Source organism: Vigna unguiculata, chromosome 2 (assembly GCF_004118075.2).
Source record: "Vigna unguiculata cultivar IT97K-499-35 chromosome 2, ASM411807v1, whole genome shotgun sequence".
Taxonomy (NCBI): Eukaryota; Viridiplantae; Streptophyta; class Magnoliopsida; order Fabales; family Fabaceae; genus Vigna; species Vigna unguiculata.
In genome coordinates, this window is record NC_040280.1 from 8,191,049 (window position 1) to 8,263,137 (window position 72,089).

General features: G+C 34.4%; 2 protein-coding genes across 3 annotated transcripts; one reads left to right on the top strand and one right to left on the bottom strand.

Annotated features, from left to right (window-relative positions):
* Positions 1–10,030: 10,030 nt before the first annotated feature.
* LOC114172292 (uncharacterized protein At1g66480) lies at positions 10,031–14,135 on the top strand. The gene is made up of 2 exons (XM_028056866.1): positions 10,031–10,706; positions 13,750–14,135. Exons 1-2 carry the CDS (start codon positions 10,197–10,199, stop codon positions 13,807–13,809), a joined length of 570 nt encoding a protein of 189 aa, XP_027912667.1. The 5' UTR covers positions 10,031–10,196; the 3' UTR covers positions 13,810–14,135.
* A 5,246-nt stretch (positions 14,136–19,381) lies between these two features.
* On the bottom strand, positions 19,382–31,222 carry LOC114174081 (nicotinate-nucleotide pyrophosphorylase [carboxylating], chloroplastic). 2 transcript variants are annotated; one of them, XM_028058828.1, is made up of 11 exons: positions 30,878–31,221; positions 30,699–30,740; positions 29,778–29,920; positions 29,419–29,552; positions 29,276–29,339; positions 29,081–29,163; positions 27,438–27,521; positions 27,191–27,343; positions 20,753–20,929; positions 20,213–20,280; positions 19,382–19,661 (listed from the first exon to the last, which is right to left on the bottom strand). In XM_028058828.1, exons 1-11 carry the CDS (start codon positions 30,952–30,954, stop codon positions 19,565–19,567), a joined length of 1,122 nt encoding a protein of 373 aa, XP_027914629.1. In that variant the 5' UTR covers positions 30,955–31,221; the 3' UTR covers positions 19,382–19,564. The 2 variants fall into 2 exon arrangements, with proteins under 2 accessions (XP_027914629.1, XP_027914630.1); XM_028058829.1 differs by lacking the exon at positions 30,699–30,740 and having other exon boundaries at positions 30,878–31,222.
* Between the last annotated feature and the right edge of the window lie 40,867 nt (positions 31,223–72,089).

The window sequence follows — 72,089 nt, forward strand, 5'->3', positions numbered from 1 at the left end:
TAGCCTTGACCTATACTTCTTGGTTTGATGCTTCTTCATAGCAGTTAGGCTCAATCATGGCCATATTGCAGGTTTCGTATATGTCTACCAAAGATCTTACTTGTCTTGGAGTGGACTCTAGTAAAGAATCTTCTAGTTCTTGTGGAGGTGGAGAAAGTGTACTTGAAGCTTTTTCCTCTTCTTGAGTTTCTTCTTGAGATTGTTGCACTAGAACTAAAGTGTTGCTTTTAACAACTTTTTCTTCTTCCCAATTCCAAGAAGCATTTTCATTAACTTCCACATCTCGACTAATGATGTGATTTTATGTTTGTAGGTTGTAAACTCGATACCTTTTTTATTGTGTTCTATATCCTAAGCATATTCCTCGTATAGTCTTGTCTTCAAGCTTGTGCCTCTTTTGATCAGGAACATGTATGTAGCAGATAGATCCAAATACTCGTAGGTGTTTACTTGAAACATCATACGTCCAAATACCACTACATAACTTATTCAAATCATCAATTAAAGGCTGTAAATAAACATCTATGGATGCCTTTGGATTAGATGGACTTGGTATAAGACACATTAAAAACATATAAGGCTTAGTCATACACATCTCAGGTCGAAGATTATATGGAGTAACAATCATAGGCCAACAAGAATAGGGGGATGACGATGCTTGAATGTACAGATTAAATCCGTTTGTACATAGACCAAGTCGAACGTTACGGGATCAATAGCGAAAGATGGATGCTTTCGATCAAAGTGCTTCAAGGTTTCCCCATTAGATGGATGACGTAGCATGCCTTGTGTTTTGTTCTCATCATGTCATGTCATATGTTGTGTTGTTTGCATTGAAGCAAACATTCTTTGTAGTCTTGGAACTAAAGGCAAGTAAAACATGGACTTCAATGGAATTAGTTTTTTTGCCTTTATCTTGGATGTATCGTGCGGTATCGTGGTTGCCCACAAAATTTGCATTGGAGCAAGGATGCATCATTTTTTCCATTATCATTGTTGTAAAAAAGCATACAACCATTCACAAAACAATCAATTTTCTTAGACTCCAATCCCAACTTTGAAACTAATCTCTTTGCTTCATAATAATTGTTGGGCAAAGGATTAATTGGTGGTGTTAGATCTAAAATTAGTTTTGCAATTTGGTCCAATGCTTGGTTGGGAACGTTCCAGTTGGATTTGAAGGCCAAAAGTCTAATGCATACTGACAATTTTGACACCTTTACCCCTTCAAATACAGGTTCATTTGCCTCTGCCAATAAATTGTAAAACCTTTGAGTGATTTCATTTGGAGACTCTTCTAAACGACTATCGTCTACTTGTTCAAATGAAGCATGTTGGCCAAGAGCATTATGCAACATCTCTTTCATATACATTGCTTGATTGATCTTAGAGGTAGGTACAACCGTGCTTGAAGTAGGAAGACGTCTTTCATGTTCAGCCAAATAAACAAAGGACCATTCTTCACTGTGAAATGTCTAAATCCAGTAATCTGGCATGAATCCTTTTTTGTATAGATGAACTTTAACCTCCTTGTCTTTCAAAATATGAGTACATTCACACTTGATGCATGGACTTCTAATCCTTTCCTTAAGAGCATTATATTTATATTGACGAGTCATCTGGATAAACTGTTAAACTCCTATCACAAAAGTTTCCTTCAAGCCTCTCCTATCACTGTAACAATGATTATACACCCAACGACGGTGGCTAGGAACTTTACCCATGTTTTGTGACAAGGCAAAGAAGGACAATGTTACATTTGTGATAGTGAAAGAACATGGGAATTAAGTAATAAACCTATTATTACTTAAGTCCCACACGGAAGGCAATGTAAAACAGAGAGATGCTCCTAAAAGCATCATATTAGGGGGATATATCTCACTTATTGAGTAAGATTTTTGAAGAGTGATCAAAGTCATCACTGTCTTATTTTGGATGAGTCTTGTTTGTATCCTTTATATACCACTTATAATGTCTCTACCTACTTTATGGTGCATTTCTAGGTTTGGAAACTTGATATTTTTCTTCCTACATACTCTTCAATTGTTAGTTTTAATTATAGACTTTTTTGACACTTTTAAACTTGTAGGAAGTAATCTACACAGATTATGGTTGCTTGTTTAAGGTTAGCCTATTACTCTCCTCTAATTAGTTGTTAAGATGTATAATTTGTTAAATGCAGATTTAATTTCTGTTACTATTCCTAACTTTGAGTTGTGTTTGTATCCTTTATATACCACTTATATTATCTCTACCTAGTTCCTTAGCATGCCAAAATTCTAGCTTAGTTCAATTTTTAACTTTTAGCCTATTTGGGATGAGTCTAGCTTGAAGTTTATGTCTTAGTTTGTCAAATTTTGAGTTTTAAGCAGATTTAAAAACTTGAGTTGATCCATAGCTTTATTTTGGCACTTAAAACTTAATTGCACAATTTGTTTACACATTTTTTACATACATTTCGTGCACATATACATTTCTAGATTTGTAGAGTAGTTCTAGATTGGTGTGTTAGCTTTGGCTGGGGAAATTGGGTTGTAAGGTTCAATTTTAAGAAATCAATACATTTTGACAGTGTTAGTGTTAGTGTTAGTGTATATTAGAACTTGTCAAGCTAGTTACCTCCAAATTTTATTGTCATATTTAGTGCAATTTGTAGTTTTAGCCTATTTTAGGGAGCATTTCTAGGTTTGGAAACTTATTATTTTGCCTCCTACATACTTTTCAGCTGTTAGTATTCATTATAGACTTTTTTGACACTTTTAAACTTGTAGGAAGTAGTCTACACAAATTATGGTTGTTTGTTTATGGTTATCCTATTACTCTCCTCTAATTAGTTGTTAAGATGTGTACTTTCTAGGTTGTTAAATGTAGATTTAATTTCTATTATTGTTCCTAACTTTGAGTTGTGTTTGTATACTTTATATACCACTTATATTATCTCTACCTAGTTGGAGTCCTTTCTGCAGGTAACCCTCTAAGGGTCCAATCTGTCAACACTAAAAGAAGACGCATCTAAACCAAGGAGTAGCCATCCCACGAAGTCAATGATTGAGGTAAGATATGATTTGTGCTCCCTGATATTCTGTTATTGTTTCCACAAGAACATGGGGCAATGGAGGACAAAAAATTAGGTATCTCAATACTGTCATTCATTCCCATGTGAAAGCTTGTACCTCTTGAATGTAGTAATATCTATTTGAGGTGTTAAATGCTTCTATAGTAATTAAGTATCACTTTGTATTTTGGGTTAGTCGATTAAACCCACTAATGACATAAAGCCCTATAATAATGGGTATACCATTCTTGAAGTCAAAAGAATAAATTTATAAAAGATGTGAACTGCAAATAAAGCCCTATTTTTGGATTTGCTCCTACTCTTATGTACCTTCTGAAATATTCTATGCAAGTCATTCTACCTAATTTAACCTTTCTTAAATATTAATATTTTATACATATATGAATGTTCACCAATATTTAACTTTTGTAGTTTTGTATATGAAGATTTGACAATATATATCTACTCCTCCTCTTTCTACATATATAAATCCTTGACTTCTCTCTAAATGAAATTTTGATTTATTACTCTTATGAATTCAACTAATTGAATCCTTTCCCACTCAAACCAATCTCTTCTCCATTTGATTGTCCATTCTCATCCATTAGTGGCTCGTCTCCCAAACTCCATTATTATTTTATCCCTAATAATAGATTTCTCGTATAGCCTAAGAAACTTTATATGTAAAGGAGCTTCTCCAACTCATGTATCTTTCCAAAAGTTTATCCTGGACCTAGAATTGACTTCCTATTCTATGTTTTGGTCAAACCACCTCCTTTCTTCATTTTCCCCACTTACCTCACTTAAATATTTCCAATACCTATATTATTTTCTAGTATTCTCATTCAAGCCTCTCCTAGATCCATTTTTCGATTCTAGGATATCCTTCCATAATCCTTGGTATTTCATACCTAGGCTCCACTTCTATTTAGCTAATAATGTTTTTTTCAACAGTTCAATGTCTTTAATATCAATCCCACCTTCTTGTTTAGGTTTTACATAATTGTTCCCATCTTACCAAAACAATCTTTCTACTTTCATGTCCTCATCCCCAAAGGAAATTTCTTTGAAGGTTTATGATGATCTTGCATATTCCTATTGGAGCTTTATAAAAGGAGAAATAATATAGAGGTAAGGCAATGATCATTGATTTTATTAGGCATATTCGTCCAATAAATGATAAAAAACCCCTTTCCATCTAGACAAATTATTTTTAATTTTAGTAATCTCTAGTTTCAAAAAGAATGCTTTGTTGGGTTACCTCCAACAGTCATACCTAAGTATTTGAGTGGTACTTCCGATTTCACTTTTATGGAAGTTAACCCTAAGACATGAAACTAATTCTAAGCATCTAAGAATACTTTTTATAACCAATATATTTTTTGTGTTTGCTTCACACACAAATAATGTATCATCAGCAAGCTGTAGGAGATTAATCTTGACCTTGTTTCTCCCTACATCAATTTCTTGTGTATAATTCCTCACTCACATCTTGATTTACCATTCCATATAGGCCACCGCCACTATTAAAAATTGAAATGGTGCTACAAGATCACCTTGTATCAACCTTCTTGAAGGATTAAATTGTTTGGTTGGACTATCAATTACTAATATTGTAATATTGAGATGGTGGATGACTTTAAGCACGTCTTAAACCAACAATCCACTGTATACAAAATCCAAGTCCACCGATAATCTAATAGAAGAACTCTCAACTTACAATCATATGGCTTTTTGTAATCTATCTTAACTACTATTTCAATTTATTTATTTATTTTTGTCTTATTTCTTCCACTATCTCATTAGCAACTAGGAGACTATAAAAAACAATCATCTTCTTGAAATGAATACATATTGTGACCCATCGATTATCCTATATAGGACTTGCTTCGTAATATTAGATAGAATTTTAAATATTATCTTATATAAGTCTAACTAAAGAAATAGGTCTATAATAAATTATAATTAGGAGTTGTTCATCAATTATCAATTGAATATGTACTTTTCGTACTTTTATTTTATGATCTATTTTTACCTTTTTCAATTATCATTTGAATATATTTTTTTTATTATTATGTATTACCAAAACCCAACAATAACGTAAGAATATATTGGAATAATTTGAATTACTTAATTTTGTAATACAAATTCTGGAAGTGACAGTTACACAAATACAAATAAAAGGACATAGTCAAAATAAATAATAAACTACTGTTTTTAATATCGACCTAGTATAAACTTTTCTACTTTTATGTGATTTTTCTACCGACTCTAGTTTATCCAATTTCTGTAATGTTTGTTACAGAATAAACTGTGACAACAAATGTTCCTAGTCAAAATTTCATGCGACGCTTATACGAGTAATTTATATGGGTTGTTTAAAATGCATACCCAAACTGCTCTTCGTCAATGATTCCCATTATGGAAGATCCAAACAAGTAATATAATTTAATATTCGATTTTTCAATGATTCCCATTATACTCAATTTGATGTTTAATAAATACTCATTAATGAGACACCATTGCTAAGCATTAAATTAGTGCATGATATGTTGATGCTATTAAAAACCAGCAATCCAACAAATTAAGCAGGTGAGGTGTGAAAATCGGTTGTTGTTGGTGTGAGTATCTAGAAGAAATGACAAGTATATGTTTTATTTTTGTCTTATAAGCATTATAATTATATTATGATTATTATTTCTTATGTAGTAATTTTAGTCTTCTTATTCTAATTAGGTCAATTATTCCTAACATATATAGTAGTTGTACTAATTTGTTCCTCAATTAATTGAAATTTATTGATATCACGTACACCCACTTGACAAAGACTAAGATTGCACCTTTGTATATTCACGAATTAAAGCAGTATAACTAAAATCTGATTAATAATGCTTGAAAAAAACCTAATTTTGGTATACCCACAACCTAAAAAAAAACGACATATTTATAATACTAGAACAAAATTCAATCAGCATAGTTTGAGTATAAAATATAAAAATTGTTTAATCTTTTGTATTAAAGAATGGCTTATTACGTTGTTCACTCTCTTTCTCGTTTTACAGTCTTCTTCCATCATAAGTTTTTGTTTTACTTTCTTATTCATTTCCATTTATCCTCTTCCAACTCGTTTTTGTTTTAACTTCCTTTACAATTTCATCCCAAATTGTTTAGTTTCCTCCAACAACGATACCTACCTCTCGTGTTAACAATAAACCTACATCATTTAATATTAACACAAAACAACATGTAAAAATAATTAATTACATGACAAGATACTCAATTAAAACTTATCAAATACTTAAATACTTGATGGATAAAAAAATTAATAGAAATTCAACTAAAAATATACATACTTAATATAAATCTTAAAAACTCGCATTTTTTTTCTTTTTCTCAATCCTATTATGATAAAACTGTGGCAGGAATTAAAACTATAACGAAATTGAAGGTGGATAGAATAGGTTGAAAATGTTTCAAATATGTAATATATAGAATAATATAAAATATTCACATAATTAATTACTTTTTTTTAATAGATATGGTCCATTTGCATTAATTTTACAGGATATGCGTGTTTGGCTTCACACACTGTGGACTAAGCGTGGTTGAGTTTTGAATAAAGTAGTTAAAAATGATGCATTTTATTCCAAACACGTGCTTGTGTTTTGCCCTCAGTTCTTGGTGCATATTGTGGAGAAAAAGGGAGGGGGGTTTCTGTCATTTTAGAAGCTTCCAATGATAAATAGATATGCTTGTTTTCATGCACAGTGAGTCAGCCAAAGAAGAAAGCAAAAGTGTAACTTTTCAACATGAAGTGAAAAAATTCACACTTGGCCTAATGTAGTGTTTGAAAATGCACCACTTCTAATTTCATCACCCACCCATCAATTTGGACTTCACCTTTGGACTTTAGTGTCTAATCAAACCTTAAATCATTTCTTTATTTCCAGGAGTATAGTACAATAAATACTAATATATTTCATTTTTGTTATAGTAAAAAAATTACACTTTTAATATAATAATTTTAATTTTATATAAATTTTATTAATAGCTTATATAATTAAATAAGTCTTTGGTCAATAATTATCGTGTGTTTAATAAAAAAATTAAATTTAATGTCATTAAAATTGAAGAAATACCGTGAATTTTAAATTTTAAAAAATAAATAGAAGATAGAAGACTTTCTTTTTAAGATGAATTGTATATTAACTTTAATATTTTTCATTTTTTGTCAATAAAAAAAATTCTAGAAGTGTTTCAACTTTTATATTTTTTTCATACATAACAATTATTAAATATTAATGAGATATTTAATCATTTCAATAACTAATAAAATTTAAACAAAAATCGAATTCTTTTACTAAAATTATATATTTTTATTATATTAAAAATATAAATATGTTGATATTTATTATATTAATTTTAGTATTTATCCTAATATATACATAAGATTTCTTCGTTTTGAGTCACATCTTTTGTTTCACTTTGAAAAAAAGTCACTCATTGTCTGAATAATGTAAAGAAAGATTGATTTGAACCTAAATCACTTTTCAACTACTCTCATCAAAACCCTTTGGTGGTGAAATTTAGAGTGTTTCAAAGATACCTGCAAGAAAAAGGTCAACCAATTTCACTGCACATGTTTGGATCATAAAAATTATATCAATTAAAATGGAATATTTGTGTTTCTGCGTGTGGATGTTTGGTTTGAGTTTTCAGAAAATCAACACGTTTCATGAAATTAGGTCAAATCTTGTTTTGCAGAAGCGACAAATTCTAGCTTCTACTTTCACGCGCTTAACATACACTTCAATATTGTGAAAACAAATATGTTGAGAGCGAGAAACAATAACAAAATGAAATCTTTACTCAATTAAGATATGATATGCGGAAAATAAACAAATTTGTATCTTAAAAAATATAATACAAAAGATATAAGATTTGATAGACTTATTCTAAAATGAAAAATATTTGTAATTTTCATTACTAAAGGAGAGATTTACATTACTAAAGTACACGAGTTATCTTTGTAATTTTTTTTCTTATATTTCACTCAAATTTATTATTTTTATTTTAAGTGTAACTTTCAATTTATATCTAAAATCCTAAAAACAAAATATCACTTTAAAGTCATTTTGTTAATATATACTTAGTTTAAAATTGTTATTCCTAATTTATGTAGTTTGAAAAATGTTTATTTTAGTCATTTTGTATAGTTAAAGATCTATTTCTTCTCACACACAATTAAGATAGTTTTAACTTTTTATGAAAATTCCAAATTGATAAACGTTATCTTCTGTTAATTTATCTCCATTTTTTTATCTCAAAAGGTAATGCATTGAGAGGGTCGAGTTATTTTAATAAAATTATTTTAAAAGCTATATACTTATTATTATTCTTAACAGCATCTAAAAAATATCCTAAATTTATATAGTTATTATAAGAAAAAATAATTTGTTTCAAACAATTTAAACTTGCTTACTTGATTACATTTTATACTTCAAACAAATTATAAATATATATATATATATATATATATATATATATATATATATATATATATTTGTTTCATTTAAAATGTTCCTTGTATCCAAGGAAAACGTTCAATTAAGTAACCAAAAACAGATTAAATTTAATGTAAGAGACGAAGACATATATTTTATGTCTATATATATTTGCTTAAAAAATATACATATATTTTTGAAGAACAATCTAGTTGGGTGACAATACATAGAACTAACAACTCATTTTTGTAGATAAACCTCTTAATTTAAAGAGCTAAACACAGCACCATTATTATATTTCATCATTTGAATAAAATTTGATCTTTCTGTGTTGATCTAAGCATGGTGTTATTAGAAAATTTGTTTTGTTATTCCGTGATTGGCGTTTGTGGCATGGTCGAAGAGATAAGAAGATGAAAGAAGAGTTGTTGAAAAACAACCAAACCCCAACCCAGAGAAGAGTGTCACTGTAGCAGCTCTTCTACTTTTCTCTTCCAAAAGCCAAATTTCTCTGCATAATTTAGTGTTTTCCATTTGACAAACATTAATCAATCATACAATAAATTATACAATTAAAAGAGAACCAGGAATAAAAATATAAAATATAGAAAATAATGTATGATAAAAAGAGATGAGCATAAAATATTGTCTTTTCCAGTCATGAATCAACTCCATATATAAAAGTGGTTTGAGAGCTAATATATTGGGTCACATATGTATGCTTCAATAAGTAAAAAAGAGATAAAATTAGTGCACATCATAAATGAAAAAAAATAGGTTATATAAGAGAAATTTTATAAATTATTTTATGCAAAAACCTATTGTAGTTTTTGGAGAAATTTATTTCAATTTTACTTCTTTTTTATGAAATAGTTAAATATATGTATAATACTTAAAACATCTTCTATATCTATAATATTTCAATTTTACTAGTAATGTTTTTATTTAAAACATATTTTGTATATCTTTACATTATTTTTACAAGTTATATTAAAATAAAAATTTAGTAAACAGAAAATCACGTTTTAGTTGATAAAGTAAGAATAATTGTTTTAAGTATTTTATAAAGTAATAAAATGAGTTAAACAAGAGAAATTCAAGCTTCACATTTTTTAGGTTTAAGAAGTTGAAACTTTTAATCAAGTTGGACTATATAAATAATAAAATATTTACTTTGAGTCTTCAAGTTGTTTTATAGGCAAAATCCAAAAGTTTTAACAACTTTATTAGTTTACACTTAGATACTTATTCATATCGAGTAAGGATAGATCTACAGTTTCATTCCATATAATCGTATTAAATAAATTGTTTTCATTTTCAATTTTTCTCCTTTTGATCAGATTAATATGAAAGGCAGTTTGACCTAGATAATTGAGTGTAAAATTACAGTGTAACAACCATGTTTTTAATTTATGGATTATAATAAGATTTTCAAAGACTGCCTTATTTTATTGACCAAACATTACATAAATCCACAACCACCCACAAACACACACACTCACACCCTCCAAGTCCAACTTTCAACACAACCACCACCACCACCTCCCACATGTGAGTCTTCCATTGCACACACTTCACCCATTGTTATCATCATCACCATAATCAAAGAATCAAGCTTTTCACTTCATAACATTCCAATGGGGAATGCCTTGGGAGGAAAGAAAACGACGAAGGTGATGAAGATCGACGGCGAAACCTTCAAGTTGAAGACTCCGGTGAGAGTCTGCGACGTGCTCAAGGACCACCCGGGGCTGGTGCTGTTGGAATCCGAGGCGGTCAAGCACTACGGCGTCAGGGCCAGGCCGCTGGAGGCCAACCGGGAGTTGGCGCCCAAGAGGCTGTACTTTCTCGTTGAGCTGCCGCGAGAGGCGATGGTGGCGCCGCGGAGGGTGCGGTCGGGGATCAACATGAGCGCCAAGGACAGGCTGGAGAGCCTGGTGCTGGCGCGGAGGTCTGCGTCGGACCTCACCATCATGAAAGGGCAGGGGATGGAAGGGGCGGAGAACGGCGGAGTGAGGCTGAGGATGCGGGTGGCGAAGGCGGAGGTGGAGAGGGCGATGCGAGGGTGCGAAACGGAGGCGGAGGCGGCGGAGAAGATCGTTGGACTCTGCATGGCCAAAAGCGGCGAAGGTTCAAAACCACGTCAGGTACGTTTCTTCATGCAAGTAAAATGTAAAATTATTATAAGCATCTTCTTCTTTTTTATCTCATGTGAAATTCTCTAAATTAATTTAATTAGTACCATTAATTAATGTTGATTGACTCTAACTGAATAATAGCAGTTTGTGTTTTTTAACTGAATATATAATTTCAGGACTTTTACATGATGATGTCATTGTAAGTATGAAATAAGTTATTGATTTTTATGGATAATTAAAAAATAATGTAGTCAGAATATAATAAGTTTTGAGAAAATTACGTTAATAAAAAAGTAATGCTTCTTCATGGGTTTTTTTTTTTTCCAACCATAAGACTTTACCATGCAAGAATATATTTTTACATGCACTAATTCTTAACATGTGTATATGTGTATAGCAGCATCATTAAATATTACCACTGCTTAATCTTAAGATTTAATCTTTTTTGAACATATCAAATTCTAATGGACTTAAATAATTTTTTTTTATCATAAATTGTATTTGATTTCTGATAAAAGAAATGTAATAATTTTTATTTTATTTTGTTTTGCTGATGTAAGCATGACCAAATTTCCCTTATTTTACTGTTTAATTGTCTGAAAAAATTTAAGGAAAACAATGAAGTAAAAATTTGAAAAATATTGTTATAGACCCAAAATAAATTTTGGTAATTTGTCAAGGACAAAACCATTTTTATTGATCGGCAAAATATTTATATACACGAGACACTAGAGGTGACTATATATATATCTAAGTATTATTTTACTTTATTTAAATTTATATCATAACATATAAGAATTTACATATAAGTGTTTGGAGAATGTGTTTATAAACTGTTTTCAATATTTTTTTACGAAATAAAACTTATAATTTACATGAAAATAATCTGTCTCATCTTTTTTGAACAAAGCAATCTCATTTATGTTTTCACAATATTTTTATGTTTAAGTGATGTTGTATTGTTTTGAATCATCTTGTTACCTTAGAAAGTTTTAGAAAATCCAGTTTTCTATTTATTAAACAAAATGGAGTTGCATAACATAAACGAAACATACTTTCGAACATTATTTCGATCCATGACGTTTTAGTCAATGCTTGTAAGTTGAAGTCGAATTGATTCTGTGAATAAGTTGACGTAGCGGGTTCAATCACCTTCTATATTATTATAAATGGAATTGGTTTATTTTTAATTTTAAATATCATTATTGCTGGTCACATGGTCAATGATTTATAGAAAAATTGTAAAACGGACAAAAAAATATAAAGACGTTTTTGTCAATCATTATGTATATTTCGCACAAAACAAATTTGTTAGTATTTATTTCTTTATTTATAATTAAGAACATTTCTTACGTTAAACACTTTTTTAACTTTTAGTATATATATATAAAGTTATAATTTCTTTTAAAACATTTACGATTTTTATATACAAAATTGACCATGAAGGACTTGTTAGATGTACAAGATGTAAATTTAATAGTGTTACAAGTTGTATATGGTATTCAATATAGTACTTACTCTAACATAATAAGAGCTTTTCATATAAATTTTTCACACAAGTAATCATTTCAGAACTTGCTTTTCTTATGAAAGTTCTTGAGATATTTTATTAACATACAAAGCCGACAACAATGTAGCTATTAAATTTTCATTAACATTTTTTCTTCCCTTAGAGTATTACTATGGTAAATTCTTTCATCTAACTTGAGCTTATGTTCACACAAACTAGATATAACATGTAAATCTCAAAATAAGTTTTATGGGGATTAATTAAACTTAAACATAGTTTCTAATATAGTATTAGAGATTATGTTTATACTAGATGTACATATAAAGTCTTGATACAAAATGATCACTAGATGATTTTACATCAAATTAAGATAAGACAATTTTGTGAGAATGAACTATAGTGTTAAACTCACATTCAAATAAAAGGATTTATAGAAGAAAGATAACACTTATATTTTATTAAAGAATTGTCAAATTTGTAAAATTGAGTTCAGAAATATTTAAACTCTAAGATGATACTGGAATGATTAGGTTTATCAAGCCATTATAAGACCTATAACTTTATTTTGTTCTCGGCATAAAGAATTTATATGAAAGGTTAAATCTAAATTCAAATTCAAAGTCTATATATATATATATATATATATATATATATATATATATAATCTGCAACTTGATAAGATCATTGTATATTCCCTGTTTTATAAATTTCAATCTCCACCTGCTATGTAATATATTGAACTAACATCATAAATGAAAGAGCAATGACATAAGAAAGAACCATTTGAACAATTGTACGAAAAACAGGAACAGATTCCTCTGCATTCACATTCATATAGTTGCCGACAAGCAAAACAGAATGGATAAGGAAAGGAAATGTAATGGCTCAACAGTTTAAACATCATTTCATGCATACAAAAACTCATATCAAAAGGGTTAAGCACCATGTCCTTTTCAAGTTGTTGGGTCTGCACAGAATAAAGATTCTTCCACTATAATCTTTGGTTTAATAAACACAAACTTGCATGGTGACTATCGTTGGTTATGAAAAAGTCGTTGCCAAAATTAAACTATTCCCTGCCTGTTTCTTTGTCTTAAAGAAGCCACAACTTTAATTTAATCTTACAAAATTTATTTATAAAATAAGGTTTGCATTCACTTGTTATAAATTTGTTTTATCTTTAATCATTGTGGATGTGAGATTTTCAATATACTCTCTCCAAGTTATATAAATCTTGAATGTGAAACTAATTATTAAAATAGTGGTCTCATGACAAATGGTATGATAAGTCTAACAAACAACAAATCTCGCTATGATATATAGGTTTCAAACTACCTTAAAAAATAAACTTTAAACTTAATATTTAACATAAGAAAATTAACTTGTAAATTAATATTTCTATCATTTATATACTGTAAATTTATCATATCTTTAATTGATGTAGAATCTTTGACCGTAAGCATTTATTATGTGTTCCATATCTACATGATCAGAAGAGTTTGTAATCATAAATTGATGGCTTTGGATTATCAATTCTTGCAGAAAAGGGTGAGTTTTATGCCAATCAGTGAAGGAGGGAGTCCTATAGCAGTGGCTTCATGAACAGATATTTTACATAAATTAGCCTTGAAATATGAGAGAGTATCTCACAAAAGGAATGAGCTTCATGGTGCTTTATTAGTTAAATATGATTAAGAGTAATGTTGTTTACATTTTCTTGATATATGTTTTTGTGCATGAGTCACAAACTATTGCAATAATTATATGGGTGTTTTCTTATATTAGTTTCACTGAACAGTACCTTAAAATGCAGTTCAGTACCTTTGTAGTTGTGAATAACAGTGTATGAGGTTTCAATAACATTAATCCTTAAATTATTGTGTGTAAATGTATGTAGGGAAAAGTATATATAACCTTGTTGAACTGTATAAAGAGACATCATGAATAACTCTAACTTATGTACATCTGTGAATCATGAACTCGTCGTATATAAGAAAGAAAGAAAGAAAGAAAAAAACAATCCATATCTATTTCAAAAGTATTCAATACTTTATTTTACTAAATTTTTAAGTTTAATAGACCACATATTTTTTTCACAAAAAAAAAAAATTGTTATTTGACCATATATATATATATATATATATATATATATATATATATATATATATATATATATATATATATATATATATATATATATATATATATAAGTGAAGTTCTTCCTCCAAATATAATACAATTATACATATAGAAATATACTTCTGATTAAATTAAAACTACTAATATTCTAAAATTAAAGTATATTTTCAACTTTCATTTGTGTTTGTCATGTGCAAAGATAGTTGATAAGGTGAAGTTTTAGTTCACTTTCAATGAAATGAATTTATTTTTATTAAAAGCAATATGTAAATATAATTCCATAAGTATGGGATCTTTAAAATTTAAGAAGATTGTCTATACAAACAACTATCTTTATAAAATATTATTGAAAAGGAACCAGATAAATAATTATTATTATTATATTAGACCTTACTTTACTTGTAATCTAACATTACACTTTAGTCCATATAGAAAATTAAATTTACGTTTATTATTTTATTAAATTAACATTCATTTTAGTTTGCGTGTAAAATTTATTTTGATAATATATAAGTTGTTTGATTGTTGATCATGTTCTGGTGAACATTTATTCTTTTTAATTTATTCTTTTAAATTTATTTTTATAATTTGGCTAAAATTTAGTGAAAATTGTTGTAAAATTTTGGGAGCCTCCCTTTTTAATCGTAATTGTGTTATTTTTACTCATTTCAATTAGTGATAAATAATATTAGAATGTGTTAACACTCCTAAGTCGCCTCACGTCAAATTCATAAATTTTAATTTGTTTTCAATGTACAATTTTTCTTTATTTAACATTTTATCTCACTTTACGTTTTAATCTTTTATCACTTTTTTTTAAATGATAAATGAAACTGTATGCTTTAATCGTAAAACAGATAAACGATGCAAATTAATTTTACTATAAGTGTACATATTAGTCAAACAACATTAACATGCCATTTTTTTCCCATCTCACAAACTCTATATTATTTCCAATTTTAATAAGAATAATTGATTTTTTTTAAATGATTTTAATAATAGAATTATGAGATATATTATAAGATTATGATGTTCAAACCTTATAATGTAGGGGTGTTGACTTGGTGTATTCATGGCTGTTTTTGCTCTTTTAACATTCTGACTGACTGATAAAAAAGTTATTAAAAGTATTTAAATATTTTTAGTACAGACAACCCTTAAATAATTTTTTATATTACTTTAATATTCTCAATACATTATTAATATTTGTTTTTAATATTCACAATACTTAATACTGAAAAAATATTCATTTTACATGCAATCTGTTTAATTTGACTTGATAACAAAAATACAAAAAAGTTCACCTAACCCTTATCATATATGAATTAATATCAACTTGTCTAATTTAAAAACTTTTACATTATATATATTTTATCAATACAACCATTAAAGGTAAAGTCGTTAAGCAGAAGAAAGTTACAATATCCTTATTTTTCTCTACTACAGTCCACTCCTCTAAATTAAAAACATAGCTTACTATTTGTCATGCTGTTGCTTATAAATACATGCTAAACCTAATGCCTAATATTGACAATACTCAAAATTTTTAATTGCATAGTTCATGTCGTTCACAATCTTTATTTCTTCTTTTTTTTTTTATAACTACTATAATTGAAGTATTAGATTCATGTAGAATTTCAAAGTATTATAAGACTAATCTTCCTTTCAAATTTTCATCACATCTACAATTTTTCACTTTTATTTGAGAAGGTATTCTGCAAGACTTGCTTTTACTTCTCTCACAAATTCAATATAACTTACTAAGTCCAAATTGCAGAACTTTTTTTCTTTCTACTTATTTTACTATGTTACTTTATTTGTATCGAAAATTTTGAAACAAACTCGAAAGTCCTGCATTAAATAAAGATGAAAAAAATAAATAAATAATATATAAAAGAAATTGAGATTTTAATGTAAAATTGATGTCATGATCTTATGTATATATAATTAATCTATAATTCTTTAATGTTAAATCTCTTTCGTACCTCTTCTTCATGAAGAAAACATTAATTAACACCATTTGTGAAAGTGTTATGTCAATTACGAATTTAGTTTTTGGTCAGGTTTATATTCTACATATACTAAGTATATGATATTCCATAAGAGTGATTTTTATCTACTTTTGGTGTTTGTTTTAGTGAATAAAATTAATTTTTCCTAGCTTTTATCTTGTTTTATCCTAAAGTTAAGTGTGTTTTTGTGTTTTCTTGTGTTTTAGTTAGTTTATGTTTTTTTTATCTCTAATCTCTCTTGAGGTGTGTGAAATAAGTGAATAGGAAACAATTCTGGTAGAAGAAAACAAGCTAGAACTCAAGAAAGCATGAGTGGACAAGAAAGAATAATTTTGAGACAAATGTTGTGTCAAAAAGCACTATAATCACTCCCAGCACTGCAAACATGGAGAAATGACTCACCTCTAGGTATATACTTCCATGAATCAACCCCAAAAGGCAAAAAACCTATCGTTGGGCGATCTGGTGGCTTGCTAGGCGAAAATGACAGCTTAAACCTACAGTATTTGAGTTGTTGAGAAAAAATTATGGCTCGCCCAACGAGTTGCAAGTGAGAAAGCATCGATTTTTAGGTTTCATTTGGCAAGAATGTCGACCTTGAGACATGAATATGGTTATTTAATCATGTTTATGAGAGTTTGAGGAGATTTCTCATTTTGCACGAATATAAACAACTTGGGTGCTTGGGAGAGACTCTTGGAGGTTGTTAGAGTTGTTGGAAAACTCTCCCTTCTCCTTCTTAGGTCTCCTTCTTCATCCATGGAAGTTTTACCCCTTTTGGGTTGGAGAGCATGATGGACTATGAAATTGAAGGCAGAGATGTGAATGGGAGGCACAATTGGAACAAATGTCAAAAACCTTGGAAGAGAGATTGCTTCTACTTTATGATTTAAAATTTTTACCTATTCTTCAATTTTGTAAAACCCTAGATTCTCCACCATAAAGAGCAATTTCTATTTATTGAAATTAGATATAAATTACTAAATTTTTATACAAAATTGTGTTGTTCATATATATATATATATATATATATATATATATATATATATATATATATATATATATATGTATATATATGTATATACATATATATACATATATATACATATATATATATATGTATATACATATATATATATGTATATATATATATGTATATGTATATACATATACATATACATATATATATATACATATATATATATGTATATACATATATATGTATATATATATGTATATATATACATATATATACATATATATGTATATACATATACATATATATATATATATATATATATATATGTATGTATGTATATTGTACTCTCCTCGCCTCCAAGTCAGAATCTGATATGGTTTTTCAAGTAATACACAGTTCATCAAAGATTTTCATAATGATAAGTCGGACAGCTCGTCCAATGGCAAGTTGGATAGCTCATCCAATGGTAAGTCGGATAGCTCGTCCAATGGTAATTCGGATAGCTTGTCCAATGGTAAGTCGGATAGCTCGTCCAATGGTAAGTCGGATAACTCGTCCAATGGTAAGTCGAATAGCTCGTCCAATGGTAAGTCGGATAGCTCGTTCAATGGAAGTCGGACAGCTCGGCCAAACTGTAAAAACGCGCCTGTACACAGGCAAATGGCCTAGTGATATGGCCCAACAACAGCCCCAAAGGAGGAAATGTGATGCAGAAAGAATGCGTAAAATAAGTAGTAACTGACAAGCAAATATCCTTGAATTTTAGTAACAGCCTCTAGCGAGATTTCAGGAGAGAATAGTGGAGAAGTGGGTAGGTTGGTTAGCTAAAAATCTGGTAATAAGGTAACGACTAGATACTGAAAGACCCTATATATACATGAGAGATTAAGGAAAAGTAGGGGAATTTTTTGGGGGTGAGTGAAAAATAAAGAGAAAGTTGAGGGAGTTCCTTTACGACAATTAATTATCATAGTTATAGTTTTGGTCCTTAATTCCAGACTGGGAAATATATATATATATATATATATCCAATTCAAGTTAGTATTTGATTTCCATTTTTATGCTCTATGTGAATTATTTCTATGTTTGATTTGTGATTCTTGAGATATAGGAAAATATTTTAGAATTTAGAATTGAAATTGTATATCTAATGGATGTTTGTATCTAGGGATAGAACTTAGTTTATTAGTAATCTTGGAATCCTAAAATTAATGTATGATTTCATTTGTTGGGGATTCAAAGGAATGAAACTTGATGAGTTATCATAGGCTCCAAGTCACTAGAAATAAGATTTGAGTATATTTGTAAGTTGGTTTTAACATGAATATGGAATTAAGATCATTGATGAATCATCAAGATGAAGTGAATAAAGTCTAGTATTGACGAATTGTAAATACATAATGTTAAATTCTTGTTACACATCAGTTGTTTAATAAAAAAAAAAAAATTTCTATTGTGATTTTTGTTGTTTAATTGAATTGGAAATGGAAAAGTTGTCATATGTTATATTCTTGAAAGAGAACGATAAAATATTTATTATTTGTTACATTGTTACCAATACACTTATTACGTTGATTTTGCAACTAAATCTTCTATTAAGAACATGTTTGAGAATACCAAATCTCAATTGAAACATGTGGTTAAAAATAAAGATAAATATATTTTTTTCCCTAAACTATTATAAACAATTACGTTTCCCTCTAAATTAAATTATAGAGTATTTTATCCCGTACTTTATAAAATTCATATAAAACATCTTCCACAACATATGATATGTAAAAATTATAATATAGTGTAATAAGTAACTCCGCTCCGTTGGTCATATGTGAAACACTCCACGTATCTGGTTGTTGAGAATGTTGAGAAGATGACTTTCAAAAAATGTAAGAACTAAATTACTTATAATTTAATTTAAGGATGAAACATACTCTTTTGAGAACAGAAAACATATTAACCTATACGGAAATTACTCTACTTATCTCAATTACTTTTTTGATAATATTTTTTATGGGGTAAGCTAAACTATCTTCAATAAACACAGATGTTTTCAGGACAGGAACCACTGATACATTATTTATTTGAGAAGCAATTCGTTAGTTGAAAAGTCACAACATAGAAAAAGAAAAAAAACTGATACCGTAAATACAAGCAGCAGAGTGAGAAATAATCAAGCTCAAAGAAAGCATACATGCATTGATAGATAGATAACATCTTAAGAAGAGACTAATCAAGCTCGTCCAGTACGCTTTCCAACTTTGAGTGCTAATTCGGTGTCTATTTTGAGAGAGATGTCTAGTGCTTTCACTGAATGAGTCAATGAACCACTGCCACAGAACAAGTCACAAGCATGGTAAATTTTCACTTTTGGGAAATGGTAAAAGAAGTTTCTCAAATAAATTACAACCATGCTATACCAAAATAGAAAAAACCATAGAAATCATTGACTTGAAAAATGAAGGAAAGGGATTCCCACATGCATTATGCAGAAGATTGAAATTTATAAAAAAACAAGATATTTTTTGACTCATTGGCCAAGACTGTTGAAGAGTTGAACCCCATATATTATTTATATTAAGCTTAGATATGGTGATCTTCAAATATGATTTTTTTAGATTGAATAAATGGGTCAATCTTGTTTTGGTCTACATTTATATGGATAGGGTTAGGCTAACCTGCGTACTAAAAAATAGTTCAGATGTGAAGTAAAAAGAATTCATTAACGGAATCAATTTGTTTACAAATTGTGAACATTTCAATCTGAAACATCACTACTTGGGACACAAGTTCCAAAAACATAATATCTCTAAATGAGGTAAATGGGTTATAATACCAGATACTGTGAAATGATGTGGAACTAACAAACTTAAAAGTTTACCTAGAAATGTAGGTCACTCCACTTTGCCCGATTTTATGAACAGTATCTAGTGTGACATTGCCTGATGCCTGACATCACAAAAATGAAACAAGAAATTAGCAACTAGAGTTATCCTCATTCAAATTTATGGTATCCACAAAAAACCTGAGATTCTGAAATGATTAAGTTGTCCAAAATAACAATAATCCCAATAATGCAAGTAAAGCTAACTAGTGCAAAGTGAAAATGGAGTATGACTTAGCAAGCTGATGACAACCTAAACAATATCTTTCACTGCATGAACCCATAAAAGAATACCTCAAAGCATAAGTGTAAACCCTTAATTTTGTTTTACATATCGGTTGGCATATTTCCGTATACCTCTTTATTAGACAAATGAGTAAGCATGCTCGTTTATCAACAACTTGACAGAAACAAAGAAAAATTATAGAAATAGAAAAGGATATAAATCAGTACCAAAATATTGTTCATCGTCTATTCTAAGAAATAATCCAAAATATACTGTAAAGATTAACTAAGAAAATTTAGCCGTGAAAATACCTCAGTCTCATATCTCCCATTGATCAACTGTACAGCTTCTTTAAGCATAGATATGTCCACATCCCCATTAGGTAGAGGTACAACCATATTGTCTAACATTATTCGAGTCAAAGAAGTCTTTGCTTGGGAAGAATAATGTAACACTTCTTCCACTTCCTCAAGAGTCCTGGTCTCAACCTGGAAAAAACACAAAAAACCTTGAAACACAAATGGGTGGGACATCACTGAAGTTACGTCAACTGTTACAAGACATGTACCCAAACCTTCATATTGATAACACGGTTAAGTTTTAGGTGAGAGTATGTGATAGAACACTTGAGGAGGGGCTGATACAACATGAGAAAGATGGTGAAGAAGGCCATGTTAGTGGAAGGCCCAAGATATGGAAGGTTTACTCTAGGAGGAAGAAAACAGGCCCAGGGAATATTAATTAGTTAGGAGGGTAATGACGTGGCAAAAGAAGACAAGTATTTGAGAAGGGAGGAAAGAGAGAGGGGGGATACGGGAAGTTTGTTATGAAATAGGGTAAGGAGAGTGATCTCTCTGGAGGAGTCATAGACTCTGGAGATATTCTATATTGGCATACCACCGTTTTGCTCATTTTCACACATTCAATAATACAGTTTCCATACACTATCATTTGTTGTGCTGTTTTGATTTGTTTTTGTGGTCATAGTTCTATCACTGGTCCGACCTGCCGGATACCTGCGAGGAGAGCTAGCGGAGTTAACCTTTTTCCATGCCACCAAAGATGTCAGATAGAGTGGAAGCATTGGAGGAGCGTTTGACGGCAATGGAGGCTTCAATGCGACAATCGTTGGTGGAGTTTCATCAATCTATGTTGGAGGAATTTGCTAGATTGCATACTGCAAGAAGTGAAGAGCGGGTTTCATCGTCTCCAGAAATGGAAGCGTCACCGGAGGAAAGGATGACAGCGAAGAAAGTAGAATTGCCTTTATTCGACGGAACTGACCCGGTGGGATGGATTACGCGCGCAGAGACTTATTTCGAGGTTCAGGGGTCGAAGGAGGAAATGAAGGTGCGATTGGCTAAGTTAAGCATGGAGGGGGCCACTATCCATTGGTTCAATCTTCTCCGCGACTCTGGTGAGGGGTTGACTTGGACGAAGTTAAAACGGGAGCTGATTGGGAGATACGGAGGTGGTCGAAGTGACAATCCCTATGAGGAACTTAAGGACTTGAATCAAACAGGAAGCATAGAGGAATACCTGTCGGAGTTTGAATTCATTTCGTCCCAGGTATCACGATTGTCGGAAGAACAATATTTGGGATATTTCATCGGTGGTCTTCGACCGGAGATTCGAAGACGTGTTCGCACTTTCAATCCTATCAACCGCTTAGAGGCTATGCGAATCCCGAGGAACGTAGAAATTGAGTTATATGGGGAACAAAGTGGTAGAGGAGTCGGAGGACGCATGGGAAGAGGAAATCAAGGATGGGTTTCGAATAACCCAGATAGAACTGGTATCGGGTCGGGTTACAACCCAAATAAGATGGGTATAGGAGTGGGTCCAAGTGTTAGAGCCTAATCCAAAGGGTTCTCAAACGAAAGTGTGGCCCAAGGAGGGGCGAGAGCTGCTGGATCACCCATACAACGTGCTAATAGCGATCGATCTTCTCCATCAGAACGAAATAGGGGTACTAAACATCTCCCTCATTCCGAATTAATGAATCGTAAGGCACAAGGGCTCTGTTTCAGATGTGGTGAAAAATATCATCCATTACACAATTGTGCAGAACGACAGTTGAGGTTGCTTGTGTTGGGTGATGATGAAACCGTGAATGAGGAAGGAGAGATTATCGCTAGTAAGGAGATGGAGCAAAAGGAAGAGTCCACATTGGACTGCGGAGCTATGGGAATGTTTGGAGGAGTGGAGATAGGTGGAAATGAAAGGATTATTCCTTCGACCTTACGCTTGGAAGCCTCTATTGATGGGGTTTTTGTGGTGGTGTTGGTTGACAGTGGGGCGAGCCACAACTTTATATCTCCTCATGTAGTGGCAGCTTTGGGATTGGAAATGGAGAATGAAAAGCCTATTGGAGTGCAGTTGGGTGATGGCTATAAGATACCCACTTTGGGTAGATGCAAGCCCGTGAAAATCCAATTTGGAAATTTTCATACTGTTGTAATACCGCATGTGTTGGAATTAGGAGGGTTGGATATGATATTGGGAGTAGCCTGGTTACAAGAATTTGGTAAGGTGACTTTCGATTGGAAAAACAGAGTTATCAGTTTTAACTGGATGGGATACCCAGTGGAATTACAGGGGCAGAAAACAGAAAGGAGATGTCAAATAGAAATGGTGGCTTCTTTGCAAAGTTTAATGGCCCAAAGAACACAGAAAAATTATCTAGGTATTGACAGGGGCTTGTCTATTACACAATTGAATGAAGTGCAGCAAGTGTTGTCCACTTTTCAAGAAATTTTCAAGGAACCGAAAGGACTACCTCTAGCTAGAAAGATTTCTCATGGTATTGAACTGTATAAGGAGGTCGGACCTGTGAGTGTGCGACCTTACAAATATCCGTATCATCACAAAGAAGAGATAGAAAAACAGGTGAGTGAATTGTTACATCAAGGAACTATTAGGCATAGCACAAGTGCTTTCTCAAGCCCAGTCATTCTGGTTAAGAAGAAGGATGCTTCATGGAGGATGTGTGTGGATTATAGAGAACTGAACAAGGTAACAGTGCCGGATAAATACCCGATTACTGTGGTGGAAGAGCTATTGGATGAGTTGCATGGAGCTGCTTACTTTTCAAAACTAGACTTGAAGTCCGGGTATCACCAAATTAGAATGAGAGAGGAAGATGTGCACAAGACAGCTTTTCGCACTCATGAAGGCCATTACGAGTACTTGGTAATGCCCTTCGGGTTAACTAACGCCCCAGCCACTTTTCAATCAATAATGAATCAAGTTTTCAAGCCCTATCTAAGGAAGTTTGTCTTAGTATTCTTTGACGATATTTTAGTGTATAGTCGAAGGTGGCAAGACCACTTAGAGAATTTATCTCTAGTGTTGCAACTGTTACAACAACAAGCTTTTGTGGTGAATCAAAAGAAGTGTGTGTTTGGCAGTAGACAAGTGGTATATTTAGGCCATGTTATCTCAGAAAAGGGAGTGGTAGTTGACCCTGAAAAAATTCGAAGTGTAGTAGAATGGCCTATTCCTCGCAATGTGAAGGGAGTGAGGGGTTTTCTTGGGTTGACGGGATATTATCGAAAATTTATTGCAGGGTATGGAAGGATTGCCAAGCCTTTGACAGAACTAACTAAGAAGGATGGGTTTAAATGGGACTCAACGGCTTTAACAGCATTTGAAGAATTAAAGAAAGTCATGACACAAGCTCCTGTTTTAGTTCTCCCAAACTTTACGCAACCATTCGAGATTGAATGTGACGCTTCAGGAGCGGGAATTGGTGCAGTATTGATGCAAAATCGTAGACCTATTGCTTACTTCAGCAAGGCTTTATCACCAAATAATTTGAGTAAATCCGCTTATGAGAAAGAATTAATGGCTTTAGTGCTAGCTGTACAACATTGGAGGCCATATCTTTTGGGCAGAAGTTTCAAAGTTTATTCTGATCAACGTAGTTTGGGGTATTTGTTGCAGCAACGAATAACTACAGCGGAACAGCAGCATTGGATAGCTAAATTGTTGGGATATCAATTCGAAGTGGTTTATAAATCGGGCCCCGATAATAAAGCTGCTGATGCTTTGTCACGGGTGTTTGAAGATGGCGAATTAAGAAATATTATTTCTTTTCCTATATGGTTGCAGGGACAGCAGGTACAGGGGGAGCAACAATCTGATCCGTTCCTTAAAAGAGTGGTGGACAACATTCAACAAGATGTTAATCCTAAGCAGGGTTTTAGTTGGCAGCAGGGCATATTGTTGCATAAGGGACGATTAGTTTTGTCAGCATCGTCTCCTTTGATTCCACTCATCTTAGAAGAATTTCATGCATCTCCTACAGGGGGACATTCGGGTTTTCTGAGGACATATAAGCGGGTTGCTGGGAATCTATATTGGGTTGGCATGAAAAGAAGGGTGCAAGAATTTGTTAAGCAATGTGATATAAGTCAGGCAAAAGTATGCAGCAACATCTCCAGCTGGGCTCTTACAACCATTACCCATTCCTGATTGTGTTTGGGAGGATATTTCTCTTGACTTTATAATGGGGTTCCCCAACTCAAAGGGATTTGATGTTGTGTTTGTGGTAGTAGACCGATTGTCAAAGTATGGGCACTTTATACCTCTCAAGCATCCATATACGGCAAGAAAAGTGGCTGAAATATTTGCTAAGGAAATTGTGCGTCTCCATGGGATACCCAATTCAATTGTAAGTGATCGAGACCCCTTGTTTATGAGCTTATTTTGGCAAGAGTTGTTTCGTATACAAGGCACTGTGCTAAAGATGAGTTCATCTTATCATCCTGAGACGGATGGTCAAACAGAAGTGGTGAATAGGTGTTTAGAGACTTACTTGCGGTGTTTTGTTTTGGAACAACCTAAATATTGGGTGGATTGGATACCATGGGCTGAATTATGGTACAACACCACTTTTCATGTGACTACGAGAAAAACACCCTTTGAGGTGGTATATGGGAGAGCACCTCCTCCTTTGGTTCGCTTTACACAAGGAGAAACAAATGTGGAGGCTGTGGCAACAGAATTAGTGGATCGTGATGAAGCTCTGCAACAATTAAAATATCATTTGCAGCGTGCTCAACAGCAGATGAAGAAGTATGCAGATAAGAAACGTAAACAAGTGGTGTTTGAAGTAGGAGAATGGGTATTTGTAAAATTACGACCACATAGGCAACAAACAGTGGCACGACGCATTAATCCGAAGTTGGCAGCTCGTTATTATGGACCATTTCCTGTGTTGGCTAAGGTGGGAGCTGTTTCATACAAGTTGAAATTACCCGAGACAGCTAGAGTGCATTCAATATTTCATGTATCACAGTTGACACGGGCAATTGGAGATTATTCTGCAACACCTGAATTGCCTGCAGAATTGGAATTGGAGCCAGGAGATTTAGAGGAACCAGAGTCGATTTTAGCAACACGAAAAATTATGAAAAAGGGGAGTTAATTGAGCAGTGGCTGGTGCGTTGGAAGGGCAGATCTGCAGAAGAAACCACTTGGACAGATACAGTGTTGCTACAGAGCCAATTTCCTCATCTTCGCCTTGAGGACAAGGCGATTTTTGGAGGAGGGAATAATGATAGAACACTTGAGGAGGGGCTGATACAACATGAGAAAGATGGTGAAGAAGGCCATGTTAGTGGAAGGCCCAAGATATGGAAGGTTTACTCTAGGAGGAAGAAAACAGGCCCAGGGAATATTAATTAGTTAGGAGGGTAATGACGTGGCAAAAGAAGACAAGTATTTGAGAAGGGAGGAAAGAGAGAGGGGGGATACGGGAAGTTTGTTATGAAATAGGGTAAGGAGAGTGATCTCTCTGGAGGAGTCATAGACTCTGGAGATATTCTATATTGTCATACCACCGTTTTGCTCATTTTCACACATTCAATAATACAGTTTCCATACACTATCATTTGCTGTGCTGTTTTGATTTGTTTTTGTGGTCATAGTTCTATCAGTATGTTAGAACGAACATAAGGACAACAGGGATTTAGTTAAGGGAGTTAGAATATAAATGAGACAGTTGGTTAATCAGTTGGAGGAGTCAGTTAGATAGAAATAAGGGAAGAAGGATAATGGAGTTTCGGATTTGTTGTCATTGTAAATTGAGCATTGACTTTTTGTGAAGGGAAAACCGTTGGAGAGTTTATCCTCTATTTATTGTTATGTTCATCTCTTTGAATAAAAAATATTTCCTTTCTTTCTTATTTCAAATTTTTGGTTCCTAGCGGAGTATCATTACACAGTTACAATGGCAGTAAGGACAAGAATTTCAATTGTAACAACTACTCATGTGACAGGTAGGAAAGGAGACAACAGAGGTGTGAAATCTGGTAAGGGAAATGACAAAAGGGCTGGCTAGGGGAAGAAAGGAAACCGGTCAATCATTCAATAAGGAGTTAAGGCACTAGGGTGGGAAGGAAGTAGACCGTGAACAATCCCCAGGTTTTTCTTTTTATCCATGTTTTTTATTTTTTTTGTTCTTCAGTGTGATAAAGAGGGATTTTCCCTTTTGTAATAATTTTTCTCCATTAATACTTATCAGTAAAATATGTCCCCATCATATTGTTTATGCATCAACAAATAATTTGTTACACAAATAGTTATTAAATTATCCTATAGCACATCACAACAACACTAATAATGTCAGTTGGAACCTGGCAGGCAAAACAGATTCCATGAACTTTCAAAGTTGAGATAAGAACAAAAAGACCTATAAATGGAAAAGGAAAAGAAATGAGTGAAACAATGAGAGAGAACACTACCTCAACTTCCATTTGAAGACTATTTTGCTTCAGATACAGGTCAACAGCTTTAAGGGCACCTGTAACACCTCCAGCTGCTGATATATGATTATCTTTTATCATCACCATATCAAACAAGCCCATCCTATGGTTCCGACCTCCACCAATTAATACCTGTAAAAGCAAATATTCCTAGTTTATTGAGTAAACTTTATGCTTAAAAGCATAGATTATTAATAATTGCAAGGAAGTGATCCAAAGTCCAGACCGCCCACTTATCCACTAAACGTAAAGCTGGAGCAGTCTTTCTGGTCTCCAACATATATGCCGGGTATGCTGCATTTGCCATTTCCTGTGGAAAAACACAATCTGTAAAGCAATCAAGAATTATAAGATAATAAAGGAAAATTTCTCTAATTACTGGGCCAGTAAAATGTAACACATTGCTATATTTTATAGTCAATCTGAATTCATAAGTCAACTTATTTTCCATATTCGTGACAATAATGTGATCAATACATTTACAAAAAACAGACATACTATCAACAATTTGTAAATTGTTAGCCTTCATCAAGACAATATGAGTAACAAGTAAATACAGAATTTGGGCTGCAAAGGCAAACATGGCAAGGAATGTGGAAGAAAGGAATGAGGCTGGGACAAGAGGATAAAAGGAAGGTAGGCAGTGGAGAGCGCATAAAAAAAATTGTGGAAAGGGATGTGTTGAGTGTGATTGACCTAATGCTGGAATTCACTCTGGGAGTCTCTCTTTTCATAAGGCTGGAATTCCAAGCAATCCAGTATTCCCTTCTGATGTAAAGAGACACTGGGATTGAGTGGCATGCAGTCCCACATTCATCTCTCAAAGCCTTGACACATGCTGCAACCAAGACACCAATCGTGCCCTCAATAGACATTTTCATGGAAGGCAACAGAGTCAATCGTAGATTGGAGGAATTTGTAAGGAAGAAAAACTTATATTGATGACGTGGAAAGTATAGTGCACAATAGGACAAAGGCCAAGTTAGTTACAGAGAAAGGACAAGTGGCTACTAAGGCACATCTTATAGAACCAAGGAGGAGAAACAGAAAGAGAATACCAAATACCAGGCTGAAGGATTTGGGGAGTTAGGCAAAGTTTGGTAATTCTCTGGCGTCTTGAACCTCTTCTGAAATTTTTCTTTTTCTCAGGTACGAAGGTAGCTGGCCATTGACGAAGAAACCTTAATTTTTCTGTTCTTGTTGATGAATATAGGAATTTATATTATACTGAGACCGTTATCCAGCTATAAATAAATGCCAGCATATGCAGAAAATTGTTTAGTTCTTTCAGAATCCCACAATGCAATAGCTCCATAGTAGCACTATAGTGGTTATGTATATTTATAATACCATTAGAGAAGATAACTATGCTCCCAAAATAGCCACTCGAATTTTTTGAGTAATTATTCTTGTGTGTTTATGTTCCCATACTGGGAAGGACTCATCTCCAACAACTGCCAACAACTGAAAGGCTTGTTTCATCTCTTAATGTTCTGGACTATTATTTTTAATTAAGCAACAATCAGCCAATTGCCACACTATGAAGCATAGTGCAAGAACTTATGCCATTGAACACTATATTAGTCGCAATGATATTAGCAACTATGCTGTATACAGCATAGCATCAAACCCAAGTAAATCATCTTCAGAAATCTATCCAATTCAGCCATTTTGAAAATATGATCCAATATTCACTACACTGCCAATAATTGATATCAAATTTTTTCAATAGCCTTACAGACCTTTAACAGAATATAGTGTTAGCTAACTAAGTTCAATATATGATTTTTGTCTTAATCTGTTAGGAAGTTGCAAGCATAGTACAGAATAGTTAACAAAAGAAAAAGGATAAAGTAAACAACAGATTACCTTAGTTAAAGTTGCAATACCACTCATCCTCTGCATAAAGTTTAGTACTACTCTTTCAGCTACAACAATGTTATGTGCCCGTCCTGTCCACAACTTACTGAGGATCAATAGAAGCCGTTCATGAATTAATTAGAAATGAATAATGTTTTCATTCCTCTTTCTTTTGCAATTTTGATTTCCTAATAATTATCTCACCGTGAACTTTTCCAAACTGTAGGCCTTTATGGACAAAATCTCCATCGTTTCTACACCACTCCACCTGATATTTGCAAGTAATATTATTGTGAGTTAGCCAACCACACATATAATGATTGGCATTCTGTGAATTGCTTCCATACCTTCAAAGAAGGATCAACCTCATGAAATATCATCTCCGCAAGCGCTATTCCAGCAATGATGCCATCCTCCTTTGCCAAAAAGTAAGCTTCCACTGCCATGTCAGATGGAATGGTGGCCTTGCATGTTACATCACCTACAATTGAAATAATACAGATACCATGAAGGCATTATATCTACCAAATAAAAGTGTGCATCAGTATCATTTATTTGCGCAAGCCCAACAGCATGGAAGAATTTACATTTTCTTATAATAATCAGTGAAGAATAACAATTCAAATTGTGAATTATAGATTTAAAACTCAGGAAGGAACATGGCAGCTAGTAAAAGAAATAAAGCATGAAAAGTACAGGTATAAACCTCGATCCCCAGCATCTTCTGCAAGCGCTAACTTGATAACGCCTTTCAAATCATAAGTTGGGTGCTCAGGAGGCTTTATGGCAAAGGACTCGTATGATATCCTAGAGTCTGTGACTTCAGTTGCAGACATTTTAACAACCGTCCTGCAGTTGTACATGATTTAAAACAATTTGATCAGAAAATACATGATGTGTATAAAGTGGTACAAGAAAAAACTACCATCTACGATGATTAACAAACACACTCTTTAATGAGTTTCCATGCATTTAGGACCTGTTTAGAAAAACATTTGCATTAATGCCTTATTGAACAAGTACATCCCGTAAAACAACTCAGTATAAGTTGTTTTAATAATCAAACGGGGAATAGGATTAAACTATTTTTATACTAGTTGTAAGCTAAGAATTTCTAAAACCAGAAAAAAGAAACAGTACCAGAGCTCTTAAAAACACAAGAAACAGATATCTATAATGGAAAACATGGACTTTCTAAAACCACCTAAGACATGTCAAGTACAAGTAAACTAAAATATCTACGTTTTTAAGGATAAAACCTAAATAAGATTCAAAATATTTTTTTAAATTTAATTAAATAGACACATCAACATTTTGAAATATCAACATACACAACACTTCTCTCTTACCCTATTCCAGAATTATAATGACTATTACAAGTTCCTTTTCACAAAGGACAGACAATATTGAATAATAAAGAGGGTATGGCTGTTCGGAAAAAAAAAAAGGAAAAAAATAATTCGCTTAATTTATAAAGTTCTTACCTATAGTCTCTAAGGATTTTACTTTTAATTCATGCACAAGCTATTTTCAGTCAAAGGATATTTGTGTTTTCCTTAACGTTTCTAGAAAAAGTCCTTATGTTCATCCAAACATATTTCCAACAAAAAAGAAAAAGCATTTTTACCCGAGTTTTGAACTTGATTGCGGTGGAAGTTTAAGTGAGTGGCTGCAACAAATTCACCAAATTATGTAAAAAAACGTGAGAACGTTTCAAAAGAGAGACATGTTTCTTACAAAAATTCAGAAGCAATGAAATGAAACGCTGCGTTTTGTTTCAGGACAAGGAAGAAGAAGAAGAAGGACCTTATTGCAGGTGCAAACGCTGCGGTGTGAAAAGCAGTTCGCACTGGAAAGCCTTGAAGGCTGAAACTTATAGCCATTTTTAAACGCGATTTGAGGCTATTTTTCTCTCTTCTTCAACTTCAATTACTCGTGATTCATGAGTTGCGAAAACTGAGTAGTGTTTACGCAACATTAGAATCAAAAGTCTGTGTATTTTAGAATCAACTTTTTCTTTTGGGACTCTTTTCCGGAAAGGATATGAAGGCAAGTTGAAATTTTTATTCTGATTCGGAAATGGAAAAGCTCATTCTTTGCGTGGCAAAGCTACTGGGGTGTGTAGGGGGTGTGTGACTGTGTAGTGTATGTATGTGCCTACTCTGTTCTGGGATGCTGGGGAATTTTTTTTATTCTTATTATTTTAAATTATAGAAGAGAATATTATTGCGAAGCAGAAAAAATTGAAATTTGTTCAAAATTAGCACAACTGTTTAATATGAACGATAATAAGATGTTTAACTAGCTTTTCTTTTGAAAAAAATAATAAATTTTTTTAAAACAGAGTGACAATTGTAGTTTATATTTTTTCATTCATTTTTTTAAATAATGAATCAAATTAAAAATAATTTAAATATAAAATAAAAAATTAATATTACATTTTTTTAATATAATTTTCTATTGTTAATAATAATTGATATAAAAAATGTAATAAACATAAAAACAAAGAAAAAAAAATTCATGATATGATTTGTGGACAACATTTTGATTTACAACTCCAACTTAATATCGATAACTAATTTGTATTATTTATTATTTTTCTGAATCTTGGTAAGGTAGTATTTAATTAATAGGAATGTAGTATAAAGTTACGAACACTTAAAGTTACTATAAATTTGATTGAAAACATTAGTCGTCCATGGGACTATGTAAAACTTCATCCTACAATCACAAGTGGGGGTTTCTCCCTGTATCCCCCAACCCTTACTCCTGTACCCCAAACTTTTATTATTTTCATTTTTGTCCATTGTAAAAAATAAAAGAAGGGAGAGAAAAAAGAGTAAAAGAAAAGGAAAATGATTAGATGATTTCTTTTTTATACCACTTTTATTATCACTCTTCGTGGCAAGTGTATTAAGCCATTTAAATATAATATTTAATTTATAAATAAATTTAAACTAAATTAGAGCAATTAAGTTTATATATTTGCGCGTGGGCTTTGACATGAAAAGTTGGAACCCTAATATTCACATTTCAACATTTTCGAAACATCACGTTTTCACCCTTAGTGCTTCTCTACTCTCTGCTTCTCTACTCTGCTGTTCAAAATCAAATTCTTCCATCTACCCTATCTCGAAAGTCCAATTTTTTGGAAGCCAAAAGTTGTCCAACAAAACCTTATTTTGCAGCTTTGGTTTTAAACTGTTGAACTCCATCTTCGTGACCAATCTTCCATTGTCGAATCCTCAATCTGGAACCTAATGATGAACCCCATTGTCTTTTTGGAAGCTTGCGACCCTTTGCGAACGAAGCCCACCATCGTTGATCTTCCTCCATTTCCTTATTCGTTGTTGCCACTGTCGAATTCAAAAATGAGGTTTGGAATTTTTGAACCCGTGTGTTGTCTTCTCCTTTCTCCCTTAGGTTTTATGAGCGCACACATGATTTTGTTGATTTGGGTGTGTCTACTTGTGTTGCGGTGTCCAGCCGGTTATTTGGGGATTCTAATTTCACCCCTCCGTTGATTGATTTCAAATAATGTGATGAGTTGTTGTTTTTAACATTTTTTAGCATTTGGATTCTTGGTGATTGATTGTGCTGTTTGGGATAACATTTAATTGATAACTGTTCTGGTTTAGAAAAATACTAGATAATTCTTCACCAAAACAAAAAGAAAGTATTTTAGACTTACTTAGGTCAAAAATCTCTCATCCCTTGACCATGGAGTAACCTTCTTATTTATAGAATAATCAGTTACAAAATATTAAATTCTACAAATACAAAATAAAAATGAAATTATCTTTTACTCCTAAAATATCTCTAAATATAATAACAACCTTATTAATTCTTAAAAATCCCACCAAACACGGAATTTAATTCAGTTAATATTCTCCCTCGGTTCCATGCAGATCCGATCTACCACTCCCGATCTGCCATATGCTAAAAATCCATCTATCCTCTCGGCCTAAAACTGAACCACCTTCTCTGGACCTGTACATAGCTCTCCAACTTCTGCACTTTCTCGTCTTCAGAACGAGGAGAGCAAAGGTTGTCTTGTCAATAACTGCTCTTCACCACTTCCCGTAAAATCATCATTACTCCCTGCATTTGCGCAACCACGTGTAACTCATCCAACGGTCCCACTTTACTCTCCTTTTTGAATATCAAACGTCACTTATTTCCCCCTTTAACCTACACAACTCAACCATCCCTTCATCTTCTTACTCATCACACTCGAGCTCTTTCGACTCCCACCTATCCTTCTCAACCGCCATTTCCTTTTTCCAGGTACTTCTTCTTTCTTCTTCAAATTTCACGCTTGTATCCCCTTGCTCCCTTTGCTTGCTTCTTATGCATTATCTCTGTTTTTTGTATTGTGTTTTAGCTTTGCAATTGTATTCCCTTCCCTGATTATCCATAACTTTCTGAAAAACCCTTATCACACCGCCACTGTAATCGCTCTCCATGAATACCCACTATAATGTCCTCTATTCCTGGGCCCCCCTGGCCTTACGCAGTGAGACCTCATCCATGACTACCCTCACTAGAATTAGGGCTTTTAGACGCCACCAAACCTTGTGTAAAAGCAATGAAACGGATGTAACCGTTATCGCATGCGATGGTGATGAACCTATTTGTAGGGATGGTAATTTATTTCCCATTTCCCCTAAAAAATTTACTTATATGTATGTCACCTTATTTGAGAAACTAGGTTTACGACTTCCCTTTAACACCTTCGAAAAAGAACTCCTCACCATTCTGAATGTCTCTCCATGCCAACTGCACCCTAACAGTTGGGCTTTCATTCGTGCCTTCCAAATTCTATGCACTCACTTTGGTATTACCCCCTCAAGCAACATGTTTCTCTACTTCTTTGAATTATGAGCTCCTCATAAACAACTATTAGCTTCCCTTAGTAGTGTTAGTGGCCGAGCTCTCCTAACCCTATACAACTCTTCTTACAAAGGTTTCAAGGGTATTTTCATAAAAATAGTCGCCCCCGATCACAGTCCTTCCCTCCTAGAAGGCTTCCCCTTATATTGGTGCCAATCGCCCAACCTTCAATCCCCTCGGCAATTAGAAGACCTGGACCCTTCTGAGAAAAAAGATTGCCTGATGCTGGAACAACTGGATGTTATTTTTGATACCCGAAAATTATTAAAGCTGGAGTTCCGAGTGGTGGATCTAAAATTCCACATCGGTACTTACTTTACTACTGTCCTTTTATTATCTTATACTTAATACCACCTCCCTTTTAACTAATTCTACTTATTTTTGCAGAGAGCCTGATGGCGATGTCCCATGAAGATATGTTAAAACGAGCTCGCCAACTCAAAAAGCAAAAAACCATAACACTTGGTGCGAGTCCTTTGGCTCCCCCTCCTCGTATTGAGCTTCATGAAGAGACATCAGAACCCGATCTCGAGCCCTTGACCAGAAAATTCAAATCCCGAGGCAAAAAAGTAATTGAAGCCACCTCACAACACTCAACCTCACAAATTTAGTTGGCCCCCCATCAGACAGTGGATGACACCGAGATGAGCTTCTGGCACCCCTAATTCCTTCATTCTCAACATGGTCGGAAACACATCTACCTCCGCCACGATATCAACCTACTAAGGACTCAAGACCTCAAAACTCTTCACGAGAGTATCCTGGCTAATCTCCATAAAGCCGAGGCATCCAGCTTTATGCTGATGGACCAATTCAACCTCCAATCCACTCAGAAATCCCTTGACTTAGAACAAAAGGACCAAGCTTTGGCACTTTCCCAAATCGAAACCTCTCGCTTGACCAATGAAATTGCCGAGCTAGCCAACCAAATAAAGGAAAAGGACGAATTGCTTGCTGATTTACACAATCAACTGAAGACTTTGGAAGCCGAGAAGAAAAGTTGGGTTCTCAAAGAGAAAGATCTTCTTAACAGCTCAGAACTTCTCAAAGACCAAATCAGTTCTTCCCTGAACATGGGATTCCAGCTTGCTCTTGATCAAGTCCGAGTTCTCTACCCTGATGCAGATTTATCTCTAGCGGACATCTCTAAGTCCGTGGTCAATGGACAACTGGTGGATGCCGATGACTGAGATTCCCTACTTTGTATTTAGGCTTATTATTTTTTGTACTACCTTTTGAACTTGGTTTTTTGTATTTGCTGCTTCTTACTTGTCTATCTATTCAACATTGTGCACAAACACTCAACCTTACTTCTCCATATTTTTGTTGTTAAATCTCTTGCTTATTTTTCCCCTCGAACTCCCTACTTGATACTAAGAAACTATGTACTTCTAACTTATACAATCAATCTTAATTTAACCAACTTTTAAATAATCCCGATTGCCAACTGTTCTATACTACACCTGTAACATCCCTAGCGCACCACGCCCAGAGCATGTCAGGTTACTACAGCCTGATGCACCCCAATCCCTCACCCTTCTCCGTCCATTCATACTGGGTGGGTTGTTGCCAGTGGGAATCGAACCCCTAACCTGACCTTTAACTGGTAGCATCTGTTGGCGTGCCAGAGGTGTTAAAGGTCAGGTTAGGGGTTCGATTCCCACTGGCAACAACCCACCCAGTATGAATGGACGGAGAAGGGTGAGGGGTTGGGGTGCATCGAGCTGTAGTAACCTGACATGCTCTGGGCGTGGTGCGCCAGGGATGTTACAACACCCCTAACCGATTTCAATGCCCTACAACCTCGATCTCGATCACCCTAGTTTAATCAGTTCCTTAATATCTAATATCTACACTTCTCCTAACTTTGACCTCGGTTATAAACCGAGCTCTCCATTTCACCACTTTAGCTAATCTCTTAGCCAATACCCACACTTTTATTACCTCTGATCTCAATTATAAACCGAGCTCTCAGTCACACCAGTTTAGCTAACCTCTCTTAACCAATACCTACACTTCTACTACCTCTTATCTTGATTATAAACTGAGCTCTCAGTCACACCAGTTTAGCTAATCTCTCTTAGCCAATACTTACACTTCTACTACCTCTTATCTCGGTTATAAACCGAGCTCTCAGCCACACCAATTTAGCTAATCTCTCTTAGCCAATACTTATACGAATAGAACACAAAAATTCTTTATACCTCAAACACATAGGCTTGGAATAAACACAAAGGTTCTTTAAAACCTCAAGCACATGGCCTTGGAATAGAACACAAAGGTTCTTTAAAACCTCAAGCACATAGACTTGGAATAGAACATAAAGGTTCTTTAAAACTTCAAGCACATAGGCTTGGAATAGAACACAAAGGTTCTTTAAAACTTCAAGCACATAGGCTTGGAATAGAACACAAAGGTTCTTTAAAACTTCAAGCACATAGGCTTGGAATAGAACACAAAGGTTCTTTAAAACTTTAAGCACATAGGCTTGGAATAGAACACAAAGGTTCTTTAAAACCTCAAGCACATAGGCTTGGAATAAAAAAGAGTAGTACTGAATAACATTATATTTAAAAAATTAAAACCAAGAAAAACATCTCTACAGAACAAAACAATTTAGCTAAAGTATTAACTAAAGTAAAAACGCAAATTCGCCGCATTCCATGTCCGTGGTATCTCCTTTCCCTCTAGTGTCTCCAATTTGTAAGCTCCTTCCCCCAATACTTCTTTAACACGATAAGGCCCGGTCCACTTTGGCGCCAACTTACTATCCATCTGAATTAACTGTGCCTTCCTTAGTACCAAATCCTATGCCTGGAAACCCCGAGGTATTACCTTAGTCTTGTAACTTCTCTCTAACCGCCTCTTCATTGCTTCACCTGAAATCTGACTTCGTCTATAACATCAAGGTTTGCCCGCAACCCAACTTCGGAAACCTCCTCATCAAACAACCTCACTCTTCTCGTGTTTTCCATAACTTTTATCGGGATCATTGCATATGTGTCGTATACCAAGGTAAATGGAGTTTCTCGGGTAGACGTCTGAGGTGTGGTGTGGTACGCCCACAACACTCGGTGTATCTCATTTGGTCACTCTCCTTTTGCTGCCATCAACCTTCGTTTCACACCCCTTAATATCACTTTATTGGCCGCTTCTGCTTGGCCATTCGTTTGAGGATGCTCCACCGAAGAAAAAACCTGCTTAACCCCGACTTCATCGCATAATTTCCTCACCTGTGAGCATTCAAACTGAGTTCCATTGTCCGAAATAATTCGGCGTGGAACACCAAATCAGCATATTATATTCTTCCAGATAAATTCTCGAACCCGACTACCCGAAATCACAGCAATCGGCTCGGCTTCAATCCACTTTGTAAAATATTCTACAACAATAAAAAACTTGAACTGTCTCACCCCTTTAGGAAACAGACCCAGAATGTCTATTCCCCAAGTGTGAAAGGGCCAAGGTGTATTAATAGAGTGCAGCACCTCGGGTGGCGCATGACTCCAATCTGCATGTTTCTGAGATGACTCGCATTTCCTGACATACTCCATACAGTCATTTTTCATAGTGGGCCAAAAGAACCCTCCCCGAACTATCTGCAACATCAATGCTCTCCCTCCAACTTGACTTCCACATATGCCCTCATGGAGCTCGGTCATGAGCCGAAACGCCTCCCTCCTTGCTACACAAATCATCAAAAGCCTAGAAAATCCATACCTAAACAAATGGCCATCGATCAGTGTATATCAGCTTGAGTTTTTCTTTATTTTTCGCGCCTCATTCACATCCTCAGGTAACTTGTTATCTGCAAGATAGCTTCTTAAAGGTGTCATCCAAGATTCTTCAGCCATCAAAATCTCCAAAACTTGATGTTTCTCCCGTGTATCTACCCGAGGAGCTACCAACGTTTCTCTTATCACCGACTTATGTTGCCCTGGTTTCGAACAACTAGCCAACTTGGATAACAAATCAGCTCGGCAATTTTGCTCCCTCGGAACATGCACGAACTCAAAGAGAACAAAATTTTTTGCAATAGATTGGACTACCTCTAAATATTTAGCTAACTGCGGATCACGAGCCTGGAATTCTCTGGTCACTTGCCCTGCTACTAATGCAAAATCGCTTTTGACTAACAACCTAGTGATACCCATTTCTTTAGCTAAAAGCATCCCTGTTATCAAAGCCTCATATTCTGCCTGGTTGTTACTAGCTTTGAAAGAAAATCTCAAAGATTGCTCAATCAAGACTCCCTCTGGTCCTCCTAAGACTATACCAGCACCACTTCCTTTCAAATTAGAAGCCCCATCCACTGATAAAATCTATGATATTTCTTTTACGCGCCGATCCGCAACAGGTGGTTCAGATAACTCTACCAAAAAATCAGCTAAAAACTGAGCTTTGATCGGCCCTCGTGATTCATATTGTATCCCATACTCCGAGAGCTCTATTGCACATTTAACCAACCTACCTGATATATCAGGTTTTTGCAGTATGTACCTGATCGGCAAATCCGTCATCACCTTGACACTATGATTTTGGAAATAATGTCTTAAACGTCGAGCTGACACCACTATAGCCAACGCGGCCTTCTCTATAGTCGGGTATCTTACCTCAGCCCCATGAAGTACCTTGCTTACGAAATACACAGGCTTCTGATCCCCACCAGACTCTCGTACCAATACCGAACTAACTGCATGCTCGGTCACCGAGATATATAACGCTAGATCAGCACCCTTCTCGGGTTTGCACAATACCAGTGGTTTACCTAGATACTATTTTAACTTTTGAAAAGCTTCCTCGCATTGATCAGTCCATTGAAACTTTTCATTTTTCTTCAAGCATTGGAAGTAAGGAAAACCCCGATCTCCATTTTTAGCGAGAAAATGGGACAAGGCCGCCATCCTCCCCGTCAATCTCTGTACTTCTTTAACATTGTTTGGACTCCTCATATTTATGATGGCTGCACATTTATCTGGATTAGCTTCTATTCCCCTTTCGGTAAGCAAGAAACCCAGAAACTTCCCTGCCTTAACCCCAAAAACACACTTCTCGGGATTAAGTTTGAGCCTGTATTTGTTAATTGTGACAAATAATTCCTCCAGATCTCTCTGATGCTTTTTCTCCTCTACCGAGGTGACTACCATATCGTCAACATACGCATGCACATTCCTCCCTAACATGGACACCAGAATTCGATCCATTAACCTTTGATAGGTAGCTCCTGCATTCTTTAAGCCGAAAGGCATTACCCGATAACAGTAATTAGTCGTTCCTCCCATGAATGTTGTCTTATCTTCATCTAATGAATGCATTTTTATCTGATTATAGCCTGAATAAGCATCCAAGAAACTTAACAAAGCACAACCTGATGCACTATCAACCAACGCATCTATATTAGGCAAAGGATACGAATCCTTTGGGCATGCATTGTTTAAGTCAGTAAAATCAACGCACATTCTCCACTTTCCATTGGACTTTTTTACCATCACCACATTCGCTAACCAAGTCGGATATTGTATCTCCCGGATATGAGCCGCTTCTAATAGCTTACATACCTCATCGGTAGCTGCCTGGGCGTGATCCCCACTCAACCGTCTACGCCTCTGAACTTTAGGTTTAGCCGAGGGATTAATGTTGAGTTTATGGCATAAAAAATCGGGATCTATTCCTGTCATATCTGCTACACTCCAAGCAAATGAAGAAAGGTTTTTCTTCAGTACTTGTACAAGATGTTGCTCTTGTTCTAAACTCAAATCCCCTCCAATTCTTAATTTCTTGCCCTCTATGAGTACTTCCTTTATCTCTCCTACGGGCTGGGGTCTTCTCTCGGAATGTACTAGTCTAGGATCTAACTCGGGATCTATGACCACCTCCGTTGTGCTGACTGAATACGCTACCTTCCTTCTTGACCTTAGACTATCTTCATAACATTTGCGAGCGACTTCCTGATTTACTGATAAAGTGAGCACTTTCCCATCATCAGTAGGAAACTTCATTTTCAAATGGACCGTCGATACCACTGCTCCCAATTTATTGATAGAAGGCCTTCCTAGCAGTAAGTTGTATCATGAAGGTGCGTTGACAACTATATAACGTATAAATATAGTTTTAGCATCTTCTTTGTCTCTAAAAGTCGTTCGAAGATCAACATACCCTTTAACTTCCACCTGATCTCCTGAGAAACCAACAAGTACTCCATCAAAAGGCCTTAATTGGTCCGTCGGTATTTGCAGCCCTGTATAGGTGTTCCAGAACATCACATCGGCAGAACTCCCTTGATCAACTAGCAGTCTATGAACATTCCTTCCCATCATGATAACAGACAAGACTATAGGATCATCTTCATGTGGAACTACTCCCTTTAAGTCTTCACTTGAAAACACTATAGCCGGAACTTTCTTCGGCCTTTCGATTTTGGTCGTAGTCATGACACTCCTTACATATCTTTTCCTAGCCGAGCTTGTCTGTCCTCCTCCCGCGAAACCTCCTGCTATCGTATTGAAATCCCCTAGCACAGGTGTCTTATGCAAATCGGGGACCGGACGAGTTCCAGATGGTTCCTCATCTGTATCAGATTTCATATATTTCCCCATGAGTCCCCTGTCGGCCAACGTAGAGAGTTGGTTATTTAAAGCGTAACACGAGTTTGTGTCATGACCTCTGGCCTGGTGAAACTTACACCAAGCGTCCGGTCTACTTTCGAGTGTTCTCCCTGTAATATTGGGATAGCGCAAATGTTTAGATATTTCCGCATCTTCTAATATTTCGGCTAGAGCCAACTTGAAACTTGGGATTTTCCGAATTCGTCGATACTCAGTCCTTTGCTATGTTATGTAAGGAACGAAACGACGATCCGGTCTAGTCCGAGGTGGAGTCCTTTCTCTTCGAAAAGTTTTGATATCTCGTTCACTCTTGGTATGGGCCAGTGTTCTCTTGTCCCCTACTTTTTTATGACGCATGGCCTCTTCGGTCTCTATCTCCACAGTTGCCCTTTGCCTAATCTCCATTAAGGTCTTCGAGGGGATCCGATACAGGGATTCACCGAAGGAACTGGCTCAGAGCCCCTTCACAAAGGCTTTTACAAGTAAGCCCTCATTAGGGTTGACTACCCTCATGCTAATATTGGTGAAGCGATTGAGGAACTGTTTCAATGACTCTTCAGCATTCTGTCGTATGTCAAACATGTCTGCCATCTCCACTGGCTTGACCCTGTTAGCCGAAAATCTTTCCAGGAAAACATGTTTGAAATCGGCGAACAAGTTGATTGAGGATCTCAGAATAATGTTGAACCATTCAAGAGCGATTTCGGCTAGCGTGCCCATAAACATTTTACAACATATTGCGTCATTCCCCCCTGATATCAACATCCGGGCCTGAAATGCTTTTAAATGTAACTCTGGATCAGAGCTTCCTGTGAAGGGTGCGATCTTTGGGATCACGAAATTTTGTGGAATTGGCTCCTCCATGATCGTATTTGCTAGAGGGTTGGCGTCGCCAACCTCGGGATTTAACCGACTGGCATATCGGTAACCAATCCTGGTGGCTTCTAGTCTGTTTTGCATCTCTTCGTTTGCCTTCCGCAGCTGTTCTTGTTGTCGAAGTGCATCTTCTAGGCGTCGGTGTGTTTCTTCGGCCTCTTTACGTAGTCTTTCTCTCTCTCCCAGAGCCTCTTCCCGAAGAGCCTGTAGATCTTCCTCTGCTTTCTTACGGGTTTCCTCCCTCTCCTTTTCTAGCTGAACCTAGTCAGCTTTTGCCTTCAGTTTGATTTCCTCATTTTGTCGTTGCAGCTCCAGAATGCTCTACATTATCTACTGCCTAGACGGCCCTTCACGTGCTGCACCTCTGCCTCTGTTCATCTTCAGTTCTGTCTATCTTTGCTCGTTCTTCGAGTGGGGTCAGGATCGAGTTTTACCGTACCCCAAGGTGGGCGTCAATGTTCTGGTTCAGAAAAATACTAGATAATTCTTCACCAAAACAAAAAGAAAGTATTTTAGACTTACTTAGGTAAAAAATCTCTCATCCCTTGACCATGGGAGTAACCTTCTTATTTATAGAATAATCAGTGACAAAATATTAAATTCTACAAATAAAAAATAAAAATGAAATTATCTTTTACTCCTAAAATATCTCTAAATATAATAACAACCTTATTAATTCCTAAAAATACCACCAAACACGAAATTTAATTCAGTTAATATTCTCCCTCGGTTCCATGCTGATCCGATCTACCACTCCCGATCTGCCATATGCTAAAAATCCATCTATCCTCTCGGCCTAAAACCGAACCACCTTCTCTGGACTAGTACAATAACGAAGGTGAAATTTGGGAATGAACAGTTGTGTGTCTTTGCCTCCATTTTTCATTGATCGCAAAAATTGGGTGTCCCAATTATAAATTTAACCTGCAACCCATGACAAGTTAAGTTGTAACCCAGCTTACAATTTTTGGACAGATATAAAAAACATTATTTATAAAGGGCGGTTGCATACCCAATGGCCTCCCAAATGTGGTCGAACCTCCCAACATTAATATCAAGCATTATTTATAATGCATTAATACTACATTTCATGTTTTATAATATATGGTCACGAATTATTAGTTAACTTTGTTAAAAAAATTGCAGTTATGGGCTTTTAAGCATTTGTTGATTCAGAAGACAAAGGGAGCAACAAGAAGAACTTATGCGTGAAATTTTACAACAAGAAGCTATGATTGCGAAACTTAAACAATCAATTCAGAATTTAAAAACAAAGATGAAGGAAAGGAGCAAACAACTGCCTAAGGGATATTGTCGAACTTATGAAGAAAAGGGTCATTGCAAGGATTATGACAATGTTGGTGGAAGTGGTTTAGACATTGACTCTCCTTCTTATGCACATAGTAATACTTATGTTTTCGGTGGCAATTTTGTTGATCAACATCATCAAGGTCATGAAAGTAATGAAAACAATGTACAATTAGAGGAAAATAATATGTATGCGCGAATGAAGCATCATCCACGCCCACGGTACAAAATTCGTTCAATTCGAACTCCTTTTGCGAGTTATGGAAGGAGGAGGTTGAAAAAATAGTTGTAAAGAGTTTTGGTATTTGTAGTTATTTCAATAGCACGTTAAAATTTTATATTATTTCCCTAAGTTGGGACCTTTATATTCATGAACAATATAATTTCATTAGTACTTTTCAATTTCTGTTGACGGTTATAATTTTTTATGTTATGTCTTGTAAGTGAAAATGATAGCTTTGTAGTAAGCCAGACTCAAATTTGTGTGTGTACTTAGGTGTTGGGGTACAATGTTGTATGCAGCTGGCCTTTATAAATCAAGCAAATTACATATGTTCAAAAAGTGTATGGTGGGTTACAACTTAACTTTGAATGAGTTGCAGATTAAATTTAAAACTGTCCCAAGGAACTTTTCCCACCAATGCACAATTAGTTGATTTATAAGAATAGGTTATTGGTTCTCCTATTGGTGTGCACAAGGTGGGAGGGTCGACCAAAATTGGGAGGGAATTGTGTATGCAATTGCCCTTTATAAATGAAGTTTTTACGTGTCTAAAAAGTGTATGGTGGGTTACAACTTAACTTTTCACATGTTGCAGGTTAAATTTAAAACTGCCCCAGGGAACTTTCGCCACCAATGCACAATTAGTTGATTTAGAAGAAATGGTGTTTGGTGTGTTATTGGACATGCTGGGAGGGTCGACCACATTAGGGAGACAATTGGGTACGCCCTTTATAAATAACGTTTTTTATATTTGTCCAAAAAGTGAATGGTGGGTTACAACTTAACTTGTCATGGCTTGCAGGTTAAATTTTAAACTGGGACACCCAATTTTTGTGATCAATGAAAAATTACTTGATTTAGCATGAATGGTATTTGGTGTGTTATTGGTCTGCACATGCTTTGAAAGTGGACCACATTTGGGAGGTCATTGGGTATGCAACTGCCCTTTATAAATAACATTTTTTATATCTGTCCAAAAAGTGTATGCTAGGTTACAACTTAACTTGTCATGGGTTGCAGGTTAAATTTATAACTGGGACACCCAATTTTTGCAATCAATGAAAAATTACTTGATTTAGCATGAATGGTATTTGGGGTGTTATTGGTCTGCACATGCTCTGAAAGTGGACCACATTTGGTAGGTAATTGGGTATGCAACTGCCCTTTATAAATAACGTTTTTTATATCTATCCAAAAAGTGTATGCTAGGTTACAACTTAACATGTCATGGGTTGCAAGTTAAATTTATAACTGGGACACCCAATTTTTGCGATCAATGAAAAATTACTTGATTTTGCATAAATGGTATTTAGTGTTTTACTGGTCTGCAAATGTTGGGAAAGTGGACCACATTTGGGAGACAATTGGGTATGCAGCTGCCCTTTATAAATAACAGTTTTTATATCTGTCCAAAATGTTTATGCTGGGTTACAACTTAACTTGTCATGGGTTGCAGGTTAAATTTTAAATTGGGACACCCAATTTTTGCGATCAATGAAAAATTACTTGATTTAGCATAAATGGTATTTGGTATGTTATTGGTGTGCACATGTTGGAAGGGTCGACCACATTTGGGAGGCCATTGGGTATGCAACTACCCTTTATAAATAATGTTTTTTATATCTATCCAAAACGTGTATGCTGGGTTACAACTTAACTTGTCATGGTTGCAGGTTAAATTTATAACTAGGACACCCAATTTTTGCGATCAATGAAAAATGGAGGCAGAGACACAACTGTTCATTCCCAAATTTCACCTTCGTTATCAATTAAATGTTATCCCAAACAGCACAATAAATCACCAAGAATCCAAATGCTAAAAAATGTTAAAAACAACGACTCATCACATTATTTGAAATCAATCAACGGAGGGGTGAAATTAGAATCCCCAAATAACCGGTTGGACACCGCAACACAAGGAGACACACCAAATCAACAAAATCATGTGTGCGCTCATAAAACCTAAGGGAGAAAGGAGAAGGCAGCACAAGGGTTCAAAAATTCCAAACCCCATTTTTGAATTTGACAGTGAGCAACGAACAAGGAAATGAAGGAAGATCAACGATGGTGGGCTTCGTTCGCAGAGGGTCGCAAGCTTCCAGAAAGATAATGGGGCTCGTCAATGGGTTCCAGATTGAGGATTCGACAATGGAAGATTGGTCACGAAGATGAAGTTTGACATTTTAAAACCTAAGCTACAAAATGGGGTTTTGTTGGACAACTTTTGGCTTCCAAAAAATTGGACTTCCGAGATGGAGTAGATGGAAGAATTTGATTTTGAACAGCAGAGTAGAGAAGCACTAAGGATGAGAACGTGATGTTTCGAAAATGTTGAAATGTGAATATTAGGGTTCCAGCTTTTCATTTCAAAGCCCATGCGCGAATATACAAACTTAATTGCTCTAATTTAATTTAAATTTATTTATAAATTAAATATTATATTTAAATGGCTTAATACACTTGCCACGCAGAGTGGTAATAAAAGTGGTATAAAAAAGAAGTCATCTAATCATTACCCAAAAGAAAATTGTTACCGCACTACACCCCTACACCCCACCAGCGAATCTGCATCCTTGCACCCCAAAAATGAATCTCGTTGACCTAGCAACAGGGGCATTTAAAATTTAGTGTTCTCTCTTCCTTTGCATTCACGCTTCCTTCACTCAAGCATTCAATCCTTGCTGCAGCCCTGCACTCCTTCACTCGTTGCATTCATTCGTTGTTGTGTTGCATTCAGTCGTTGCTGCCTTGTGGAGTAGATCTAAGCCGCAACCGCAGAGCACCAACAACACCACCAAGAGCACATCGACCCACCCTTCAAGTTCCCCTTTTCAACCAATAAATATTCAACCATCTTTTCAAAAATAAAAATTTTAATTATATAATAATATGATTTATTTAAATAATGAAAAATTTACCTATGAAATAAAATTTATTTAAGTGTGTCATTTTATGTTTATTAACTATTGTATTAACTAGTGTATTAGGTAGGAGTTCAGATTGACAATGAATGTTAACTTAAATGTTTTTACTATCAATATGAAGATACTAATGTAATAGGTTGATTAAGTTATGTTTGATATTCTAGTTAAGAAAATTTATCAAATTGTGTTAATTTTTGTTTATTTATTATTACATACAATCTCAAATTCTTTTATTACATGAACTTTCAGAGATGGTAATGTTTTAAACTTTGAATTATAAATATGGTTAGGACACGAGGAAATTTATCTAGACGTGGTTCTCATGATGCACCCGAGAGTTCTACACAGGGTGCTGCACGGAGGAGACCGACCGCTTTAGCTCGTAGAAGGGGTCAGCATGAGGCTGATGTTGTTCAGGATGATGTTGTTGAGCATGGGGTTTTCGATGTTCCCCAGGACGAGGAGCATGAGATTGATAACGATGGTGCAGGATTTCTAGGTGGTCTGTTTGATACATCTTTATTGACTCGGTACCAGGATCATGTTGCACGGATCATATGGGATGGTCAGGTAAGTATGAAGTTTTTATAAATGTTTAATTTTATCATTGTTATGTATTTTTATTCTTTTATGTTTATTTTTTGTTAGGACCAAGTTGTGAAAGTAGTCTCCCATATTAAAAAAGTGAAAAAATTAGGACCTTCTCACCCTTCTGTTCTCCCCTTTGTGGTAGCTTCTGGATTATCACCTTTGTGCGATATTTTATATGAATATCCCGATATTGGGTTAATATTGGGTTTCGTGGAGAGATTACATCCCGAGACTAATACCTTTCATCTACCTATTGGGGAGATGACGATCACTTTAGATGACGTTTGGTCACTCCTTCATCTTTCCATCAATGGACAGTTTTGCTCCCTGAAAATCTTGAATATGAAGATTCAGTTGAGATTTTGATGACACTTCTTGGTGTTGATCGGGCCATGGCTTGCGATGAGTTGAATCAAAGTCGGGGTGCACAGGTCAGACTTAACTGATTGAGAGAGCTATATGATAACTGTTGTGATAATGAGCTATGGAAGTTTACTGCACGTGCATATCTTTTGCACCTTGTAGGGTGCACAATATTTGCTAATGAAAACACCACCTTTTTTCGTACACATTACCTTGAGCTATTTAGAGATCTCCCGACATGCTGTAGATATGCTTGGGGAGTTGCTGCTTTTGTCTACTTATATGAGCAGCTAGGAGATATCAGCTTTGCAAATACAAATCAATTAGTTGGATATCTACCTCTTCTATAGGTACCCTTTTATATTACATTTTGTTCAATATTTTACTAGTTTTTTCTTTTATATCACAATAGTTAAATGAAATGTTATTTGATACAAGCTTGGATATACGAGCACTTCCCTGCATTGGAAAGGAAGCAATTGCGGGATACATATGTTGAGACCGAACCCCGTGTCAGACGTTATGTCACTGGATGCGCTACTTCCACTATAGCTGATGTTAGAATCCAGTTGGATGCCTTGACATATGATGGGATGATTTGGAACCCATATATAGCACATAGAGTTGGTCGACCACTTGTTGTATCTGCCATGTTTTCTGCTTCCTGAGGCTTGGTATCCTCGTACACCGTCATCTGTGGGAGTGTGTGTTGCGACAATTTGGCTTCATCCAGCCTATTCCACGACCGTCGAGTTCGCTTCCCATGTTGGACTTTGCGACTATTGATAATCGGTGGAGAAACCACGAGCAGTTTTTCGTAGTTAAGGTGCTCCCTGCGCCAGCTTCTTTTTCATGTTCAAATGGATATTTGCAGTGGTTTAGAAGGGTCTCCAATCCATACATTTTACGTGGAGTTGAGGCCGACCGACCTAGCCTTGTGATTATGCCCCGACTTCGTCGGAATTTGCAAGATGACATACCAGTTCAGAGGACGTCAACGTCATCATCTTCTGGTGGTTTATTAGTATGTTACAAATTTATTTGTTCATATTATTAGTAACTTAAATATTTGACATTAACTTGGTATTATCGCAGGGTGTCATGAAACGCATTGTCAGTGGTCTTCAGCGGATGGTAGATTATAGAGACGTTAGTGAGGACACAGTTGCTTGGGATCGCACGCATGAGTTATTGTAGATAGCTCGTGATGCCACAAAAGAGGAAAAGACTAGAGAAGGACATAAAGTTCGAGGTCGACGACCATCTACGTCTGGATAGTCAATTTACTTTATATTTGTATTTGATGTTACAATTTACATTTTTATTGGATTTTATATTAAGTTATTTCATCTATATATGATTACAAATTCAAATGTCTATTTTGTTAGCAATAAGGCAAAATATATTTGTCCCTTGGCTAGAGGAGTTAGAATTTTATATATTAGTAAAATAATTACAAACGTATTTTTTAAAAGTACAAAACAATATGAAAATTCCTAAAATAAACTACAACAGTCAAATGTTTAATACAATTAACAAATATCAGTCTTCAATGAGATCAACATAACTATGATCCACTACGTGTAAATCTATGAATGTCTGCATCCTATCTTTATAAAATGATGCCCACCCCTTTGCCTTTGGGTAACAATTGCTAGATGATATGATATCCACCATCGGTAATGGGCAACCTTCTTGTAGACGAACCTGTAAACATGTAATTAGTCAATAAAGAAATAAAGTTCTTTAATATATATATATATATATATATATATATATATATATGTATATATGTATATATGTATATATGTATATATATACATATATACATATATACATATATACATATATACATATATACATATATATATATATACATATATATATATATGTATATCTATATATATATATACCTGCACAAAATGAGAACCGTAAACATGTCCGATACAAATTAGTCGATGTTGACTTTGCATAATAGGTGGGGATGTACGGAGTGGGAATATCATCAAATTCTGAACTGATGACAAGCACACGAGGATTACATTATATCGATTAGCAATCGCATACCCCATGTTCGGTATAGTCATCCACTTGTCTCGATTAGTCTGTATATAATTAATTAGATTATAATAAAACAAAATCATAAAAAACTTTTAATACATAAGTTTCAACATTAGTGTGTAGAAGTTATACCCCTCAGGTGAATGAACTAGCAAAAACTTTTTGAGTTCTTCCAGGCGATCATAGCCTCCAACTAATTTTGCATATTCATCTCGCCATTGACTAAGTTCTTTGTATAAATCATGTTTGATTAGAGGCCATGACTCATGACCCATACCCATCAATGCAGCAATGCATCTATACCCACAATGACCATCTGCCACTACATCTACAACATCCACTATATAAGGATGAAAAACATGATTGAACTGTTCTAGCATGGGTTTACCTTTTCTTGAATTACACCTTTGGTCTTTAGCTTGTTTTCTGTTTTTGTGTCTTGTCTTGATGACTCAATGAAGGCGTCAAGATGCTCAAAATATGAGGGATCACGTTTGGTTGACTTCTTTGATCGATGACTCTTAGGTGAACCTTTCGTCTTAATTTTACTCGTTGGCGACAACATCGATGTCATCGAATGACAAACTATATCAAGTAATTTATGTTTGATGGTGACTTTTCCTGCAATGTCAACTTCTTTGAAAAGATTAAGCAGTAGATCAACCTCCCTCTGAATAGATAATTGCCCTTTGGATTGTGAAGACGACACATTTGAGAAGCTCAACCTAGTCCACATGACATGAATTTCTTGGAGAGGAATCATCCCAGGATCATATCGTGCTAATTCACATGAATTTCTGAGAATGCAGCCACAACGACTAGTATCGAATCCAATTTTCTTTACTCTTTCTAACTCTGGAGCAAGGAATTCTAAGTCACATCTAGAAATATATCCCACTAATCTTCTATAACTCAATGCCTTGTAAGAGTCACTCATTAAATCTAGACTTCTTTCAAAAGACGCCTTTATTTTGTTATGTTGCAAGATAATAACTTTGTGAATTCCATCCTAACACGAACAAAGGTCTCCCATACTACTTCTAAGAAATTTCTTGAGGCTCAAGTGAGCAGACTCAACCCTAGTACAATTTATACATGCAATCATATAAACCATTAATAAAAAAAATGAATTAATAAGAAGATGCAAACATACTTGTTTGATGTTATATTCCCTAAATGCATAACTTTGTTTGTCCACGCCTTCACAAAGTATTTCTTGTAAGGAATGACCCACGAGTTATTAACATATTCAAAGAATACAGGCCATGACTGGCAAACAAGCTCGAGACAATTAACACAATCATTAAACTTTAACTCATCTTCACAGTCCATGACATTTTCCCATGCTTGCAGTACAACATCTCATGCATCAACAAAATTCACTCACATTTTGCACTTTGCCTGCATATTTTTTTGAATATGGAAACGACATAGAAGATGATAACACTCAGGGAACACAATGCCAACAACATTCATTAGAGCCAGATCTCTATCAGTTACAATGACTTATGGACCACCCTCAAACGTCATAAACAAACCTCTTAACCTTTCAAGAGCCCAAGTGAAATTATTTTACTTTTCACTGGATAAAAATGAAAACGCGGCTGAGAAAGTTAATCCTGTTGAGGTCACACCAACAATCTCAAGCAATGGCAACCGATATTTGTTGGTTTTGTAAGTACTATCCATTAAGAACACAATATTGAATGAATTTAACAACTTCACAGCATTAGGATGGGTCTAAAACAGATTGCTAACCACATCAAATTCATCAACACATCTACTAAAATGGATATAGTGATCACGTTCCAACATCAACATTAACTGTTGTAACTCAGTCCTTGAACCTCTTACTGAATGTTTGTACCAAGATCTTGCATTATATACTTGCTTCAAAGTTGTCACATTACACCCATCTTTTTATTTGAGAGTGAGAAGTATATTTGCAGGTTTTACTTGACTTTTAGTCATATCAACAAGCAACGAGTGTTCAGTGGACTTCAACCTACCCGCACAGGGGTGACCAACTAGAGTAGATGAGACATTGTGATTATGATAACCACATTTTACGTTCTACACCCATCCCTCCCCTTGAGAGATGGGTCTGCCTCTCAATCTAAAGGGACAATCACATTTTCTTGTCCTAGATAAACTCGGTTCTGCATCACATTTGTATTTTTTATATTTTTCGCCTCTTTCACAACCTAATAATACATGGGTCTTTCTTCCTGGTTGTCCATTATATTTATCTGATCTTAGAATAATAACAACAAATCGAAGATTAAAAGCAACCCCTCTAACCCACTTAATTAAATCTTCACGTGTTGGGAAGATATCATCGGTTGTAAAGTGAGATGTATAATCTTGTTCGCAGATATCATGAACGAAATCAGAAAAGTTTGACATGAGACTACAATTTACTTGAGAATCCAAGAAACTCAAATAACTAAAATGATGATCTTCCATAATGAGCTATAATAAAAAAGAAAATATTTTAATACGTGAAACAACCCCATTAAGGGCAAGCACATACAAACAGATAAGCATGAAAAAGCAATGCAACAGGGCACCTCACTGGTCTGTCTCACCTATTACACAACACACACTACCTCACAAACACGAGGTGTATATGCAAAGTTTTCAGACAAACACGAAGTCTCACACAAATTCTACCAACGTTTCATCAAATTCAAAACTGTTTCATCACATTCAAAACTGATTCCATGTAAGGTGGTGATAGAAACTACTTTAGAGAGTCATACAAATTGTTTTCACCTCACTCACGCACACAATACATACTCACTCACAAACTCACGCACACCACTGCACCTTACTAAGCAACACACTAAAACCACATTCAATGCACGGTCTCAGCACCCACATATCACACAACTTGCTCATGAACACACACTACCTCACTGATGGCTCATGAACACGCACATAAACACATAAATAACATTATTTTATTTCCTGAACGAAACCAAAAGATTAGGGTAACTAACCCAAAGAAAGGTGAAGAAGCTAGAACCCTTGTATGCATGCATACATCCACTTTCAACCACTGCCTTCCACCTCCGTAACAAGCAAAAGAAAAAAAAACACTAAACAAATGTTGAAATTCATTTCAGAAAAGTATGAAACAAATCTTGACATTCGTTTCATTATTTTGTTTTATTTTTTAATGAAATAGATGTCGAGACCCGTTCATACTTTTCTGAAACGGATCCCGACATTCATTTCATAAAAAAAAAAGCGAAACAGATGTCGAGATCCGTTTTAGAAAATTTTGAAACGGATCTCGACATCCGTTTCATTAAAAAACAAAAAAATTAATGAAACGAATGTTGAAATCTGTTTCACATTTCTCTGAAACGGATCTCAACATCTGTTTCACAGAAAAAAAAAGAAAAAAAAATACAAAACGGATCTTAACAAACAAGGTTCCAACCATTCAAATCAAATTCCAAAACATTCAATATGATTATGATTAAACTGGAAGGAGACTAACCGAGCAAAGAAGATAAGAGGAAAACTTTCAAAAATAAAATTAATGAAACTGCACACGGAGCTTAGACCACGGACCAACTTCAAGGACAAGTGGTGACAAGAGAATGAAGCACAGGCAGGGACCACTGCCACCTTCAAGGGACCACTCAGAAAGCACAACACTCTAGAGAAAAAATGGAGAGAAAAAAGCGGTGGAGAGAAGAAACGTTGTGGAAATAGTTGAGGGTGTAAGGCTCAGATAAAAACCAAAGCAAAATACACTGTTGCCGCAATAAATATCATTTACTGCTTTCACCCACTTTCACCAACCTGGCACCTACAAATTTATTAGGGGTAAAATGGTAAATTTTGGGGGTACTGAAGAAGACTTGGGAGTGCAGGGAGAAGACCCCTGAAAACTATCTAGGAATTAATGCAAGATAATGAATAAGCTAGGAAGTACATAGAAAAAGCCCAAGCTCCATAAGAGGAAGCCCAATTTGAACAAGAAAGGCCGAGAAGAAGTAGAAAGGGCTTCTCCCTTACCTCCAAACATTTCTCCTCTATCTCCAAAATTCTTTTAACTTCCTATTTTATCCTTCACTAAATACATTTTTTTTCTCTCCTATTTAATGCACGTTAACTAACCTCATCCCCAATTATTTTCGCTTACCAATGTCGACATCCGATTTTTTGATTTGTTCTACAGATGTCAACATCCAATATGTTTTTTTTTCTCTTATCACATCTCTAGGTTCGATATACTTTTAACTTTTTTTTATTTAGAATTGGATCTCTATGTCATTTTAAGTTTTATTTCTTCTCTTCAAAACTTTTTATCCCAAAATATATACATTATTAATTTTATTTTATTTTTCATAATTACTAAAATATTTAAAATATAAATAAAATTGAAAATATTAACAAAATAATAATGTATTTAAAAAATTAAAAATACAATTAAATTATTAAGAATATATATATATATATATATATATATATATATATATATATATATATATATATATATATATATATATTATACTTACATATGTAAAAATCCGTAAATTGTGTTAAACGGATTTCGAAATCCGATTATTGTTAAATAAATTCTAATATTTGATGGTTTTTATATATTATTTTTTTTAAAATATTTGATATATTAAAGATAATTAATAAACAATAAAAAACCAAATAAAAACAAAAATTTAAAATGTATAAATATTTTTTTATTTTTAAATATAACTTAAACATAATAATAAATATTTTAAAATAAAAATAAAAATAAAAATGTTTACAAATTTATTTTGTTTAACAAGAATTGGATATCGAAATTCATTGTCGAAAACCATTTTTCAGAACCGATTTTGACATCCGTAAGTATATATTCACATGCCTTTTCTAATTTTAAATATCGAAATTGTTTGTTTTTTTTTTTATTAATCTTTTAACTATTTTAATAATTATAAAAAAATAAAATTTACAAAACTATTATATATATATATAAATTTTAAGTTGAAGAATTTTGGGAAGAAGAATTTAATTTAATGTGTGGTGTAATTTTGAACTTGTTCAATTTTATCTTGAAGAGGATAAAAATCCTTTCATCCCTCACTAAAGTGTTAATATATGTGTGAGATGAGTGTCCAATTTAAAAAAAAGTAAAATCTAACCGGATGTGGAGATCTGGTTCTAAATAAAAAAAATATAAAAGTGTAATACTAGATGCGAAGAACAATTAACAAAAAAAAACAATGACATTCGTAGAATGAAGAATCGAATGTCAACATCCGTAACAAAAAAAATTGACATCCGTAGAATGAAGAATTGAATGTCGACATCTGTAACAAAAAAACTACCGGATGTCCACATCCATAATGAAAAAATAAACATACCAAATGTCGACATTCGTAGAACAAAAGAAAGAATCGGATATCAACGTTCGTAAGAGAAAAAATTTGGGGGTGAGGTAAGTTAGCATGCATTAAATAAGAGAGATAAAATATATATTTAGTAAAGGTTAAAGTGGGAAGTTAAAAAGGTTTTTGAGGTAGAGAAGAAATGTTTGGAAGTGCAGGAAGAAGCCCCCAAGTAGAAGTCTTTCGTCGCCAAAAAGGAAAAGGTAGTCAAAGTATAAGATACATGACAAATGGTTAATGAGGAGCTTTGACAAATGATGCACAATCGTGGGTCATGTCAAGAGCAAGTCATTCCAAGGTCGACTTGCAATATGAAAGAATGATGAATGAGTTGGTCCCATCACACCATATGACTCCTAAACTTAGTCTATTCTCAAGGTTAGGGGCCTAGAGAGTCACTTAAAGGCCTTCCAAGCTCAAATGATGATATTGGAGGACCGAATGTTGTTTGGGGGCAAGATGTTTGTATATGAATTTTGTTAGGTGGTTTCTTCTTGCACCTGCAAGATTTCTTCCACATCTACAAAGTTTTTCACTATTTCATTAGTGCCCTTTCAAAAAATAAATGTAAATTAAAAAGTGTATTTGGTGACAATAATTATGATGTAATTATGAGCTTTTGGTGGGTCAACAAACTTATTTAATGTGCTTTGGTGATTATTATCGACTCATGCACCCTGAAATGAATTTCAGAAGTCAAGCTCCGGAAGAGGATTTTTTCATTGACTTTCGGAAGAACATTTTTTCAATTGACTTCTAGAAGTTGAGATTCGGAAGAGGAGTTTTTCTATTGACTTCTAGAAGTATAGATTCAGAAGAGTATTTTGAATGTTTGAGATCCAAGCTATACACTTTCGAAAGTCAAATTTCAGAAGAGGAATTTTTTGAGTGACTTCTGAAAGTCGAGATTCAGAAAAGGAATTCTTTTATTGACTTCCAGAAGTCAAGATCATGAAGAGAATTTTTTCAATTGACTTCCGAAAATCAACATTCGGAAGATAAATTTTTTTATTGACTTTTGGAAGTCGAGATTCGAAAAAGGATTTTAAATGTTTGAGATCTGGGCTATACACTTTCGGAAGTCGAGTTTTGTAAGAGAAATATTTTGAGTGACTTCCGAAAATCAAGATCTAGAAGAGGAATTTTTCCATTAACTTCTGAATGTTGAGATCCAGAAGATGAATTTTTGAATTGAATTCCAAAAGTTAAAATTCGGAAAAGGAATTTTTCTATTGACTTTCATAAGTCGAGATCTGGAAGAGAAATTTTTTGAGTGACTTCCGGAAGTCGAGATTTGGAAGAGGAATTTTTTCATTGAATTTTGGAAGTCGAGATCCAAAAGAAGATTTTTTCAATTGATTTCCAAAAGTTGAGAACCAAAAGAGGAATTTTCCCAGTAGAGAAGATAGAACTCATATTTTGTTTTCAAGTTTTGAGTTATCGTGAAGAGATAGGAGGCCTTGTGATATCTTCTTTACGACGACCAACCTGAAGTTGTTGTTTTCTTTGAGTTGAAGAACGCCTTTTTACACCATTCCATGGCTTCCTTTCTCTACAACCCTTTTGGGGTTGAAGTTTTCTATTGCTTTCACAACCTCTTCATTCACCAGAAGTGGAGATGCAGGACCCAATCACCAAAAATCAAGATCTAATGGGGGGTTCATTCAACGAAACTCGAGATCCGGGAGGTTTAATTCACCGGAAGTCGACATCTAGTGGCTTAATTCATGGAATTGGACAATTTTGAAAGTCGACTTCCGGTAGTGTAAGGTTGATCAACTTTATAACGTCTCTTTTTTAGCCAACACTATTTAGTTACAACTAGCGCCAAAAATTCTTGTAGTGTATTGTCCTATTTATTTTTATCAAATCATAGTTTTATCATGTATTATATGAAACATAGTTTTACTAAAAGTAGAATATTTATGGACATACAATTAAAAAGGTGAACCCTTGTGTTAGAGTTGTAAAATTGGAGAAGAATAGATACTTTAGTGAGTATAAGTAAAAGAACAAAAATGAATTATGAAAGTTATAGTTTGAGTTCTAATTTGGGCAAAATTCGGTTATGTAGACTAGGGATAACAACGCGGAATGGACTATGTGGACCGTCTCGTAAGCTGGCAAGAAAAAGTACGAGGTAGACTAAGTATTTTAGCCTTTTGGTCTGCTTAGGCCTGCCTTGCATAACTTGTAGTCCGAGCAGACCAATGACTTGTTGGCCTACATTTGGCCCAATTAAATTTCTAAAATCTACCAACTCTAGCACAAAATGTTGTGTTTATTCTAAGTAACTTACTCATTCACATTTCTTCTCTTGTCTTAGTCTACTTCAAAGTCATTTCTATTTTTAATAGGTTTGTACTTAAAAATTATAAATTGTAGAATTATGAATATTACTTATTTTAAGAATTAGGCCTACATAAATTATTATTTCTAATAATTTAATTAAATAAAAATAAAATTATTAAAATTCATACGTGGGCCACGACTAACCGACAAACTTGTAAATCGACTCGCAAACCCATAAACTAAACATTATATAAGATAGGATAGAAAAATTAACCTACATTTCTTATACGAAACAAGTTGACCCATTTTTTATGGATCAAAATAGGACAATCCGACCAACAAAGTCATCCTAATGTACATATAAGCTAAAAATGTTATAAAATGAAAAAATAAATAATTTATTTAAAATGGAATTAACGAAGTGATTCCATCTCTGAATAACATTTATTAATAATCTAAATTTGGGGAATTTATCTCTATTTATAAGCATTTCCATAAATATCTATGGATAAGTTCTCAGAGTCTATCAGTAGTTTTATAATAAATTATTATGAATAACAATATGTATATAACTAACGAAAAAAGTATCTCAATCCCAACCTAGTTATATTTTGCTATTTATCTTTATTTATAGAAACTCAAAAATCTATAGAAAAACATTTCTACTAAAGAGATTATTATATTTCACAATTCATTGTCACTCTTTTCTCATCATTCTTTGATATCTTATTGACTTGAGTATCAAAATTTTTGTATAAATATTCATTGCAATTTAAACGACATCATTTGAAATTATTCATATTTTTAAACAAAAATTTCACCTTTCCACTTTTCCAACATCTTAGTTAAAGACACCTCACTTTCTGAAAAATCATAATAAAAAAAAAAGCAACTTTATCACATAATCATTTTGGACTTTTGTCACAAAAATGTTGAATATGTTCAAATTGAATACCAGAGCACACACTCTATGGTTTACGTTTGGTGAACATTAATTTCAAAAGTTCCATTTTTATAAACTATCGCCATGTTTTCTAAATCGGCTGCTGCAATCAAGCCATTAAAATATTCCAATCACCGCAACGTTTTCAAACTCTCGTAGAAAAGACACTTTATTTAAATTAATTTGTAATTTTTTTTATAATTTTTTTATTTTTTATTTTTTATTTATGAATGAATTCATGTTTAATGTTATTTAAATATACCTGAAAGGCTTCTTTTGATGTTTTATGATGTGTGGGCGTTGAAAATTGTTTTCTTTGTTGGACAAAAATTCAATGCCCCATCTCCACCGTTTTCTAATCAATAGTGCATACATATTATTCTCTCTCTCTATATATATATATTGTCCTCCACAAAACATAGGTAGATATGCCATTGTCTTGTTCAGGAGAATTGGAAGAAAGCAAAGGAATCTAGCTATGCCATGTTTGGGGAGATCTTGTTGGAGTCTCTTTCTTGTGGCAGTTTTGGTACTCATGGGGGCTTCAAGTAGAGGTGAGTGCATGAGAGACTTAAGAGACTTCAAAAGCACGTTTGAAAGCCAATTGGCAAAAGGGCCAGTGCCACCTTCTGGTCCCTCTCAATGTCACAATAATCTTAGTCCTTACAAAGACAACAAATCTTCATTCCAAGACGAGGACTACTATGTTGTTTGTCCCTAGCATTTGTCAATCATGAGAAATATATATATATGGTGTGGTTAGTTTTCATTATCTTTACTTCGGTTATCATCATATAGTAAGAGACAACTTCAGCTTAACTATGTGTTCAATTGAGTTGTAAGAGTTTTAATAAGTTTCTTTTTATTTACCTATTGTTTTTAAGGATATAGCACATCACTACATTATCAAACAAAGCATTTACTCTCTTCATCTTTTTGCTAAAAAAATTTCTCCTTCAGTCTATTAATACTTGAGTTTGAGCCTTATTATTTTTTTCTCTATTAGGTCTTGTTTTTGAATGCTTTCTTCCATTTTAGGATGATGGGAAAGAAAGCTTGAGTGTGAATGGTAGTGCACAAAGAGAGTGAGCTAAGAAAATAGAGATATGCTTTCACATATTATTCCAAAAGTCTTTATAAGCACATTCTTTTTTTAATTCATAAAAAACAACTCAGAACAAAATCATTATTACAATATGATAGTGAACAATAATTTGAATGTATTGATTGATTCTAACTATTATCTTATATTTTATGTTGTGCTTAAGTGAACCTACTATGAAAGGTATAATTGGGTCAGTTATAGTACGTTTAAAGTTACTATGACAACTAATGCAAAATCCGTCATAGTAAGTTAAACTTTTGTTTTTTTATGATTGTTTTGTTTTACCATTTTCTTTTTCATTCAATTCATCTGCAAATATATTTCATATCACCAGACCCAACAATTCCCAAGAAAATCAATTCCATACAGTTAAGTTGTCCAACAAACTTTAAAACATGAAATTGTATGTACATAAACCTACAACCTTGACAACTTTCACAAATACTCTCCAAAAGATTGTAAAGTACTATAAACCTAAGATTTTTACAAGTCATTAGTAACACTCAAAAAGAAAATAAGCTCACTTGATTCTAATTTCTTTCATCTTCCAATGGGGATGAATCATTAAATATCTACAAAAAACATAATGAAGTAAAAAAAATATTGTAATTCATAATTAGATAAATATTTAGTCAATTTTTTATTACCTTATCTCATGACTTAGTAATGTTTGTACATAGAATCGTGTGCTTGTTTTTCATGATGTAATACCCACACTCATAGTTCCCAATTGACGTCGACACTCAAAAGTTAAATACAAATAATCACCATATGTTTTATATTAGAACTTAAATTGTAGTCAGACATATAAGTTAGGTTAGGTCCAATTATTTGCATCTTCTTCCTAGATACAGATGGAACACCTTACAATCTTGAATGAGCTTCCAAAGACCTACAAAAAGTAGATATCCATTAAATAATATTAATCATATGGAAGGAAATAAAATAGAATAAAGAACTTATGCATCTAATAAATTTTTTTGTGGACAATGTGTTAGCTTTCTTATGCAAGGAACACAAGAGAACCATAAGACAACGATTAGGAAGAATGATTAGCAACTGCCAATATGCCTACATGTTGGAATAATATTAATAAAAAATAAATTTTAAATTAGTTACCTATAAAAAAAATTATGTACTTACTTGTGCAAGTAAGGTACTAAATACACCTCTTTGTTGGTTTTTTCAAATATCTCTATTAAGTATTTTTTACACCTACTCCAATTTATTTCCTACACTCTGAATTGTAATAGGATTAAGAAATTCATAAATAAAAAGTTAATCGATATGAGAATTTAGTCCATTTAAAATAAAATCAAACATCTTATATTAGTAACTTTACCATTAAATTGTTTTAATGATGTCCTTATGCTCGTGAAAATGAAACCCTCACTACTTATAAAGCTTGCTCTCCTTTCCATCACTATTTTGAAAATATTGAAGTATATCAGGCTGAGCCTACTTTTAGTTGCAAATAAATCCCAATTTTGTTGTTTCAATATTAACTTCTCATTGTTTCCATTTGGTAATAATTTGACAACGTTAGCAACTACTTTGATGTGTTTTTTATGTTCCCATTCTTTCCTATCTATTTGTAGGTACCTTAGTTCAATTTTTGCCTTCACTTTCTCATTCTGCTTCACCCAAATATAGCCAATCGTAGCAGTGATAAAGCAAGATCAACACCAAACAACTAACAAGTATTATGTTTTTGTCTATGGGTGTGTCTACTCTGAACCTAGGCATGGCTTGTTTCTGCATGCTTGTGCGAGTTGTGTTTAATGTGTTGGGGTTAGTTGATATTGGGAAAATAAGGCAATATGCAAAGGGCTTGGGTTGAAATGGGATTGATCTTCTCATATTCGTTTTTCACTCTATTTTACTTTAGTACTCATACATTAAATTAGAAAACCTTAAACTTCTAACAATTTTCAATTAATTAACTTGACATACTTAATTAGACCACACCATTTTCTAAGCAATTAAACACAATACTAAACTTTATGAACAAATAAACACCAAACTTAGTTTATTCGAACATATCCAATGCTTCCTCCAATCTCAATTTCTAACACTACTACAATTGGTCCAAAAACATTATATAAACCTTACAAATATGAGCATATAATTTGCTTGAAGCAAAATAGAATTTGGGCACACATAGCCTCAAGCTCAAGAATAACATAGAAACCTAGCTAGTAGTGGTCTCATTAGAGATGAGTGGCGTTGATGCACGACAACAAGGACTTCGATTAGCGGCGTCAACAACCGAGAAGGTAGAGGCTCAAAGTGTAAACGGCGGCGTGTGGAGTCGACAACGTGTGGGAGGCGATGACTTATGAAGACGAGAAAGAGAAATGAGGACGACGAGTACGTGGAGAATGGAAGATGAGAATCAAAAGAGGATTGTATGGAGTGCTTCTGAAATGGGATAGTGGTAAAATTAGGGATTTAGACATACTATGACATGTGTTGAACTAACAATCATAATAACGTCTTACTATGACAGGTCTTCCTAAACTTGTCATAATATGTTCTAACATAATTTCATTTTTGTATATGAGAGGTCTAGTACACTTTTTATAATAAGTTTTCCTTTTCATTTACTATGATAGGTCCCTTTTTACCCGTCATAATAAATGTTGCTTTTATCAGAAAAATGTCACCGGTTAACTTATTATGGCAGGTGGATTACACCTGTCATAATAAGTTGTCATTGATTCTTTTTTTTCACTAGTGTAAAATATTGATGATAATTACTACAATAATTTTATTAAAATGACAAATAATGTTTTCAATAATTGTATAATGTCATAATATTCACTCCAATACCCATTTTGTTATCATTGGTGTAAAATATCATTGCAATACAAATTTTGTTATCAATTCTTTTTATTTTTCTTATTATCATAGTTAAATTTGCATCTCATTATTCTTTTTGTTATTTTTAATATTTGTAAAGTTAAATTTTAAAACTTCTTTTATAAAGCCATTTATTTTTTTTAACTTTTGTATTTATTTTTGTTCGTTTTAACATTCTTAAGCTTTAATTTTTAACACTATATTTTTCAGACAATTTTTTAATATTGTTAAACTAAAATTTGGTAACTTTTTTTCTAAATAAGAATTTTTTTTTCTTTTTTAACCTTTTATTTAATTTAGTTATTTTATCATTGTTAAACTAAAATTTCGTAACTTTTTTTTAATTACAATGTATTTTTCTTATCTACCAATCTTATTTTAAGAATAATTAATCTGATTTTTAACAATAATATGATTTTTCTTCTACTCTTTTATTTAGTTTGTTATTATTATTGTTAATTTTGCTGTCATTATTATAACATTGTTGTTAATTTTAATTTGCTTGTAATAGGTTTCAAACATTAATACTTACAAAATGACTTTTATTAGATATATCCTTTTACATCTCCAAAATAAGCATTTTACTAAGGTTCTATAGGAGGGTAATAAAAGAGGTCTTTGACTTAACTTTTGTATTTATTTTTGTTCGTTTTAACATTCTTAAGCTTTAATTTTTAACACTATATTTTTCAGACAATTTTTTAATATTGTTAAACTAAAATTTGGTAACTTTTTTTCTAAATAAGAATTTTTTTTCTTTTTTAACCTTTTATTTAATTTAGTTATTTTATCATTGTTAAACTAAAATTTCGTAACTTTTTTTTTAATTACAATGTATTTTTCTTATCTACCAATCTTATTTTAAGAATAATTAATCTGATTTTTAACAATAATATGATTTTTCTTCTACTCTTTTATTTAGTTTGTTATTATTATTGTTAATTTTGCTGTCATTATTATAATATTGTTGTTAATTTTAATTTGCTTGTAATAGGTTTCAAACATTAATACTTACAAAATGACTTTTATTAGATATATCCTTTTACATCTCCAAAATAAGCATTTTACTAAGGTTCTATAGGAGGGTAATAAAAGAGGTCTTTGACTTAGACAACACACAATTTGACTCCTTAAACATGAAAACCTAGTTGATGAAAGAGATAAAATTTTAATTCATGAAGTTGGTTTTGGCCATTTTGTTGAAGTTCACAAATGTGGACAAAAATCACCTATTAGTCACTTCACTAGTAGAAAGGTAGAGATATGAAACTCATACCTTCTACTTCCCACATGGAGAAACATTTATAACATAAGAGGATGAGATTGGGTGGTTGTGTCTTCCAATTAATGGAGAGCCCATTATTAGCGTGACTAATGGTGATCTTGTCTCCCTTTATGATCAATTATTGGGTGTACCATAGAAAACAATTATTATGATCAATTAAATTATCTTGGCTAGCTAAACAACACATTTCATAATTGTTAGATGAAACAAATGATGTTTTTGTTGCTCAACATGCACGAGCACACTTCTTAAAACTTATCAGAACTATACTCATGTTTGATACATCAACGAGTTAATTACATTTGATTTATTTATTACTACTATTTGACTAGAATTATATGTCCAATTTTAGTTGGGGTTATGTAGTATTTGCATGTTAGTATCGTATGTTGGATCACATATCGATGTGAACCAAGACAATATTGGAGGATGCATGGTGCTTCTTGTAACGTCCTAGTCGGAAATTACTTATTAAAATAATTACGAAAGTAAATAAAATAATCACCTCATTTATTAATCAGCAATTTCCCAAAAACGCGGGAAAATGTAAACATTTAAGTCCAACGCGTCAATATAGATAAGATAACTTGCATCAGTACGTGTTACAATAAAAAAACCGTCTATAAAACTATTACATATAAAATCATTGTTCATCATAATGTCTAGTAATAAACCCCGAGATATCCCCACTCCGTCTCTACGCATCTGTCTGCTCACCTGCATCAACATCTGCTCCCATGTAACAAGTTACATGATCATCGCCACACACACACAGATAGGGTGAGCTCATTTAAATAAAACCAAACAATATATTATTAAAATATAACATCAACAAATTTAAAACCGGGTTAGTACACTTTCCCCATTTTCTTTTATTTCTTCACTCTCAACACTTGCCTTTATACGTCTATCATCTTTATACCCTTTAGGTGAGATCAATGATCGATCTTTGTTGTACGAGTGTCTACTCGCCCCTTCGACTACAAGCCACCACCTGATAGTCCACACGTGGGAATAACTTTGCCACAACATCTCACCGTGACACCAAGTGGAGTTCCCCAAAACAAACCTAAGTTTGTAGTTGTTTCCAGACTACCAAACCTCTATCAGAATCACTAAAGAGGGCAATCATCTGAAACGTCATCGTACGAGCCACAACCCGCACACTCCACTGGACTTCCTAAACCACCAGGCTACAACCTAGAGTGGTCACATGTTACCCCAATACAAGATGCACTCGTAACTGGGCCCCCAGCCAAAGCATCGCATCATGAACATCCCCTAAAGCGGTGTAGAAAACTTTCCTCGCGCACCATCACTGGACCAAAACCGCCTGGCGTGCATCTCACGTCGCTAGGCGGAACTTAGCTCCAGACCGCCTGGCGGGCATCACACACCGCCAGGCGCCATGCGCCTGCAGTATCCGCACTGCCCTGCCACTGCCTGGCGGACACCACCTCGCCGCCAGGCGCCCTACTCCGCCGTCACCGCCTGGTGCAGCCATCACATGCCGCCAGGTGCCCTGACTCCACTGTGACCATTGTCACTGTTTTGCTTCCCGTCCGCCTAGCGGCTCGCTCACGCCGCCAGGTGCTATACCAGTAGCACAGTGCTACTGGTTTTTGAGCACTTAAGCTGATCCCAAAGAATCTCAAAACACACACCCATCAAACTATAGCGCAATTATGGTACTTTAGATATAGACCTTTAACTGTATTACAAATCACACAACAATTTAACACAACAACAGTTTCCAATGTAACTAACACACATTACATAACTTAAACAGAGAAACATGTATTATAGACCACTTCCAAGTGTAAATCTCATTCATCTGAGCATATCTCCAACAACCAAATTACACATCCCACTGCATTTTCATTATCTTACTATTAGGCTAATTCAAAATCATCTAATTAGATTCACTAGTATCCTAAATACATAATTCACCTAAACACAGTTCTTATCCCATTTCCCTGTACAACCTTATTAATTCATTGCAACCTCCCAAACATCACATTAGCATACATTCGGAATTTTTTGCTTATCGCATACCGCCACAATTAATGACAACCACTACTCTGTTTTCCCCTTCCTTACATAAATTCGAAATGTCCAGCATAACAACCCAAAATGTGCAATCACACCAGAAAACCACAATAACCATCAGACTAAGGTGTCGCCCAGCGCAACCCCATACGCCACCAGGCGGTGCTTGCCAAAATGGGTTATGCCCAACCTTTTCTCGCACCAATCGTGACCCAAGTAACCCAATTTCAACAGACCCTGACATATTAATGTAAATTCCATTACATACATTACACAGAAAACATACTGTATTCATATGGACATCTTTTTATATATCACGACTCATCCAAAAATTACCAATTCAATATTTATTCATCCGCAAACCCCAACATGGACCCAAGTACCCAAATTCATTCAATAATTCATGCAATTTCCACCAAATCACTATTTGTACGAAATAATTCATCATAAAAATAGTAAACTTCCATCAGATGACCAATTTAATGACATAACATCAGTAACCAACCATCCAAATTAAAATAATTGGCTGCGCAACATACGTCGCCTGGCAGGTTGCCCTCAACCGCCAGGCGGTTCATATGAAAATCCAGAAACTGGTGTAAAACACATGTGCCGCCTAGCGGCAGTTCATGTGCCGCCAGGCGGTTTCTGGAAAAATTCCAGAAACGCGAGGTAGTTCATGTGCTACTTCTTTCTTGTTTGCCAATCTCCCTCTTGCTCTTCTACCAATTCAGACCCAGAACCTCACCCAACACTCATAATTACTCTCATTTCACGCTCTCTTTCTGGTATAGACTCAGCCTTGGCAAAACCCTTCCTAATACTTAACTTTCACCTTTTAAACAGTGCTTAAATTTAGGTCTATAAGGCAAAAACGGGTTTCTCACTTACTTAATGGTTAATGGCCATTCATGGTCCCTTTATGGTTGTTTTTCAGCCTCCCTTGGCTGCTAGATCAGTTAGGGTTTCCCCTAACCCTTCCCATTCCACCCAAATCTAGCATTAGCAAAAAATTATAAAGTTTAATTTAGGTTTTCCCCAAGGCTAGAACCCATAACCATACAATTATTAAGTTAATACCAAACCATCATGCCAATTCATATTTCATGCCAACTAGTATAACCCAAATTGTTATCTTCTTACTTACACACACATACATATTAGAAAAAGAAATAAATAAAATTAAATCCTACACAAATGATATACATAGGACTCGAACCGAAGTCCTTTCACACAATCAAAGTATTCTCAATCACTTGAGCTAGTACTTTTCCACGTCATGAAGATTAGCATTTAATGCCATAAGGCTTCTCTCACTCGCATTAATTAAATAATTAATTATTTAATTATTTAAATTTAGCGGGTCTTACACTTCTACAACCTTGGGATTGGGAAAGAATTACATGCATTTTATCGTAAATTCACCCATTAAATGATGAAGATATTGCTACATGAAGGATCTAGTACATGCATATGACTCATGAAGGATTCTAGTACATGCATAGTACCTAGATTAGTTTGTTGTCGTGTTCATTAACAACATACTGATATACTCTGAAAGTCAGGATGTACATGCAGATCATCTGAGAGTGGTGCTGAGAATTCTCAGAGAGCATAAACTGTATAGGAAGCTGTCAAAGTGTGAGTTTTGGCTGGATGAGGTATAGTTCTTGGGTCATGTAATCTCAGCTCAAGGTATAACAGTGGACCCAGCGAAGATTGAAACAATGGTGAATTGGGAAAGGCCACAGACTGTGACGGAGGCGAGGAGTTTCTTGGGCCTGGCAGGATATTACAGGCGATTTGTGGAGGGGTTCTCCAAGATGGTGAGTCCCTTGACTCAACTCACTAGAAAGGACCAGCCTTTCTCTTGGACAGACGAGTGTGAGGTCTGTTTTGAGGATATGAAGAAGAGATTGATCATTGCACCCATATTAGTTATTCCTAACACTGCCAAGACGTTTGAGGTATACTGTGATGCTTCATACTAGGGTCTAGGTTGCGTGTTGATGCAGGAGAAACGACCTATTGCCTATGCATCTCATCAGTTGAAGGTGCATGAGAAAAACCATCCTACACACGATTTAGAATTGGTGGCGGTGGTTTTTGCTCTCAAAACATGGAGGCACTACTTGTATGGGGCACAGTTTCAGGTATCCAGTGATCACAAGAGCTTGAAATACATGTTTGATCAGAAGGAATTGAATATGAGGCAGAGGCACTGGATGGAATACCTGAAGGACTACGACTTTGAGCTGTTATACCACCCTGGTAAGGCTAATGTCGTAGCAGACGCTCTGAGCAGGAAGAAATCTCATGTGTCGGCCATGATGATTAAGGAGTTGGAGTTGATCTCGAAGCTGCGAGATATGAATCTGGGATTGGATATGGAGACATATCACATACGGTGCAGCATGTTGAGGATCACTAATGAGTTCTTGGATGAGGTTTGTAACATCTCTGCCGGATATTACGGGTTTAAAAAAATAATATAAAATAAGAAAATAAAATCACATTTAATATAAAATAAGAAAATAAAACGCGAGAATTTCAAAGAATTTATTTCATAATAAATATAACTCTAAGTTCAAATCTTCTCAAAATTCAATAAAATACCAAAACAATCTCATAATAGATTACATCTTTATTCCAAAATCATAAATGATAAAACTCTATAAAACTGTTCCCATGAGTTTTCCCCGCTCCGCTGCTAAGCCTCACCAGATCCACCTGCAACATCATCTGCTCCCGTGTACCGCGTACACGATCATCGCCAAACACAAGCAGATAGGGTGAGCTAACAAAATAAACATATATATATATATATATATATATATATATATATATATATATATATATATATATATATATATATATATATATATGACACAAATATACCAATCACACAATCACACCAAAGGAATTCCATCCTTTGATATCACATCACATGGGGTTATTTTTTGTAGGAACCTCGTTTAGGCGAGGTTTATGTTTTGTTTGGGCGAAGGTGTAACTCACCTAGGCGAGAGGATCTCGCCTAAGCGAGATGACGTGACTATGTTGCTGTTTTGAGCTCGCCCAGGTGAGGCGGACTAGCCTAAGCGAGACTAAGGGTCTAGCTTGGGCGAGAGTCCCTAGCTTAAGCGAGTATGTGTGAAATTCCATGTTGTGTGTGTGCTTGTATGTGCGATTTGGTTCTTTTATCCTATGTATAGGATGTTTATGCATATGTGTGGTATTTGGGCTTGAAGGACTAAGTCCAGTAGGGGTCTGGGATGTGCTCGGTGGTTGGACACATGATGAGCATGGAACTCGTTGAGTTCCCGTCGGCTACTAATGGGCGAGGAGTCCTTAGTATGGTGATTGCATGTATCGGGCGCACGATGGGCAAGGAACTGTTATGTTCCAGTCGGCTACTATTGGGCGAGGAGTCCATAGTATGGTGATTGCGTGCGTGCCAAGGTCCAAGTTATGAGACTTGAATGTTTATACTACAGGAGAGGAGTCTGTAGGGCAGGACTATGAGCGGGATAGGCTCATAGGGTTGGACCACGAATGAGTTAGTTTCGTGGGAGCACAGGGAAGTCCCAGGATCTAGTACATGCATATGACTCATGAAGGATTCTGAGGTTATGGTGGGATGATTTGAAAAGTATAAGAATTTAGTTATGTTATTTTGGGTTGGGAAACATATTTATATTCATGTTTGTTTTTATATATATTGTGCATAGCTCACCCTATTTGTGTGTGTGTGGCGATGATCAGATAACTTGTTATCCGGGAGCAGATGATGTGACAGGTGGGCCAGGAAATGCTTAGTCTCGGAGCGAGGGCTAGCAGGGGATATTTTGTATATATATATATATATATATATATATATATATATATATATATATATATATATATGTTTACTAATTTTAGCTTTCAGAATGCTATGTAAACCTGGCAGGAGCCATTGACTTTTCTTTCAGTTTTATGAATTATGGACTCCTGGTTTTTTGGTTTTTTTTTTATATATTAAAGTTTTAAATTTCCCGTGTTTTGGGAAATAGTTTATATTAAATGCGGACTTTATTGTATTTTTGGATTTTATTTATTTAATATCAGTAATATTCCTTAGGGATGTTACAGTCTTAAACTACAACAAATTCAATCAGTTGATTTAGTTTTTAATCGACTGATTTCACTTAAGTCAAGTGAAATCAACCGATTGATTTGAGAATCAACCTGTTGAATTTCGTAACAATTTGACTATAAAAGCTATGATTTTCGAAAGAGAGGTCTGTTGATCATTTTTAGAGCACGATTTGGTTCTGGAAACATGTGGAAACTCTCTCCTTCGTGATCATAGGTGTTGCAGTTGTTGAAGATTGATCTTGGATCAATTCTTGGAGCTTTTGGCTTGGTTTGAAGCTTGGAGAAAGTGGTTTGTGGTAGGCAAGGTTGTGCTACCACTAAGGTTTGATCTTTCTCAAGCTTTATGTGTGTGTCTGGTGGTTTTCCAGGTCTGCAAGAGGGTTCTTGTTGTGCTGGTGTGATTCTTGTGTGATTCAATAGTCTTTTGTGGTGTTTTTGCATATTTTGGAAGTGTAAGGGTGGATACTTTGTAAAAATTTGAAATAGTGCAAAGTCAAGCTAAGGTTGCCTTGACAAACTGGATGTAGCTCAGGTTTGAGTGAACTAATATAAAACTTCGTGGTGTCCTCTCTTTTCTAACCTTTCTCTCTTGCATTTTCATTTTAAAGTTTCAAGAACTTGTGCTTTAATCATCTTTTTCATGTTCTTGCATGTTTTCATTGCATCTGAAGCATTGAGCATGTTTGTATAATCATTTGGAATTGATCTTGATCATTCTTGAGCATTGTTTCTGGTTTAAAATTCAAATTCGCATTTCTGCATTTTTCCCAGTATTTCAGCCGACTGTTTTTCAGTTTCAATCGATTGATTATACCAGAATAGAATCTATTTTGTAAAATCAATCTGTTAACTCTGTTTTTGATCGATTGAAAGTGTATAGTTCAATACTGTTTGCATCCTAACTTGGTGATCTATTTGATTCAATTAAAGGTGGTTTTTAGCTTGCAAAGATAGCCTAAATTTTTAATTAGCAATTCAACCCCCCCTTCTTGGCTTTTCAACCATTTCAAAACTAACAATTGGTATCTAGAGCAAGGTACTTGAAATTTGATCAAGTAAGGTCCTAAATCTATTTTGAACTACTTGAAATGGCTGAAAACAAGTTACCCTTTGGTGAAGGTGCCTCAATTCATAGACCCCTATGTTTAGTGGCATTAATTACCAATTTAGAAAATTAGGATAAAAATCTTTTGTTGAGTCAATAGATCAAGGGTTATGGGATGCAATCATAAATGGACCATATACTCCTAAGCATATTGTTCATGATGTGCAGGTTAATAAGCCATGGACTCAATGGATTGAGGAAGAGAGAAGGAGAGCCCAATATGATTGTAATGCAAAGAATATCCTCACTTCATCTCTAAATATGGATGAGTTTTTTCGTGTTTCATAATGCAAGAGTGCCAAGGAAATGTGGGAGGTTCTTGAAGTGACTCATGAAGGACCCAATGATGTTAAGAGAGCAAGAAAGCATGCCTTGATTCAAGAATATGAGCTATTCAAGATGAAACAAGGAGAATCCATAGCGGATGTGCAAAAGAGATTCACTCACATAGTCAACCATCTCATAGGCTTGGTAAGGAATTTGACAAGGAAGAGTTAAACATCAAGGTGCTAAAGTGTCTTGATAGATCTTGGCAACCAAAGGTCACGGCTATCTCAGAAACAAGAGATCTATCCACTTTGACTACAGTTGCATTGTTTGGTAAGCTTAGGGAGCATGAAATTGAGATGCAAAAGCTTAATGAGCTTGAGTCAAGTAAGAAAAAGGTCAAGAACATAGCCTTGAAGACTAGCACCAAGAAAAATGAGGAACTCGAGGATGAGGTGGCTGAATCAAGTGAAAGTGAGAACTTGAATCTCCTTGTCAAGAGGTTTGGTAAGTATCTCAAAAGGAAAGGTATCAAAGGTAATCCCAAAAGGTATACTTCCAAACACAATGAATCAAACTCTTCTAATTTTACATGTTATAACTGTGGAAAACAAGGACATATCAAAATTGAATGTCCAAATGCTAACAAAGAAAAGGAGAAGAGTGTTGATAGGAAAAAGGAGATGAAGTCAAAGGAGAAATGTGCATACATTGCATGGGAGGACAATGATGATTCAACAACAAGTAGCTCCTCACAAGATGAGAGTGAAGAAGCCAACTTGTGTCTCATGGCTGGTTATGAGTCATTTTCCTCAAGCCAAGTCATGAAAGGTGATAAGAAAGATTTGTGGTACCTTGATAGTGGTTGTTCGAGACATATAACAGGAGATAAAACAAAATTTGCAAAGTTGGAGTTGAAGGAGGAAGGGTTTGTAACCTATGGAGACAACAAAGGTAGAATCCTTGGAAATGGAGTCATAGGCAATGGATCCTTTTTCAACATCAAGAATGTGCTGCTGGTTGAAGGACTCAAACACAATTTGATAAGTATAAGTCAACTATGTGATAAAGGCTTTAAAGTCATGTTTGAACCAAATAGTTATTTGATATATGATGCACATGGTAGTATTGTTTTGATAGGCAAAATAGTCAATAATATATATCTACTTGACCTGCATCATGCATCATGTAACATCCATTGTTTTCTTACAAAAGAGGATGATACTTGGTTATGGCATAGAAGACTTTGTCACATACACATGCAGCATTTCAATCGGCTGAATAGAAAACAATTGGTTGAAGGACTACCAAAACTCAAGTTTGAGAAGGATAGAGTGTGTGAAGCATGTCAAAAAAGAAAACAAACTAAGGTCTCTTTTGAATCCAAAAATGTTGTTTCAACTGAAAGATCTTTAGAGATGCTTCACATGGATCTATTTGGTCCATCTCGAACCATGAGCCTTGGTGGCAATCTTTATGCATTAGTCATTGTTGATGATTTCTCTAGGTACACATGGACTTTGTTCTTAGCTGCCAAAAATGACATTTTTCATGCTTTCAAAAGGCTTGCCAAGATGCTTGAAAATGAAAAGAGTTCCAAGATAGTGTCTATTCGAAGTGATCATGGTGGGGAATTTCAAAATGAAAAGTTTGAACACTTTTGTGCAAAGCATGGTATCAACCATAATTTTTCTGCACCAAAAACACCACAACAAAATGGTGTT

What these genes read in the sequence shown, in the direction of transcription:
- LOC114172292 (XM_028056866.1), top strand. Translation starts at nt 10,197, where the DNA reads ATGGGGAATGCCTTGGGAGGAAAGAAAACGACGAAGGTGATGAAGATC. An exon ending in AAGGTTCAAAACCACGTCAG is followed by an intron (nt 10,707 to 13,749) that starts GTACGTTTCTTC and finishes CAATTCTTGCAG; the next exon opens with AAAAGGGTGAGTTTTATGCC.
- LOC114174081 (XM_028058828.1), bottom strand. Translation starts at nt 30,954, where the DNA reads ATGGCTATAAGTTTCAGCCTTCAAGGCTTTCCAGTGCGAACTGCTTTT. An exon ending in AGAAGATGCTGGGGATCGAG is followed by an intron (nt 29,553 to 29,777) that starts GTTTATACCTGT and finishes TTTCAATTGTAG; the next exon opens with GTGATGTAACATGCAAGGCC. An exon ending in GTATTGCAACTTTAACTAAG is followed by an intron (nt 27,522 to 29,080) that starts GTAATCTGTTGT and finishes GTTTTTCCACAG; the next exon opens with GAAATGGCAAATGCAGCATA.